The sequence below is a fragment of the Pimephales promelas genome, chromosome 1, assembly GCF_988280905.1.
Source record: "Pimephales promelas chromosome 1, fPimPro1.hap1.1, whole genome shotgun sequence".
NCBI lineage: Eukaryota > Metazoa > Chordata > Actinopteri > Cypriniformes > Leuciscidae > Pimephales > Pimephales promelas.
This window is the reverse complement of record NC_142769.1, coordinates 51,633,126-51,705,214: the sequence shown is the minus strand read 5'-3', so window position 1 is coordinate 51,705,214 and position 72,089 is coordinate 51,633,126. Positions and strand designations below refer to the sequence as shown.

Genomic DNA, 72,089 nt, shown 5'->3' with positions numbered 1-72,089 from the left:
CTCCAATCTTCTCAAAACTCTGGATTATGATAGAGGGCTGTGAGACTTTGACCTGAGTGCAAAAATGGAGGCTCTAGACCCTTCCAGAGCTGAGATAGCAAAATTCAAAATTTCGACCCGAAAAAAAAACTACAGTGTTACCCCTTTCGTTTTTTTTTTTCATTTTCGGGCGAAAAATTAAGTTTCTCCAATCTTCTCAAAACTCTGGATTATGATAGAGGGCTGTGAGACTTTGACCTGAGTGCAAAAATGGAGGCTCTAGACCCTTCCAGAGCTGAGATATAAAAATACAAAATTTCGACCCGAAAAAAAACGACAGTGTTACCCCTTACGTTTTTTTTTTCATTTTGGGGCAAAAAATTAAGTTTCTCCAATCTTCTCAAAACTCTGGATTATGATAGAGGGCTGTGAGACTTTGACCTGAATGCAAAAATGGAGGCTCTAGACCCTTCCAGAGCTGAGATATCAAAATTCAAAATTTCGACCCGAAAAAAAAAACGACAGTGTTACCCCTTACGTTTTTTTTTTTCATTTTCGGGCAAAAAAATTAAGTTTCTCCAATCTTCTCAAAACTCTGGATTATGATAGAGGGCTGTGAGACTTTGACCTGAGTGCAAAAATGGAGGCTCTAGACCCTTCCAGAGCTGAGATATCGAAACTCAAAATTTCGACCCGGAAAAAAAACGACAGTGTTACCCCTTACGTTTTTTTTCATTTTCGGGCAAAAAATTAAGTTTCTCCAATCTTCTCAAAACTCTGGATTATGATAGAGGGCTGTGAGACTTTGACCTGAGTGCAAAAATGGAGGCTCTAGACCCTTCCAGAGCTGAGATAGCAAAATTCAATATTTCGACCCGAAAAAAAAACTACAGTGTTACCCCTTTCGTTTTTTTTTTCGTTTTCGGCCGAAAAATTAAGTTTCTCCAATCTTCTCAAAACTCTGGATTATGATAGAGGGCTGTGAGACTTTGACCTGAGTGCAAAAATGGAGGCTCTAGACCCTTCCAGAGCTGAGATATCAAAATTCAAAATTTCGACCTGAAAAAAAAAATGACAGTGTTACCCCTTTCGTTTTTTTTTTCATTTTCGGGCGAAAAATTAAGTTTCTCCAATCTTCTCAAAACTCTGGATTATGATAGAGGGCTGTGAGACTTTGACCTGAGTGCAAAAATGGAGGCTCTAGACCCTTCCAGAGCTGAGATATAAAAATACAAAATTTCGACCCGAAAAAAAACGACAGTGTCACCCCTTTCGTTTTTTTTCATTTTCGGGCGAAAAATTAAGTTTCTCCAATCTTCTCAAAACTCTGGATTATGATAGAGGGCTGTGAGACTTTGACCTGAGTGCAAAAATGGAGGCTCTAGACCCTTCCAGAGCTGAGATATCAAAATTCAAAATTTCGACCCGAAAAAAAAAAAACGACAGTATTACCCCTTTCGTTTTTTTTTCATTTTCGGGCGAAAAATTAAGTTTCTCCAATCTTCTCAAAACTCTGGATTATGATAGAGGGCTGTGAGACTTTGACCTGAGTGCAAAAATGGAGGCTCTAGACCCTCCCAGAGCTGAGATATCAAAATTAAAAATTTCGACCCGAAAAAAAAACCGACAGTGTTACCCCTTACGTTTTTTTTTCATTTTCGGGCAAAAAATTAAGTTTCTCCAATCTTTTCAAAACTCTGGATTATGATAGAGGGCTGTGAGACTTTGACCTGAGTGCAAAAATGGAGGCTCTAGACCCTTCCAGAGCTGAGATATCGAAACTCAAAATTTCGACCCGAAAAAAAAACGAGAGTGTTACCCCTTACGTTTTTTTTTTCATTTTCGGGCAAAAAATTAAGTTTCTCCAATCTTCTCAAAACTCTGGATTATGATAGAGGGCTGTGAGACTTTGACCTGAGTGCAAAAATGGAGGCTCTAGACCCTTCCAGAGCTGAGATATCGAAACTCAAAATTTCGACCCGGAAAAAAAACGACAGTGTTACTCCTTACGTTTTTTTTCATTTTCGGGCAAAAAATTAAGTTTCTCCAATCTTCTCAAAACTCTGGATTATGATAGAGGGCTGTGAGACTTTGACCTGAGTGCAAAAATGGAGGCTCTAGACCCTTCCAGAGCTGAGATATCAAAATTCAAAATTTCGACCTGAAAAAAAAAATGACAGTGTTACCCCTTTCGTTTTTTTTTTCATTTTCGGGCGAAAAATTAAGTTTCTCCAATCTTCTCAAAACTCTGGATTATGATAGAGGGCTGTGAGACTTTGACCTGAGTGCAAAAATGGAGGCTCTAGACCCTTCCAGAGCTGAGATATAAAAATACAAAATTTCGACCCGAAAAAAAACGACAGTGTCACCCCTTTCGTTTTTTTTCATTTTCGGGCGAAAAATTAAGTTTCTCCAATCTTCTCAAAACTCTGGATTATGATAGAGGGCTGTGAGACTTTGACCTGAGTGCAAAAATGGAGGCTCTAGACCCTTCCAGAGCTGAGATATCAAAATTCAAAATTTCGACCCGAAAAAAAAAAAACGACAGTATTACCCCTATCGTTTTTTTTTCATTTTCGGGCGAAAAATTAAGTTTCTCCAATCTTCTCAAAACTCTGGATTATGATAGAGGGCTGTGAGACTTTGACCTGAGTGCAAAAATGGAGGCTCTAGACCCTCCCAGAGCTGAGATATCAAAATTCAAAATTTCGACCCGAAAAAAAAACCGACAGTGTTACCCCTTACGTTTTTTTTTCATTTTCGGGCAAAAAATTAAGTTTCTCCAATCTTTTCAAAACTCTGGATTATGATAGAGGGCTGTGAGACTTTGACCTGAGTGCAAAAATGGAGGCTCTAGACCCTTCCAGAGCTGAGATATCGAAACTCAAAATTTCGACCCGAAAAAAAAAACGAGAGTGTTACTCCTTACGTTTTTTTTCATTTTCGGGCAAAAAATTAAGTTTCTCCAATCTTCTCAAAACTCTGGATTATGATAGAGGGCTGTGAGACTTTGACCTGAGTGCAAAAATGGAGGCTCTAGACCCTTCCAGAGCTGAGATATCAAAATTCAAAATTTCGACCTGAAAAAAAAAAAAACGACAGTGTTACCCCTTTCGTTTTTTTTTCATTTTCGGCCGAAAAATTAAGTTTCTCCAATCTTCTCAAAACTCTGGATTATGATAGAGGGCTGTGAGACTTTGACCTGAGTGCAAAAATGGAGGCTCTAGACCCTCCCAGAGCTGAGATATCAAAATTCAAAATTTCGACCCGAAAAAAAAAAACGACAGTGTTACCCCTTACGTTTTTTTTCATTTTCGGGCAAAAAATTAAGTTTCTCCAATCTTCTCAAAACTCTGGATTATGATAGTGAGACTTTGACCTGAGTGCAAAAATGGAGGCTCTAGACCCTTCCAGAGCTGAGATATAAAAATTCAAAATTTCGACCCGAAAAAAAAAACGACAGTGTTACCCCTTTCGTTTTTTTTCATTTTCGGGCGAAAAATTAAGTTTCTCAAATCTTCTCAAAACTCTGGATTATGATAGAGGGCTGTGAGACTTTGACCTGAGTGCAAAAATGGAGGCTCTAGACCCTTCCAGAGCTGAGATATCAAAATTCAAAATTTCGACCCGAAAAAAAACCGACAGTGTTACCCCTTTCGTTTTTTTTTTTCATTTTCGGGCGAAAAATTAAGTTTCTCCAATCTTCTCAAAACTCTGGATTATGATAGAGGGCTGTGAGACTTTGACCTGAGTGCAAAAATGGAGGCTCTAGACCCTTTCAGAGCTGAGATATCAAAATTCAAAATTTCGACCCGAAAAAAAAACGACAGTGTTACCCCTTACGTTTTTTTTCATTTTCGGGCGAAAAATTAAGTTTCTCCAATCTTCTCAAAAATCTGGATTATGATAGAGGGCTGTGAGACTTTGACCTGAGTGCAAAAATGGAGGCTCTAGACCCTTCCAGAGCTGAGATATCAAAATTCAAAATTTCGACCCGAAAAAAAAAACGACAGTGTTACCCCTTTTGTTTTTTTTTCATTTCCGGGCGAAAAATTAAGTTTCTCCAATCTTCTCAAAACTCTGGATTATGATAGAGGGCTGTGAGACTTTGACCTGAGTGCAGAAATGGAGGCTCTAGACCCTTCCAGAGCTGAGATATCGAAATTCAAAAATTCGACCCGAAAAAAAAAAACGACAGTGTTACCCCTTTCGTTTTTTTTTTCATTTTCGGGCGAAAAATTAAGTTTCTCCAATCTTCTCAAAACTCTGGATTATGATAGAGGGCTGTGAGACTTTGACCTGAGTGCAAAAATGGAGGCTCTAGACCCTTCCAGAGCTGAGATATCAAAATTCAAAATTTCGACCCGAAAAAAAAACGACAGTGTTACCCCTTTCGTTTTTTTTTCGTTTTCGGCCGAAAAATTAAGTTTCTCCAATCTTCTCAAAACACTGGATTATGATAGAGGGCTGTGAGACTTTGACCTGAGTGCAGAAATGGAGGCTCTAGACCCTTCCAGAGCTGAAATATCGAAATTCAAAATTTCGACCCGAAAAAAAAAAACGACAGTGTTACCCCTTTCGTTTTTTTTCATTTTCGGGCGAAAAATTACGTTTCTCCAATCTTCTCAAAACTCTGGATTATGATAGAGGGCTGTGAGACTTTGACCTGAGTGCAAAAATGGAGGCTCTAGACCCTTCCAGAGCTGAGATATCAAAATTAAAAATTTCGACCCGAAAAAAAAACGACAGTGTTACCCCTTTCGTTTTCTTTCATTTTTCGGGCGAAAAATTAAGTTTCTCCAATCTTCTCAAAACTCTGGATTATGATAGAGGGCTGTGAGACTTTGACCTGAGTGCAAAAATGGAGGCTCTAGACCCTTCCAGAGCTGAGATATCGAAACTCAAAATTTCGACCCGGAAAAAAAACGACAGTGTTACCCCTTACGTTTTTTTTTTTCATTTTCGGGCAAAAATATCTCAGCTCAGGAAAGGTCTAGAGCCTCCATTTTGGCACTCAAGTCTAAGTCCCATGGCCCTCTATCAGAATCCAGAGTTTTGAGAAGATTGGAGAAACTTTTTTTTTTCGCACCGAAAAAAACATTCTAACATTCTAAACATTCTAAACATTATATAATATAATTATATAATATAAAAATATATATTATATAACATTATAATCATGTTATAATATGATTACCCTGTCCTTCCCGCCAAATGTGCTTGTCCGTGGACGCGCACTGTGTGGCTGCGCAGTAGTGACCATAGCAACAGGCAGAGAGGCTAGCTTTGAGTAGTAGAATATAGCTAACTATGGATCAATGGCTAAAAAAACGCGCCGTTCCAAGCAGCAGCAATGCTAGCGGCAGCTCAAGTGAACCCATGGAAAAAAGAAAAAAAAAAGCTGATAAGTACCGTCAATTTCATGAACAATATGTTGTTTTCGGTTTCACGTCGACACCAACTGAACCGCCTCAGCCGCTGTGTTTCCTCTGCGGGGATGTGCTTTCTAATAATAGCATGAAACCAGCCCATTTACAACGACACCTAAGTACCAAGCATCTTTCCTGTGTCGGTAAGACAGCAGAGTTTTTTCAAAGAAAACTATCAGAGTTTAAGGGAAGTCAAGAAAAATTAAAGAAAGCGACTGCAGTGTCAACCAAAGCATTGGAGGCCTCATATGCTGTGTCGCTACTTGTGGCTAAATCCAAAAAGCCATTTACTGTTGCCGAGGAGCTAATTTTGCCTGCTCCTGTAATTCTTGCAGAAACGATGATTGATAAAAAAGCAGCTGACGCACTGAAAACGGTACCATTGTCCAATAACACAGTGTGCCGTAGGATTGATGACATGGCCGTTGATATTGTTGATCAAGTAGTGGAAAAGTTCAAACTTTCCGGTCCATTGGCGCTGCAATTGGACGAGTCAACAGATGTTAGTGGGGAAGCGCAGCTGATTGCGTTGGTGCGATACAGAGACATTTCTGAAATTAACGAGCACATTCTATTCTGCAAGAAGCTAACGGGGAGCACCACCGGTAAAGATGTGTTTCACGTTATCGACACCTTTTTCTCAGAGAACAAACTGGATTGGAAGTCCTGTATTCACGTGTGCACGGATGGTGCAGCATCAATGACTGGGAGGGTGAAAGGGTTAATCGCACAGATTAAGAAAGTAAACTCCGACGTTCAGTGGAATCACTGCATCATCCACAGAGAGGCACTGGCCAGTAAGAGAATGAGTCCAGAGTTACATGAAGTTTTGAATGACGCAGTGAAAGTGATAAACTTTGTTGAATCGCGGCCTCTGAATCACAGGCTGTTTGAAAGGCTCTGTCAGGACAAGCACACATTTATCCAAACTCAATAGTGAGTTCAACTCCTACTTCCCTGATATTGAAAGCAAGTCTGCCAAACTTGACTGGGTCCGTAATCCTTTCATGACTGAAAGTACTGAGAACAACATTCCCACCAGACTACAGGAAAATCTGCTGGATGTGTCCTCAGACCGTGGACTGAAGATGAGGTACTCAGAAACAAACCTGTCACAGTTCTGGTGTGATGTGGAGAAGGAATATCCTGATTTGGGGAAACATGCACTGAAGGAACTTCTGCCATTTGGATCTACATATTTATGTGAAGTGACATTTTCATCCATGGCCGTAATTAAGTCCAAGCACAGGAACAGACTCAACTTGGAGAAAAGCCTGATAGCCGCTGTTGCCACACTGCCCCCAAGACTGAACAAGCTTATGAGTGAGAGACAGGGTCAAGTTTCTCATTGATTAGTAAGTCCTTTTGTGCCATACACAGGTCAAAACTTATTTAGAGTAGGCTGCTACTATGTACAAGTTTTCTTGCTATCGTAATCTGCGTTAGCTTCGTTCTGTAATAGAGCATTTTGTTCCTATGCTACAGTATGGAATTCAAATACATTCGTGACTTTTAAATCTTTTCTCAAAACATTTTATTTTAGGATTGCATTAGAAGGATTATTTTAGAACTTGATTATTAATTTTATTGGTTTATTTTTGTATTTAAAGCTTGTAAATAAATACAAATATTATTATTATTATTAATCTTTGTTTTTGTATAATTGGTCTTAACGTGTGAAGAAGTGAAAAGGTCATACAAATATTGAACAAAGACAAGTATTATATTATAAGAGTTATAGGAAGTAAAAATATCATTATTTACAGAAAAATTCAGGTATCACCTACAATTTACACCAAATCTGAAAATCACACCGATCACATGCGCTTGTGGGGGTACTTCAGGCAGGATAAAATGTTTTGGGGGTACAGTACCCAAAAAAGGTTGGGAACCACTGGTCTAGAGCCTCCATTTTTGCACTCAGGTCTAAGTCTCATAGCCCTCTATCAGAATCCAGAGTTTCAAGAAGATTGGAGAAACTTTTTTTTCACATCAAAAGAAAAACACAAAAGGGGTAACACTGTCGTTTTTTTTTTTTTTTTTTTTTTTGGTCAAAATTTTGAGTATCTCCGATCTTCTTGAAACTCTGGATTCTGATAGAGGGCCATGAGACTTAGACCTGAGTGCCAAAATCGAGGCTCTAGACCCTTCCAGAGCTGAGATATTGAGATCCCACGTATAATTTATGCATTATAAATATATCAATATCTCAGCTCAGGAAGGGTCTAGAGCCTCGATTTTGGCACTCGGGTCTAAGTCCCATGGCCCTCTATCAGAATCCAGGGTTTCAAGAAGATTGGAGGTAAAAAAAAATTCACACTGAAAAAAAAAACTATAGGGGGTAACACTGTCGTTTTTTTTTTTTTTTTTTTTTTTTTTGGTCAAAATTTTGAGTATCTCCGATCTTCTTGAAACTCTGGATTCTGATAGAGGGCCATGAGACTTAGACCTGAGTGCCAAAATCGAGGCTCTAGACCCTTCCAGAGCTGAGATATTGAGATCCCACGTATAATTTATGCATTATAAATATATCAATATCTCAGCTCAGGAAGGGTCTAGAGCCTCGATTTTGGCACTCGGGTCTAAGTCCCATGGCCCTCTATCAGAATCCAGGGTTTCAAGAAGATTGGAGGTAAAAAAAAATTCACACTGAAAAAAAAAACTATAGGGGGTAACACTGTCGTTTTTTTTTTTTTTTTTTTTTTTGGGTCAAAATTTTGAGTATCTCCGATCTTCTTGAAACTCTGGATTCTGATAGAGGGCCATGAGACTTAGACCTGAGTGCCAAAATCGAGGCTCTAGACCCTTCCAGAGCTGAGGTATTGAGATCCCACGTAGCATTTATGCATTATAAATATCTCAATATCTCAGCTCAGGAAGGGTCTAGAGCCTCGATTTTGGCACTCAGGTCTAAGTCTCATGGCCCTCTATCAAAATCCAGAGTTTCAAGAAGATTGGAGAAACTTTTTTTCTGCACTAAAAAAAAAACGAAAGGGGTAACACTGTTCCTAAGTCCTCCTCACGGGTAGGCGTACTGCGGCATATTTCCTTTGGGATATGCTCCCCAGTGTACCTTGGTATTCCTGTGTCAAGTAGAACTCCTCGTCAGTAAGTTAGTGCGTCAGGGGTCAGACTTGCGCAGGGCACTGGAAGACAGCTGTGAAGGTGGCGTGATTACACGGGGGACCCCATTCTCCGTCATTCCGACGTAACTCGGAGTGACTACGAAAGGGAACGTCTCGGTTACGTATGTAACCCTCGTTCCCTGAGTAGGGCACAGAGATGTTACGTCTCCCTGCCACTTCCGCTGTACCGCTGGGTAGACGCCTGAGTTCAGTCTCGGCTCCTCAGCGAAGACATACTGCGGTTGCGTCCGCTTCCTCCTTTTATACCCACCAGGTGGGACGGAGATACGCTATGCAAATTCTGCAGCCCCAAGGCATTTTCATGCCATTGGCTCGTTTTTTAATACTCGAAGAGGATTGACTTTCTATGCGAAATCCCCATTCTCCGTCATCCGGCGTAACGTCTCCGTTCCCTACTCAGGGAAAGAGGGTTACATACGTAACCGAGACGTTTTCCCTCCTCGTATGCCTTGCATTGCGAGTCAAAGAAAATGGCATCTGTGAAAAAAAGTTCAACTCGTTTCGTCGCGCCCAGCTAGTAAATGTCTCGGATGTGACTTTTCTTGGTGTTATAAAGATTTCACTCTAAATATTTGTGCGGTTTACACTATCAGTGTAAATCCCTTGAAATTCAACACCAGAAAATGTTCTCTTTACTCTAAGAGTCTTTAACACCAGGATATCAACACTGCAGATTTTGCCACGTCTATCCTGTCAGCATGAGAGAGTCGACTCACCAACATTCCTCGACAGTTTTCAGCATTTTGTCCCTCCCTATTGTTTCGATGTCCGAGATTGAATTGTTCGCGTCTGATGACCAATCTCTCATTGCCCAGGATCCTACGCCTCATCTCACCAAAGCAGCAGCGAGTGCTCGCACTCGTGGACCGGTCTAAAATAGCTTTGTGAAAGCGGCCCCAAATCACGTTAAACATTTGTTAGTGTAACCGGCCCAGTTCTGACCACTGTTACGAACTGCGTTGTGATTAATTGAGAGACGACACGGGACACTGGAACTGCTGCTGCTGACGGAGGGTTTATTATCCAACCCGGTCTCATCCCAAGACGTAATATAACTGACGTTTTGGGACGTCTTTTGACCATACGTCAATATTCGCCTTTTTAGGGCCCGCTTAAACGTCGGTAGATGAGGTTATGGGATCCTAACTCTACCCCAGACCTAAACCTAACTGACGTTAAAGGTAAAGCGTCAGTTGTATGACGGCCCGGGATCGCCATCTACCGACGTTTAAGGGGGCCCTAAAAAGGCGGATATTGGCGTATGGTCAAAAGACGTCCCAAGACGTCAGTTATATGACTTTTTGGGATGAGACTGTGTTATATTATCATGAGCATGTAGATGGCACTGGATGGATTGAAGAGAATACAGCAATGAGAGAAGTTTTCTGTGATTTGATCACCTCTCCACAGCGCACTCAAAGCAGTCTCAACAACATCACAACGGTAATAACATATCAAAAATACAATGCATGACAACACGCGTCACAACCATTTATCATAGCATACAATATAATCTCTTGCAGCTAATTTTAAATCAATCATGAATTTGGGAAACAAATGAATGCAAAATGAATACATTGGAAGATTGAAAGATATAAACCATACCTGGATGGATTAAAGAGGAGACAGCACTTCAACAGACAAAAACATGCAAATATTTGCCAAAAGGCAAAAACATGCAAATATTTGCCAACATGTCTGCTTTGCAGAGTCCTCTTAAGCAAAGTCTTAAATGAGTTAAATCAAGTATTAAATAAGTTAAATCAAGTATTAAATGAGTTAAAGTCTTAAATCAGTTAAATCAAGTATTAAATGAGTTAAATACAATTTTATGTGTGTGAGATGCAGGTTTATTAGGTCAGTGCTTCAGACCTAATAAACCTGCTCTCTGTCATTCATTTTAATCAAAGAACAAAAGACAAAGAAAATCATTCTGCTCTCGACTTAACTTAGCTTTAATAAGCATATTAATCTATATTTAATTTATAATTTATGCAGTGAAGACTGTGAAGTGTTTGATAACTTTATTCAATGTCTGTATATTTCCTATATATATATATATATATATATATATATATATATACTGTATATTTTTGTAATCACAACATTTTTTCTTTTGCCAAATCAACTTCATTAATTATAAATCAACTATAATTTATGTGGTTCAGATAACATATGATTAAATGATGATTCTGATGATTAAATCAGTGAAATTAAATCAGTGAAATTATTACAATACAAAAGTATATTGACCCACTTTGGTCCCACTTTATATTAAGTGGCTTTAAGTACTATGTACTTGCATTGAAAAAGAAGTACAATGTACTTAGTGTGCTCATGTTGAATTGTAAAACACTTTTGCTGCTATTGAGGTGTGATGTGGGTAAGGTTAGGGACAGGTGTGGTGGTCAGTGTTGGGAGTAATGCATTACAAAAGTAATACATTACAGTAACATATTACTTTTTGCTGTAACGCAGTAGTGTAAGGCATTACTAATAAATTTTCAGTAATATTTTACTCGTTACATGTTCAGTGAGGCTTGTATTACAGTGTATTGTTTGCTTTTACTTCTTAAAGGCAACAGACTATGTGAAAGTTTTAAAGCAGTCTTTTAGTGCCGGTTCAGAGCGGTCACGTCTGTAACATTGTTTTTTCCTCATAAATGCAAACACGAAAACTAAAATAAAATGAATATTTTAAGTTCTATGGAGACTGGAGAGCCAACCCTTCCTCATCCGATTTGCGCAGTGTAATTAACAGAATTACAAAAAATCGATTTTGCCTCCTATTTTTTTGTCACGCATGAATGTGTGTCTTTTTCCTAATATTAAAAATAAAACATAGACTGATATTTGTCTAATGTCTGGAGTCCTTTAAGGAAGTAGCCTATATACATTTCAATACATGTATTTTCTGAGAATTTTTATTTCAAGTTGACTGCAAATGTCATGTCCATAATGCTGGACTTCCCCAATTTTAAATAGTTTATCCTCAACTAGTTTTGTGGTGTAGGTCTACGTATTTTATAATGTTAACTTCAAATAATACTAATAGCCTAATTTAAAGATAAGGCAGCATTGGATCTGGACGGTAATGAGAATAACGCTGGAGTTGGAAGAGGTGTGTCGTGATTCTGTAGGTTCGTGGATGTGGCGAATCGCGATTTCGGTTTCATATTGCATATCGTTACAGCCCAAAAGTTAAGTTCTACTTAGTTATTTTGGTGAAAGTAACTCAAAAGTAATACATGAGTAATGTAACGCATTACAATTCTGAGACAGTAATGTTGTAAGGTAATGAATTACTTTTAAATAACAGTAACAAGTAATACCTAACGTATTACAGTTTGGAAGTAACTTGCACAACACTTGTGGTGGTATGGGTAGGTTTAAGGGTAGGTTTAAGTATAGGGATGGGTCAGCTGTGTAATTATAGATGTAATTACATAAATTAGTTACAGCTGTAATTACATGCTGGTTATTTTTTAAATATAAGTACAATGTAAAAACATGTATGTACACAATAAGTCTATTGTATCAAATTATTCGTTTCAATGTAAGTACATAGTACTTAAAGCCACTTAATATATAGTGGGACCATATATTTATATATATATTGATTGTCAGCATTGATTAAAACATAACCAAAATGTATGGTTAATTCCTTGTTAGAAACAAGTTAAATCTAAAGGGGACCTTTGGTTCGATGAAGCTCTCAAACTGTGTCTTCCTCTTTCATCAGTTGACAGTTGTGTTTGTTTAGCTGTGTGGACCATACGTTGGTCTTTTGTTTCTTGGGAAACTTGGCATACAGTGATGTCACATGAAAATAACCTTTTCCAGATATCGCCCAGACAAGTGAAAGATAATAGATTTGCATAACGGGTGAACTAGAAAAGGGGCGGTAACCATCGCCTCCCAACAGAGCACCTCTTTCAGACACCTCCACCTCAGCCAATGGGATGTTTGCAGTGCCCTGGCAAAATTTTACATATCTGATCAGTGTTTCAGTCGGAGCGAATCCCTCTTCAGACGCTCTTCACTCTCTCCAGGTGGGCAACAATATTCATACTTCTTTATTTATAGCAAATTATGATTCCTATTACACACACATTATTATACAGTTTAGCTGTTTATTTGGTAACGCTTTACAATAAGGTTCATTAGTTAACATTAGTTAATGTATTAACTAACATGCACTAACCAGTGTTGTGCAAGTTACTTCCAAACTGTAATACATTAGGTATTACTTGTTACTGTTATTTAAAAGTAATTCATTACCTTAAAATATTACTGTCTCAGAATTGTAATGCGTTACATTACTCATGTATTACTTTTGAGTTACTTTCACCAAAATAACTAAGTAGAACTTAACTTTTGGGCTGTAACGATATGCAATATGAAACCGAAATCGCGATTCGCCACATCCACGAACCTACAGAATCGCGACACACCTCTTCCAACTCCAGCGTTATTCTCATTACCGTCCAGATCCAATGCTGCCTTATCTTTAAATTAGGCTATTAGTATTATTTGAAGTTAACATTATAAAATACGTAGACCTACACCACAAAACTAGTTGAGGATAAATTATTTAAAATTGGGGAAGTCCAGCATTATGGACATGACATTTGCAGTCAAACCTTGAAATAAAAATTCTCAGAAAATACATGTATTGAAACGTATATCGGCTACTTCCTTAAAGGACTCCAGACATTAGACAAATATCAGTCTATGTTTTATTTTTAATATTAGGAAAAAGACACACATTCATGCGTGACAAAAAAATAGGAGGTAAAATCTATTTTTTGTAATTCTGTTAATTACACTGCGCAAATCGGATGAGGAAGGGTTGGCTCTCCAGTCTCCATAAAACTTAAAATATTCATTTTATTTTAGTTTTCGTGTTCGCATTTATGAGGAAAAAACAATGTTACAGACGTGACCGCTCTGAACCGGCACTAAAAGACTGCTTTAAAACTTTCACATAGTCTGTTGCCTTTAAGAAGTAAAAGCAGACAATACACTGTAATACAACTGTAATACAAGCCTCACTGAACATGTAACGAGTAAAATATTACTGAAAATTGATTAGTAATGCCTTACACTACTGCGTTACAGCAAAAAGTAATATGTTACTGTAATGTATTACTTTTGTAATGCGTTACTCCCAACACTGGTTACAGGCCAAAAGTTAAGTTATACTTAGTTATTTTGGTGAAAGTAACTCAAAAGTAATACATGAGTAATGTAACGCATTACAATTCTGAGACAGTAATGTTGTAAGGTAATGAATTACTTTTAAATAACAGTAACAAGTAATACCTAATGTATTACAGTTTGGAAGTAACTTGCACAACACTTGTGGTGGTATGGGTAGGTTTAAGGGTAGGTTTAAGTATAAGGGATGGGTCAGCTGTGTAATTATAGATGTAATTACATAAATTAGTTACAGCTGTAATTACATGCTGGTTATTTTTTAAATATAAGTACAATGTAAAAACATGTATGTACACAATAAGTCTATTGTATCAAATTATTCGTTTCAATGTAAGTACATAGTACTTAAAGCCACTTAATATATAGTGGGACCATATATATATATATATATATATATATATATATATATATATATATATTGATTGTCAGCATTGATTAAAACATAACCAAAATGTATGGTTAATTCCTTGTTAGAAACAAGTTAAATCTAAAGGGGACCTTTGGTTCGATGAAGCTCTCAAACTGTGTCTTCCTCTTTCATCAGTTGACAGTTGTGTTTGTTTAGCTGTGTGGACCATACGTTGGTCTTTTGTTTCTTGGGAAACTTGGCATACAGTGATGTCACATGAAAATAACCTTTTCCAGATATCGCCCAGACAAGTGAAAGATAATAGATTTGCATAACGGGTTAGCTAGGGGCGCTAACCATCGCCTCCCAACAGAGCACCTCTTTCAGACACCTCCACCTCAGCCAATGGGATGTTTGCAGTGCCCTGGCAAAATTTTACATATCTGATCAGTGTTTCAGTCGGAGCGAATCCCTCGTCAGACGCTCTTCACTCTCTCCAGGTGGGCAACAATATTCATACTTCTTTATTTATAGCAAATTATGATTTCTATTACGTAAGGGTTAATGCCCGACGAGGTGTCCATTGTCAGGTTTTAATGGACGACGGCGAGGCGTAAACCGGCCGACGCGCAGCGGAGGACGGTTGCCTCCGCCGAAGTCCATTAAAACCTGACAATGGACACCTCGGAGGGCATTAACCCGCTTATACCATGGTCACTTGCCAAATAAAACATTTTTAAAACATTAGTTTATATTTTAATTAGGCTAAATCTAGTTTTTACAAATAATAACTTGCCTTGCCTGACTGATTATTTAGCAACCGGAGATATTTATAGTCCGCTTAGCTCGTATCCCTTCAGGTTCACAAATGCATTTTTTTTTTTCATGAAACACAAAGGTAGGCATAGTTTTTTTATTACACATAAAACAATTAATCAAACAACAATAAAAAAACAATTAACGTTAGCTCTGCGCTCCAGCGATTTGCGCTTAACGTTATAGAGGGCAATAAATTAATCAGATCAAAGAGAGGGTCATTTGCCTCAGGCTCCTTAGGCTTGAAACGCTGTAACGTTCAGCCTTCTCCTGCCTTGGTTGTCTGGACAGCTGCGTAAAACTCCCGCAGGGTCTCATTCAGGGGTGCGTTTCCCGAAAGCATCGTTATCCAATGGTCGCAAGTTACGTCGTTACCAATAGAGTTCAATGGAGCAGAGCAGCAGCGGTGTAATTTTCTCCGTTTTATTTACATTTTTTCTTTCTTCAGCAGTATACAAGTCGTCAAAGTTGCCATAGTCTCCATAAATGTTAAAAGAAATAGCACGAAGTCGCTCATTGTTGTATTAGGCTATAATATCTAACGTTAGATGATAGAGCATGTGACTGCCTGTTGCTATGGTTACTCACAGCCGTTGTAGGTGTAGCGGTTGTTCTTCTGCGTTGTGTAATTTTAGTTGTTTTTGAATAAAAGAATGTTCCACGCAAAGCTGGTGATATGAATGACGAATTTATTCACAATGCCTGTATGATAAACACATAAACAGACAGGCACTGTTAACTTCAGCTCTTTTGCCTGCTCTCCTCAAGTGACATTGCAGGAAAGAGGACACACGCAATATGTCACACACATACAATATATATATAATAATAACAATATTATAATTAATTATTCTAATCAATTCACAAAAATATATAATTATAGGCAAATAGTTCAAAACAGCATTACAGTGTTTCTTAGATACCAATTAACATACCTGTATGATAAACACATAAACAGACAGGCACTGTTAACTTCAGCTCTTTTGCCTGCTAATCACAAAATACATGTTTAAGTACACCAGTTGGTTAATTACAAAACACATAGTAAATGCAATGCACAATATCTATTAATAAAGTAGACTAAATCTTTAGTATGCGTACCAAATATACGCATTTATATGCATGTGTCTCAAATTTCACTAAATCGAGATGTTAGTCACTTAATCATTAACATATCTCACTCGTGATGTACACACCGCGCCACCATTTACCGCAGTGCACTACACACTCATTACCATTTCACAAATGAACTTAATTTTTAACAATCTAATGACACCAATTAATAGTCAAATATAATACTTAAATGAATACTCTTTCACAAATGATTGTTTAAACCTAACATGAACTCTTATAACTCAAATTCTTTATCAAGTGCACAGAGCTCATGAAAACATACCTCTCCTCAAGTGACATTGCAGGAAAGAGGATGAATCTCCGATTGCACTGCTAATTGAACCTCCCTCGTGTGCATGACGTCAGCCGACGTGCATACAGCGATCGTTACCCTCAGTAAGAGCACACGAACGTCTTTCAAAATAAAATGCCCCGAAATAAATAATAAAAATAAATAAAAATAAAACAAAATTATTCATAATCTGGTGTAACAACATATACCTGCTACATCCACCCCCACTGTTTTACACCAGATTCTGCATTACATAGACCTACAAAGTCTTACTAGATTAGCGATGTCACTTTTCCTTAAATCACATTAGATTCGTTCAGTTCTTAACTATCTCTTTCGAGATTAAGATAACCCAGGGGTAGCTAATCCCCAAATTACCCACAGAAAACCATGCCCTATACATAGTTCTACTCATGACACCAACAATGTACCTGTAAATGTACATTACTCAAAAAAAAAAAAAATTGTAATTACAAAAACAAGGCAAAAAAAAAAATCAAAACAAACTCTTTCCAAAAGACTTTTCTTTCCTTAATATAACCAATCAAATGTCATGAATTGCATGAACTCTTTGTGTAGACATTGTCTGTATAAGCCTGTTAACTGGCTTAACGAGTCTCCCAAATCTTGACATATAACCCTCTTGTAAACCAGGGACTCTTACATTCTGATGACCTTGTACACTTGACGTTAAAACACGAGTTAACATTTCTGCAACAGTTGGAGTACACTCGTTAACTTCAGAAGCACATTTATCACTTAGAATTGCTGATACCGAAAAATCATCAGACACCAAAGAACATACAGATGAAGTAGAAACGGGAATGTTGTCCGTATTAGTCTTGCACTCAGGTACACTGTCCAACTCAGTGTCACATTCCACAGCAGTGTCACTAAAAACATCACTCTGATCAGCATTAGAGCACTCCACAGACTTTATGATGGTCACATCTGCGTCAGCATTAAGATCGGACACCCAGCGAGAGGTCCGATCATCACTCAGAGTTTGATCATCTCCATCAGCTGAGACACAGACAGAGGAATCCACAACATCATCACCATCATCACTACCATCATTCCAAGCTGGCACCGGCAAGAAATTGACAGGCATCAGTAGATTCCGATGCACCGTCTTGGTACGACCCGTCCCAGGATTCCTAATCTGGTAAGTGTTCAGATCACCCCTTTTTCCCACAACAACATACACCACCTTTTCCCATCTGTCAGCTAACTTCTTTTTTCCACGTTCACCCTTATTCGCCAGAAGTACTCTGTCACCCAACTCAAGAGAATGACCTTTACCCTTCCGATCATAATACTCCGCTTGTTTAGCTTGCTGCCTTTTTGCATGCTCTTGTGCAATTACCATTGCTTCCCTTAAGTCTTTCTCAAGAGACTGAACATATTTGTGAACATTCACAGTCTCAGTTTGTAACATGACATTTTCAAACAGAATATCCACTGGTAATCTTGGTGTTCGGCCAAACATCAAGAGAAATGGTGGAAACCCAGTGGTCTCGTGTCTCGTACAATTGTAAGCAAAAGTAAGAGTGTTTAACATCTGTGGCCACTTGACTTTAGATCTTGGAGGCAGCGAACGAATCATATCCCCTAGAGTACGATTGAATCGCTCTGTTTGTCCGTTACCCATGGGATGATATGGGGTCGTGTGCGATTTTCCCACACCCGACAATCTCAACAATTCGACCATGAGTGAACTCTCAAAGTTCGCGCCCCTGTCAGAATGTATCCGACCCGGGAAGCCATAAATACAGAAAAACTTGTTCCACAAGACACGTGCAACAGCTTCCGCAGTCTGGTTCGGACACATATAAGCACAAGCGAGCTTTGTGAAATGGTCAGTGACCACTAACACATCAATAGTCTTGTTGTTAGAATCCTCCGCTGACCAGAAGTCAATACACACCAATTCAAGAGGGGCACTCGTGTGAATCGACACTAATGGAGCTCTTGCCTCCGGCTCAGGCCTCTTACTCAAAATACACCTCTTACACTCAGTAACGTATGTTTTTATATCCTCTTCCATAGACTCCCAGAAGAACCGTTGCCTAGCCAACCATAGTGTGCGATGCTGGCCCTGATGACCCGCGTTATCATGTACTCCCTTCAGAACAGTACCTCGAAGAGCTGTGGGCACCACAAACTGGTAAGTCTTCTTCTTAGACACTGGATTTTTGGAAACTCTGTACAAAACACCCAATCTTAAGGTAAGTTTACCCCATTGACGTAGTATCTTCACAGTTCTTTTAGACTCAAACACTTTTTCTCTGCGAGACGGGCGTCTACCTCTCTCCACAAAGTACTTCACTCTATCAATCACAGGGTCCTGACTTTGTTTTTCCAGCAATTCACCATGTGTAAGGCTACGGAGCTCACTCTGCTCTACGTCCACCAAACTCTCTAAATGCTGCACAAATGACATACTTCTAATGGCTGCCCCATTCTCCCAATCAGATTGAGAACGAAGAACAGCAGACAAATCTTGGTGAGAGACTTTACCAGTAGAGTGAGCGGTCCCTACATACACATTACCACCAGCATTTATAGGTTCTGCCAGCTGATCTCCCCCTTCACAATCCTCACGTTCACATGAAAGATGGAACACGTCCTGCACCTGCCTGACCGCAACAGCCTCTGCCTCATGCAGCAAAATATCATATGGTGTCCTCGTCAATCTGTGCAGAATTCTCGAAGTCGCAAACGGTTCCCTGCTTAACGCATCTGCTACTACATTTTTCGGTCCTGGAATATACTGAATGTCAAAATCATAAGGCGCTAGTTTAGCTACCCATCGTTGTTCACATGCATCCAGCTTGGGTTTTGTGAGGATGTACTTAAGTGGGTTATTATCGGTCCACACAGTAAATCTGTGGCCCCGTAGCCAATGGCTGAATTTATCACAAATAGCCCACTTCATCGACAAAAACTCAAGTCTGTGTGCTGGATACTTCGACTGCGCATGATTTAAAGACTTTGACGCGAAGGCAATAGGCCTTGCCACAGCACATCCCCCCTGAACCTGCGACAATACGGCCCCAAGCCCACTGGTAGAGGCGTCCACGGACAACAAAAACGGCTTTGAAAAATCTGGGTGCGCAAGCAAAACCTGACTCACCAAAGCAGACTTCAAACTCTCCAGGGCTGCTCTACAGTCATCAGTCCAATCCATCGGAGAAAGTGTACGACTTTTTTTCAATCGTTTCATACCTTTCCCCATTCTCTGCCTTTTTTGTCCTGTCAAAAGCTGAAACAAGGGTTTAGCCAGCATAGAACAATTTTCAATGAAATGCTGATAGTATACCACCATACCTAAAAAGGATCTGATTTTCTTTGCTGATGGCGTAACATAATCACCCTCCATCAAATCCTTTTCAGATATACTCACAATGGCATCAATTTTTGCTGGATCACTGGCCACCCCTTTTTCAGACACAATATGACCCAAAAATTTTACAGACTTCCTCAAAAACCTACATTTTGAAGGGGACAATTTCAAGTTGTGGTCTTTTAGACGTCGAAACACCATCTCAAGCCTTTCCAAACTCTCTTCCTCAGACTTCCCGAAAACCAGTAAATCGTCTAAGTAACAAAGAAGGCTTAAAAAGTTCTGGTCCCCAAACACAGTCAGCATCATCCTCATAAATGTTGCTGGGCTGTTGCACAATCCCTGAGGTAATCGATTATATTCATGGAGCCCCAGTGGTGAACAGAACGCCGTAAACCTCTTGTCATCCTCGTGCAAAGGGATATTATAATACCCCGAAGTCAGATCCATGGTACTAAAGTACGCATTCCCACCCAAAGCTGCAAGTACATCCGCTTGGTGAGGAAGAGGATGAGCATCCTTCAGCGTGCGTGCGTTCAACCAACGGAAATCAGTGCATATCCTTAAGTCACCATTTTTCTTCCACACTAAGACCAATGGTGACGCAAACTCACTGCTCGATTTCCTTATAATTTCCTTCTCTTCCATTTCATCTAAGGTTTCTTTCAACTTCAAGTAATGGGCGGGAGAAAGACGGCGGTATGGGAGGCGAAAAGGCTTGTCATCTGTAACTCTGATACGATGACAAAACCCCTTCGCCTCACCACAGTCCAAACTGTGCCTGGAAAACACACTCTCATATTCTTCCAATAGGTCAACAAGCTTATTTCGCCAAAAGGAAGACACTTCACAATCCTTGACGTTTAGATTGCCCAGGCCCAAGTCATCCAACCTGCTGTCACCTACCGAACCCTCTCTAGATGTAAAGTCTCTCACCGTTAGACTACCACACGACCTGTCAGAACGCACTGCACCCGCATTTTGACTAACCACCCTGTCAGTGGTTTGTTCAAGGTCCTCCAAAGCAACGCAAGGATACACATCAGCCACCTTCGCATTTTTCCTCAACACAATTTCTGCGTTGGTTGGGTTGATCATCTTTACAGGCAGCCAGCCATCACCCCACAAAGGTGAAACAACCCTCCCAACCAGCACATTCCGATGCACGCAACGTGAAGTACTTGGTTCGATGACTACTGTGCTCCCTACAGACAGCACCGACCCTGGGGGCAAACGACCCCAAACAAGGTGTTCACTCATTGGCCGGAGTGTCACAGCTGACCTTAGCCTCAGAGTACCCACCTTGTCGGGAATCGAATCACCCCTCCATCTCTCTGTGCACGACAGCATGCGCAAAAATTGGCTATTTTCTGATTGTATAGGCGTGTCTGGTCTATTTACCACCCTCCAAAACTGCTCTGTATGCTTCATCTGACTTATCAGAGGCTTCAAAACATTTGTGCCGATTATAATTGGGTCTTTTTGCCCCCTCACAATCAGAACTGGTACATTGAAACCGATTCCATAAATGTCAAGCTTCAGATTCCATACACCATCTGGAGCAGTTTGTTTTCCACCACAACCCACCAGGACAATATCAGAAGAACTCAGGACATCCCGGTCCAGCACCCCAGCGTCTCTGAGTTGAGGAACCACATCTGCACTCAGAGTGGTCGCCATGGAGCCACTGTCCAACATGCCCTGAAGCTCAACTTTGTCCTGGACTAACACACTTGTGTAAAACAAACTGCTACTTTGATCAACTTGCATGTTGTTCTGAAATACCACTGTTTTTGTTTCGCCAATGCTTTCACGGTAAAATGAATAAACAGACTCAAGATCAGTCTCAGAGGGATTACTACACTGCCCCACCTCGTCCTCTGCCCGAAGGGAGCGGTCTAGTTTCCCTGAGACGTGACCTTGTCTTGCTGACCGGAGCCCACTTTGGACGTAGTTCTCTGACTGTCGCAGTTGTAGCTTGCATGTCCAGCTGCAAAACACTTGAAACACAAGTTATACATTTTGCAATGAGCAGTCGTGCTATGTTCACTGCTGTGACATACTCTACATTCTCGAACCTTATTGCCTGTACGTTTAGGCCAGGGACCCCCCACGGACTGCGAGTTGCACACTAATGCTTTTTCCAGCAAAGACAAAACTTTGTCCAATGCGTTCTCATCAGTTACACCCGCACCCTGCTCAACCTTAGGTAAGAAAGGCACATCGACATCTGGCTCTGAGACAACCATGGTGAATTGTTTGACTGCTTGATTTGTCAACTTCCGCTCTCTTAACAACTCGTCAAGTTGCTCTTGCACCTCAGATGCATTCCATGACTGCACCGGTTTACTCTTGAAAACAAAAGCTAACTCCTTGTCAGGGCAGTTACGGATGAACATAATTGCTACCTCTTTGCTCCTGTTGTCCAGAGTCCTGCCTTCCCATCCTAAACTTTGCTCGGCTACATCCGCTGCCTTGTTTAATCGGATCCAAAAATCCCAAGCGCTCTCTCTGGGATATGGTCTCACAGAATAGAAGTCAGCCAACGGAATACCTGAACTGCTCTGGTCCCCGAAGTGCTGCTTCAAGACTGAAAATACAGAATCAATATTAGGAGCCGTTGAACCATTGCGCAGCCATACTCTCATTACATCTCTGGCCCGCCCCATAACTCTGTTCATCACCTCATCAACCATTTCTGAATCTTTTACCTCAATTTTTTTCAAATAAACCCTCATCATATCTTCCCATTCTGTGATTGAGTACTTATCTGAACTATCTCCTCTGAAATGTGGAGGTGCTGCCACCTCAGCTTTGAGGATCAAGTTCATTTTTGAAGCATCAATGACAGTACTATTAAACTGGTCAGTCACATGGCCGCTAGAACCTTCTTGGAACCTCTTAGCAGATGGATAATTGGGAAATTCAGGCCTCATCATACTTTCTCTAATTGATTGCCCAATTTCACTGCCAATTCGTTTTATGAGGTTACTCATCTGACCAGACATTTCTGACTCCTGCGAAGCGAACTCATAGTTACTGGCTGCAGCGATTGGACTACCCCGCATATCATTTTTTTCATAGGCAGAACCACCAACTGTTCTACCTCGGCCTGTGCTACAGTACTCAGGATCCCCAAACAGCCTAGTTTTTTCAGGCGACTGTAAAAGGCTGCCCCGCCCTCGACCAGCCATAAATGTATTGTCCCACCCCACATCGCTTTGTCTAGCAGCCATTCCCCTCAGGTGTCAGAATACCCTCTCAAAAGGCAACAAATCAATGTTAATGAACAAGTTTTAACTCAGAAAATGAATTCAATTGTCTATAGAAAAATTAAAAAAAAGAGAGAGAAAAAAAAAATGTCTCTTGATTCCCTGTCCTCCAATCAAAGACCCAGTCAATTGATGATTCGTAGAACCTTCATCCACACAGTTCAGTCAAAACAGGTATGTTGATGACACTCTTCGATGATCCAGCATGTTGCTTGCTCGATCCAACTTAGTCACAACTCACCAGTCCAACAGTCTCACCATGCGATCTTAGCGTTGAATTCACGTGACAGTTTATCCGCAGGCTCCTCCTAGACACAGCACAAACCGTCTGACATCCAGACTCCACCGAAGAAACAGCAACAGGTAATTGGAGTCCCGTCTCTCCTCCAGCACCCAACAGCTCCAGTCAAACTCGACGTCAGCAATCCCGGTGGTCGACAACGATCAACCAATCGACAGGTCACGGCACCAGTTTTGTAGCGGTTGTTCTTCTGCGTTGTGTAATTTTAGTTGTTTTTGAATAAAAGAATGTTCCACGCAAAGCTGGTGATATGAATGACGAATTTATTCACAATGCCTGTATGATAAACACATAAACAGACAGGCACTGTTAACTTCAGCTCTTTTGCCTGCTCTCCTCAAGTGACATTGCAGGAAAGAGGACACACGCAATATGTCACACACATACAATATATATATAATAATAACAATATTATAATTAATTATTCTAATCAATTCACAAAAATATATAATTATAGGCAAATAGTTCAAAACAGCATTACAGTGTTTCTTAGATACCAATTAACATACCTGTATGATAAACACATAAACAGACAGGCACTGTTAACTTCAGCTCTTTTGCCTGCTAATCACAAAATACATGTTTAAGTACACCAGTTGGTTAATTACAAAACACATAGTAAATGCAATGCACAATATCTATTAATAAAGTAGACTAAATCTTTAGTATGCGTACCAAATATACGCATTTATATGCATGTGTCTCAAATTTCACTAAATCGAGATGTTAGTCACTTAATCATTAACATATCTCACTCGTGATGTACACACCGCGCCACCATTTACCGCAGTGCACTACACACTCATTACCATTTCACAAATGAACTTAATTTTTAACAATCTAATGACACCAATTAATAGTCAAATATAATACTTAAATGAATACTCTTTCACAAATGATTGTTTAAACCTAACATGAACTCTTATAACTCAAATTCTTTATCAAGTGCACAGAGCTCATGAAAACATACCTCTCCTCAAGTGACATTGCAGGAAAGGGGATGAATCTCCGATTGCACTGCTAATTGAACCTCCCTCGTGTGCATGACGTCAGCCGACGTGCATACAGCGATCGTTACCCTCAGTAAGAGCACACGAACGTCTTTCAAAATAAAATGCCCCGAAATAAATAATAAAAATAAATAAAAATAAAACAAAATTATTCATAATCTGGTGTAACAACATATACCTGCTACATCCACCCCCACTGTTTTACACCAGATTCTGCATTACATAGACCTACAAAGTCTTACTAGATTAGCGATGTCACTTTTCCTTAAATCACATTAGATTCGTTCAGTTCTTAACTATCTCTTTCGAGATTAAGATAACCCAGGGGTAGCTAATCCCCGCATTTATTTATTAATTTCGAATGGTAAACAGGCAGTTTCACCAGAACTACTTTACTAGGTGTCCTCTATCACTTTTTAACGGACACCCTGCAGCCAATCAGAATCGAGTATTCACCCAGACCATGGTATAAACACACATTATTATATAGTTTAGCTGTTTATTTGGTAACACTTTACAATAAGGTGTATTAGTTAACATTAGTTAATGTATTAACTAACATGCACTAACCATGAGCAATACATTTGCTACAGTATTTGTTAATCTTCGTTGATGTTAGTTAATGACAATAAAGCTGTTCATTGTTTGTTCATGTTAGTTCACATGCAGCGCATTAACTAATGTTAACAAGATTTGTTAACGTTTACAAAGATTAATAAATGCTGTATAAGTGCTGTTCATTATTAGTTCATGCTAACTAATGTAGGTAACTAATGTTAACTAATGAACCTTATTGTAAAGTGTTACCGTTTATTTCAGTGTAGTTTTTAGAAATTATGTGACTTGATGTGTGATGTGTGCATGCATTTAGATAATTGATTAGTTCAAATAAACTGTTTTAATTCCAAAAGATAAACTAATAGGATCTTTTCAAAAAGAGTAAATGACTTGGACAGAAAACTGATGAATGATTTGATTGTTGAATGTTTTAATTCAGCGAGTGAAATAAAGATAACTTATGAATTGTAGATGTTTTTCTCATGGTGATTTTTCTCAGTGTGTTTGACAGATCTGAACACACACACACACACGGGTGACCGTATCCAGCAGTGTCTCTGATCACAGTGTTTGACTTCATCCTTCAGTCCAGCGTGAGTCTTTCATTTAGCAATATATGAGCTATATTTTTTATCTTTGCATCATGGATTAATTAAATTGAAATGAAGTAATTTTCTAACATTGATGAGATTTACTTTAGTGTCATGTCATTGACCTAACTGCAATTTGTATGAATTTTACAAAGTGGATAATTTCTAGGGATTCATACAAACTCACTCACTCACTGGTAAGATGTTTGCTAAATCAGTCGCCCAATCGTATGAATTATCCACCCGTACTTCGTGAGATAGTGTTTGTCATCCACACAAGTGTATATCATCCTATACTACATACTGATTTACTGTAGTAATCCCTTTACTTCTGTTTGCAGCAGTTACAGCAACAGACATGGGATCATTGTTGTCTTCAGGTCAGAACACACACACACACACACACTTGTAATACACACAAGACACCTGGTGGATACTCCAGGATACTACACTTTGTACTGTATTTTGTAAGTTATGAATTATTAGAGTAATCTCTTAAAATGTTTAATGTCTGATACAGGACCAGAGATGCCTCAACCGTAAGTATTTCTTGTTTAAAGCTTTGACTTTATCTTTACTAACTTCATAATCAACTGATTATAATCCAAATGAGTACATCATATACAGTTGCTTAAAGTTACTCATGATTATATTGACAGTGTAACTTTTACTGTATTCAACAACAGCTTCTTAAACCACAACGGATCATGATCACAATCACATTTACTTTACACACACAACTATATATATGAATTAACTTATAAATAATAATATAATACTTGCAGATACTTTAAGTCAACTTTTTTACATAGATTGTTCTATTATTATCATAATTTTTGCTTGTGACACTGTTGTGACGTTAGCAATGATGGACATCTGAGTTATCAAGAGAAGGACAGAAAATATATATCTAGTGTTGTCTACTTATGAAAAATGTTTTGATATTTCAGGGAATTCAAAGATCTTTGTGACAAACTCCAACGGCGCATTGATGAACTGAACACAAATTATCAAACTCTCACTCGTCAAATAGAGAAACCTGAACTTGATTTAGTTCAGACTGGTGACGCTGTTAGAAATGTACAATTAAGCATGGACAAGATGATTGAGGATCTGACAAATAATCATCAAAATAATGAAATACAGAGTAGAGTGAAATCTGTGATGAAGAAAATGGAAAAAACTCTCGAACTGCATAAGAAACTAAACGGCTCAATCGATACTCTATTGCTAAGTCTTACAAATCACAAAGTCAACGGACAACACGAGTCAAAAGCAGAAGACATCAGATCAGAAACTTCGAAATTGAGTCCTCAGATGAAAGAAATAGCAGCTCAATTTCAGAAGATTCTGGAAGAAATTAAACATGGCTAAAAATAAATTAACAAATTCATTTAAAATCTGTTTAGAAATGATTGGACTGATCTGTGTGGTTTTATCATCAATAATACAGTCAAAGCGAATCCCTCTAATCTGACATCTTTACAAATGTGTGCATTTAATGATGTATAAATCATGCAGAAAGTGTTCAGTCTTTCAAAGCAGTGAATTCTGAATTATAGAAGTTTATATTCTGGCATTTTCTACTGTAAATCTGATGATTTCAAAGAAACTCACATTACAGCCGAGGTCAGAAAATAGTGACGAAAATGAGCTCAAATGTACTTTCTTTGTAATGCGATTAAACTACTCTGGTTGTCATAAAGGTTTTTGGAAGATGTTTGACGAGAAACTGTTTGCATGTTGTTTTTTCTGGTTCTCTTGACATTGGATAAACTCTTATTTGTCTTGTAAATGAGCCACTTACTCTGGAGTTTAGATTTAGTTAAATTACAAGCATTTTTAATATGTTACTGTTTTGTAATGTAATGTAAAATAAAAACAACAATCATGCTTTCCCAGTTGATGTAGATGTCAATACCAGAAGATCAATTACAAAATAAATGTACATCTGATCTCAACAACATATTCTCTACATTGTGTGATCTTTTATAAGCATGGGCAAGTATTGAAAATTCATCTTTAAGAGGCGACATGATGCTAAAATAAACCAATTTTTGTGTACAATATTCAATCTTGTAACTGTTCTTGTTCAGAATCAGAATCAGAAAGAGCTTTATTGCCAAGTGTGCTTATACACACACAAGGAATTTGTTTTGGTGCTGAGGGAACGCACCTTTGATGGTATTGAAGGCGAACTTAAGTCCACAAAAAGGATCCTCAGGTCTGTCGAGATGTTGCAGGATATAATGTAGTCCCATGTTGACCGCATCATCCACAGACCTGCTGCTCTGTAAGCAAACTGAAATGGATCTAGCAGGGGTCAAGTGATGTCCTTCAAGAGGGCCAACACCAGTCTTTTATCGACTTCATGACCACAGACAGGTATGTGAGAGCGACAGGTCTGTAGTATTAAAAAGATAGTTAAGACATTGAAATTCATTGTTGATATGTTTTAGCTCACCTCAAGGGCATCCTCAAGATGTAGGTGTCTTTGTTTCCACAGTAGTTTCCAGTAGTTGACCAATTTGTGCAAAACCTTGTGTTGTTTTAAAGATGCAAAATGTTTCCATCTGGACACACAGACAATGATTTCCATTCGAATTTGTTTCTTTATTTAAATGCCATCGCTGAGCATTATATGACCAGAACCAGCTCGTCCAGATGGCGATATTAACTCTACTACATATGTTTATTGTAACATTTGCTCTGTTGCAGCTTTTTTTGATGGGTTATTAGCTGTTAAAGTACAGAAACAAAAACCAATTCAATGTTTATACGTTTATTGGAAGAACGTGACCAAAAAAAAAAAAAAAGTTTTGTGGCACATTTCAGCTTCCTTGATCACAGCTTGTAACAGTTTAAAGTTTGTAGTTTCTTAAAAAGTTGAGTTATATATAAAAATACACAACATTAATGACATCTCCAATTTCTCTTTACACTGCAAAAAATGCTTTGTGTGTTTTCCAGTAAAAACATCTAAATAAACTTAAATCATCAGGACACATTTAATGGAGAAGTAAAATGACTTTAGATATTAAATCTTGTTTTCTGAACAACGTATCAAAATGAAGTGCGTTTTTGCATGGCAATGACAATAATCTGTTTTCCTTTTAAATTCATGTTATTGTTAGATATGTTTTGAGCTGAAACTAAGATTCCCTTTCGCGTCCTGAGACAGTTTGAGGAACGCCTCAGCGTGACACTTCTGGGTGGTCAGCGGGGTTCAACAGAACATTTGGCCACTATAGTTGGTAATCAAACAAAAAGTGGGTTCATGGGACGGGGGCGTGGCTTGGGAGTGGTCAGCTGGGGTCGACGGGACATTTGGCCACTATAGTGGGCAATTGGACAAATAGTGGGTTCGTGGGACGGGGGCGTGGCTTGGGAGTGGTCAGCCGGGGTCGACGGGACATTTGGCCACTATAGTGGGCAATTGGACAAATAGTGGGTTCGTGGGACGGGGGCGTGGCTTGGGAGTGGTCAGCCGGGGTCGACGGGACATTTGGTCTCTCCAATGGGTAATCAGACAAATAGTGGGTTCGTGGGACGGGGGCGTGGCTTGGGAGTGCTCAGCCGGGGTCAACGGGACATTTGGCCACTATAGTGGGTAATCGGACAAATAGTGGGTTCGAGGGACAGGGGCGTGTCTTGGGAGTGCTCAGCCGGGGTCGACGGGACATTTGGCCACTATAGTGGGCAATTGGACAAATAGTGGGTTCGTGGGACGGGGGCGTGGCTTGGGAGTGGTCAGCCGGGGTCGACGGGACATTTGGCCACTATAGTGGGCAATTGGACAAATAGTGGGTTCGTGGGACGGGGGCGTGGCTTGGGAGTGGTCAGCCGGGGTCGACGGGACATTTGGCCACTATAGTGGGCAATTGGACAAATAGTGGGTTCGTGGGACGGGGGCGTGGCTTGGGAGTGGTCAGCCGGGGTCGACGGGACATTTGGCCTCTACAATGGGTAATCAGACAAATAGTGGGTTCGTGGGACGGGGGCGTGGCTTGGGAGTGCTCAGCTGGGGTCAACGGGACATTTGGCCACTATAGTGGGTAATTGGACAAATAGTGGGTTCGTGGGACGGGGGTGTGGTTTGGGAGTGGTCAGCCGGGGTCGACGGGACATTTGGCCTCTACAGTGGGTAATCGGACAAATAGTGGGTTCGTGGGACGGGGGTGTGGCTTGGGACCGTTCAGTGGGGTCAACGGGACATTTGGCCTCTACAGTGGGTAATCGGACAAATGGGTTCATGGGACGGGGGCGTTGCTTGGGAGTGGTCAGCCGGTGTCAACGGGACATTTGGCCACTATAGTGGGTAATCGGACAAATAGTGGGTTCGAGGGACAGGGGCGTGTCTTGGGAGTGGTCAGCTGGGGTCGACGGGACATTTGGCCACTATAGTGGGCAATCGGACAAATAGTGGGTTCCAAGAGCTGGGTTGTAGGTGGGTGGCTCTCAAGTCTAGCCCTACTCCCACTTTCGGGGTGAGTACGTTCCCCTGAATACTGGCACTGGCTGGGGATCCTTCAGGTTCACTAGCCACATTCCCTAGAAGGGACCTCTTCTAATTGGAAACTGTGGTTCCAGTTCATGAGCAGGTCCAGATAGGCCTTTCATTTAACCATGTGAATGGAGGTTTTCCTGCGAGGCTTGGGCTATGACCGTAGGGAATGCTGTCACTGACAGCCCAGTGTGACCTGAGGGTGATTCTAGCGTTTCATTTAAATTTGCTGGTTCTGACAGTTGTCACTGCCACCTGGCATGCACTCCCCTTAGCATGGTGGCATTGGGATATCGTCCCCCAAAGCGTCATCGACACAGTGCGAGTTCCCTTTCGAAAGGGAACGTCTAGGTTACGACTGTAACCTCTGTTCCCTGAGAACAGGGAATGAGACACTGTGTCTCCTCGCCATGCTTCGGGGCTTGTTACCGAACAGTGCCTTCAGACGATAAGGTTTGCAAGTCGCCCTTTTATACTACCAGGTCGCACGTTAATCATTAACGCTACGCAATGCTAATGTCGCAGGTCAATGTGATTGCCGTGATTTTATTGTGATTTCAGACACCTGTCACGCCTGAGGCGTTCCCTAAAGCGCCATCAAGACAGTGTCTCGTTCCCTGTTCTCAGGGAACAGAGGTTGCATAACTTAGATGTTTTACTGTAATTAACAAAAAAAAAACTCCATTGTGTCCTGCATTAAATTTCTGAATTACAGATGAGGAAATAGTCAAAGGAGAAGATGTAGGGACTTTGGAAACAAGTCACCTCATGCATTATCATATATTCACTTGCTGATCTACACTGAAGATCTTCTCTGACAAAACATGGAGTCTTTCCACATGATCTCCATGAAATCCTGAGCAGTTGGAGAAAAACGTAAAAAAGTTAATTCATCAGTCAGGTAACGCCAATTTTTACAGGTTAACCTAAAGCTGCTGAACACAATGTCCAAGCTTGACAAAACTCGGCACACAGAGACAACAAGACATTCTGAGGATGAGGGAGAGTGAATGAGAGAGGAGGAGAGACAAGGTTGATCATGTGATACACATTTAAACGGCTCATCCTCCGTAAAACGTATATAACTCACACACACTCTCCATCGCTAACGAAAGACGGACACCTGTGATCAACCATGAAGAAGCTCTTCAGTTCCCTGTGGATCTTACTAGGTAAAGTACAACATACATTATCTGCTATTTTACTAGATTCACACTAATGTTAACACTGTATTAAACTATGTTTCTAGTATAGTTTGCACTCATCTCACCCTCTTCTGTGGATTTACTGCATTTTTTTCTTTCCAAACATGTTCCTTTTATCATGGTTAGCATAAAATACCTCTCTCAATTTATAGATTGTAAATGAACTTCATCGCTGGATCTTTGGAGTGTTTTTTTTTTACTTTGTTATTCTAGTTCTGCTTTACAAAACAAATCTTGAAATCAGTGCTCATTTGTGTATGCAAATGGTTTCTCAAGAAAGTCATGATTCACAGGAGCGTCTTCTTAACTCACTTCAGATGACAGTATTTTGCAAGATGCAGATTATTGTTAATGTGTCAGAAGTTTTCACCAGCTGGGCCATTAATACACAGATCAATGTTTTACAATGCCTTTATCATTCAGATGATGTGCGATTAATTAGTGACTATTAAAGTGAATTGTTTGGAGAAAAAGTTTACTTTAATTCACAGAGTGGCAGAACCTGGTGATGTGAACTCATTTAAATCATTTTTTTTAACCCAGGGCTTTTATTGATTCAAGAAATGGTGAATGGAGAGGAAGGTAAGCATCTATTTGCTTTCAAATATATTTTTATCTCTATTATATTCATTTCGTTTGAACTGACCTTTTCTTCCCAAACCACATAAAACACCAGAATTTTTATATTTTCTGTTTTCACTCTAATTTGAAAGTTTTATTAAAGACCAAATGTTCAACAAGAATTTAATACAACTGTATTTTTACTGGTCTTCTTTCAGAAAATTTAGCATTAAGGCAAACATCCACCCAATCATCCATGTACATGAACGAATACGCCGAATATGCAGTTGATGGTGTACGTGAAACCTATGCCCACACTAACACGCAGACGGACCCGTGGTGGAGAGTGGATCTGATGAAAGTATACAGAGTCAACAGAATAGCCGTCACTAACAGAGTGACCCCCTCTTATTATACCAGGATAAACGGGGCAGTGATTCGCGTCGGGAACTTTCTGGACGTTTACAACAACACCATGTGAGGCCTCCTTTGACTGTTTTGATTAATAAAGCTCCAGATGAACAGAAACTGATAACAGATGATCTCTCTCTCGCTCTGTAGATGTGCTGTAATTTCCAATATTTCATCTGGAGCCACAGCCAACTACTCGTGTGGCGGTATGGTGGGACGTTATGTGATTGTCCACATTCCTGGAGATCTAAAGACTCTTACTATTAGTGAGGTTGAAGTCTATGGGTATATAGCAGGTAATTCTGTTTTGTAGAACACTTTTCAATATGTCATGCCATACAAAACTGAAAATTGTTGCACTTTATTCATGTCCTCCCAAACCAGTGACATTCTCAAATCTCATTCACACAAGTGCATGTTCAAACTTTGAGTGTCAAGACATGTCAGAACTTTATTCTTTATATCCCAGGAAACCGGGCGATAGATGGAGCCGCTACACAGTCGTCAACATCTGGGGACTGGTTTGCTGGAAACGCCATTGATGGTAATCGAGGTTTCCAGCAGTTGTACACGGGATGCTCCTCAACCCTTAATCAGACTAACCCGTGGTGGAGGCTGGATCTGCATGATATGTACCGAGTTAGTAATGTGGTCGTCACTAAAAGACGAGATTGCTGTCCAGAACAAATAAATGGAACGGAGATTCGCATCGGGAACTCTTTAGTGAACAACAGCAACAACAATCCCATGTGAGACTCTTGAGGTTGAAAGTACATGAGAGCTTGAGCACAAATGAGAAGGATTAATGTGAATGTGAAGATTATATTATCTTTATCTCCATCTGTTTCTCTCTCTGTCTGTAGATGTGCTGTTATTCGAGACTTTCGAGGAGGCGAGTCCTACAGCTACTTGTGTCATGGGATGATTGGACGTTATGTGACTGTTCATCTTCCTGGAGATCAGAAGATTCTTACTCTTTGTGAGGTTGAAGTCTACGGGTATTTGGCAGGTAATGGCCGAGGCTACGTTTGTATGTTTTTCCCCTGATTGCTTTGCTCCCGGGAGTACTGGAAAGAGTTCGCAGGGACCATCTTCACCTGCTTCTTGTAGCCCTGTGGTGGCCGGTTCAAGTTTGGTTCGCAGATCTAGTGTTTCTCTTAAACAGGCTTCCTATGGAGTTTCCCATCTGGTGAGACCTTCTGTCCCAAGCAGAGGGCTTGATATTTCACCCTCGTCCCAAACTGTGGAAGCTGTGGGCTTGGCCTCTGAGGGGGCCCAGCTCATTGGGTCAGGTCAACCCAACACAAAGTCTTGTTCGCTCTTCAGGAAACATTTTCAGGAATTTTATTTTAAAAAGTCACGGACAGCTCCTTAACGTTTCTGAATTTATTTTATTTACAAAGATAAATAGATAAATATAAACTGTGAGTGAGCGCATACAGGCACGGCTGCCTCATAATATCGTGTTAAAAAGCTTTCTTTGTGAATAAACATGTCCTCTCCTTGTGGTAGCTTGAACCCAAAGGGGAATCGGAAATGCATGTTTAGACGGAGGTCGGATGTCCAGATATCGAATATCTGATTTAAAACCACATTTGGAAGTAGCTCAAATCTGATGCGAAATTATCGGATCTCAGGCAGATTTTTGTGTTTATACATGTGCCAACAGTCAGATGTGAGTGAAAGATCAGATTATTTTTTGTAAACTCAGCCTTTAAGAGCTGCAATAATATTAGTGCTTGTTCTCTGTTTCACAACCTTGCTAGAAGACACCCTTACTAATTTCTCGATTCGTAAAGTCTTTGTCTTGCGTTAAATAAAGCAAAATCTGCCCTCTGAGTAAACAACTGATCCAATGCCTCTCAGAAATGACTCTCTTCACCCCAAGTCATTTTTCGCTAACAATATTCACTTCTGCTACAAACTTTGTGCATCAATGTAAAAGCCTTGTTTTCATACATTTTTTTTTAGAAAATCTGGCAGTATCTGGAGTCGCTACACAGTCGTCAACATCTGGGGACGGGTTTGCTGAAAAGGCCGTTGATCGAGGTCTCCAGCAGTTGTACACGGGATGCTCCTCAACCCTTAATCAGACTAACCCGTGGTGGAGGCTGGATCTGCATGACATTTACAGAGTTAGTAAAGTGGTCGTCACTAACAGACGAGATTGCTGTGCAGAACAAATAAACGGAGCGGAGATTCGCATCGGGAACTCTTTGGAGAACAACGGCAGCAACAATCCCATGTGAGACTCTTGAGGTTGAAAGAACATGAGAGCTTGAGTACAAATGTAAATTTGAATACGTATATGACAGTATCTTGATCTGCTTGATCGGTTTCTCTCTCTGTCTGTAGATGTGCTGTTATTCCTGCTATTCCAGCAGGCGAGTCCTACAACTATCTATGTGGTGGGATGGAGGGACGTTATGTGAATCTGATCATTCCTGGAGACATGAAGAGACTCACTCTCTGTGAGGTGAAGGTCTATGGACAAGGTACATCACTCATATTGGTTTATAATATCAGATAATAATAATCTCTTCACGTGGTCATATTTTTTTTGTCAACAAGACACATTGAGGAACACGGAAATGGAAATTTAATAAATGCCTATGTGTAGGTACTAGGTTCTAATATTTAATAAGTTAAATTCTAAGTTTTACGTATTTACATGTATGACTGTGTTTGTTTAGGTCCCTGTTTAAAAAGGTCATTAGTAAAAATGCAGTTAAAATCCATCAATGATTTGACTGACCCTTCAGTGAGAGAAAATGTTCTGAAACAGGTGAGAGAAAGAAACCCATTCAACCTTTATTGAATACTGTGAGAAGCATAGATGTTGAATATTAGGCCAAATTGTTCTCAAGTCATTCAGTTTTTGCTGCATTTTATAGTAAATGGCATTAATTGTTCCATTAAGAACCTTTAACATTCATGTAATCTTTCCATTAATCAAAATATTCTTTATAGTGGTGAAATGCTATAAAAGCTACTCTCAGTGCTGCGCTGACAGTGCTATGGGAAAACATTTTTGTTTGACCTGTTCTGAAGTCAAGAACACGCCAAAAACAAGAACATGTCTTTAAATAACCTGATGATGATGATGTCATTAGAATGCACACTCAAGAAAAGCTATAAATAATTCTGAAGAGTTAAATGGCGAAATAGCTATCTGGAGATGGACTTTGAGAACGCCGCCTCTGAGCACTCGTCCCTCAATGATGAAGTGCATGAGGAGTTATTCTGTGGTCTCTTGTGAAGAGGCCAGATTACAGCTTGACTGGCCATAGGAGAAAGAGCAAGTGATAGAAGTCCACATTTCTGTCCGGTGGCAAAGGGGAGGAGCCTCGGCGATGGGCTCTCCAATCTGCAAGGACCTTTTCATGACGAGTTAAAGCATTCTTGGGGGAAACCTTATTTTTCACATGGCTCTGTACCCTCAACGTCAACTTATTTGACTATGGTGGGTGCAAGGGCACGTGGTTATACGCTGATGCCCCAGTTTGAAGAAACGCTCGTGAGCGTTGATCAGTTGGCACATGCCCAGCTTCTCTCAGGGTATTTGTGGCTGTCATATCGGCTTGCTATGCCCTGATTGAGTCGGGAGGCACCCTCTGATTTTCCGCTTCGTCAATAAAGTTAGGCGGCTAAGCCCTCCCGTTAGAGCAAAAGATCCCTTTGTTGGTCTTGGCCATAGTCCTTGAAGAGCAAGTTGAGAACCATTAGATTCAGCGCCTGACAAGCTTCTGACTTCAGGGCTTTGGCAAGAGGCGCTACCTTGCAAAAAAAGTATGTGATGCGCTAGGCTGGTTCTCTCCATGTTACTCCAGGCTCACATGCCCTTGACTTCCAAGCTCATACCTGAGACCATTTTTGTGTTTGTTCCACACACTACACAAGCTTGCGGGGTCCAGACACTTCCAGTGCAGCAGTGTCGGTATTCCCACAGCGCTGTCAGCGCAGCATTAAGTGTAGCTTTTGATAGGGAACATCTCGGGTTACTTGACTGTAAGCCTGGAACGAGATGTTAACGGTGGAACGAGATTCACACTCTTCAGACATCTTTTATAGCCTCTCATAAGCACGAGTTCCAATGACGTCATCGTCAAGGGTTATTTAAAGACAAGTTCTTGTTTTCCACACGTACCTGAGAACCGGTCAAAAAAATTAAAAAATGTTTTCCCAATGAACTCAGTTCATCATGTCATTCCCGCTTTTCAGGGAACGGGATTGCAATCAAGTAACCCGAGATCTTCTTCATATTACTTTTTTGTTTTTTTAGGATTTCTGCTATGGTATCGCTGTGAAATAAAACACCTTTTGGAACCTTTTTCAGTGTAGATTTATTGTACATCAAATTATTATTATAATTATTAAAGCATTTGCACTTACAAAAAGAGAACTGGTTTAAATGAAAACGCCACCCTTCTTCCTCAAGATCGAACATTGGGCAGACGTTAAATGTTGGTTGAAAATGAAAAACCTGAAATGCATGGCAGTACACTTATTATCAGCTTGTGTATCGCTTGTGTTTCAAAATAATATATTCTGGATGACACAAGTGGAAAAGACCACTAAATGATGATTTTGTCTCTATCAAGTAAACAATTTCGTCTGATGTTGGAGCTTACCGTCAGGTTCACCCGAATCCAGTGTCTTCCTGACATCACAATGACATACTGTGCTTTTTAGTGAGGAATGTTTAAGTCTATCATCCCATGATCTAATCTGTTCACTATGAATGTATTTTTTTAGTTGGGATCTGCTCTTGCTAAAAGAGGATTCACAGGTTTGACACTGCGATGGACTCAAACTCCTAAACGGGTGATCCAGAAGGTGAACAATGCTCAACGTAAGTCTGTTATCACAACTGAAAATAACATGCACAAATGGAAATGAGTATAAAATTATAGTAATATGTAATGAGCTAAATATTTTCATTTACAGGTCCTTGTGAGAACAGAAAATCCCCTTGAAATCAACACTGTCTTCTACTCTCTAAATTCACATTCTCAATCAGAAAATAGCTAGCAATGCTGTTGATTTATGAATATACACATGGTTGGTCTTAAATCATATTAAAAACGCCACATAGACATAACATTAAAAGCTTCATTTTCACCAAAGGGGGACTTTAAATATATTTTGCTTCACTGTTTCTGTGTATTCAAACCTTTAAGATCCAAAAAAGGTTGTATAATGGTTATAGCATATATTAACTAATGGCATAAAAAATATATAGAAGTAAATATAATATAAATCAATTGTTGTTTACATTGAAACTCATAGTTGTTATAAAAAAAATAACATGACCGTCACCTTCCTTTTAATATTTCATTTAATTACTGATTTTAACAGAAAAAGACTGTTAATTGGTTAACAGAAAGTTTCTTTGCTATATATGGTGTGATAAATCGAATGGTTTACTGTAATTTGTATAATAATGTTAGAGAATCAGTCACACAGAAACATGAGTATCAGAAACATGTGGAGACGGTCTGAGGTTTGTATTTCGTGTTTTCGGAAACACACACCAGGGCTCGCTTATTTGTTTGTTTGTGTTTTTGCAGCTGATTTGGGAAGTCAGTGTACACTTTTATACACAGCAGAAAACACCCAGAACATCACCAGTCATGACATTTCTTGCTTTCTAGATCAGTTAATAGTGAAAACAGAAATATTACAATTTAAAATATCTATTTTCTGTGTAATATTCCTGATATGAAAGCTGTAGTTTCAGCATTATAACTCTTTTACTGATTGCAAACTTTTGAGCTTTTGTCACTTGATCTCTAGGATAGTATTTTTCAGTTTGCTTTTTAGATCTACTTTACTAATCAAATCATATGTTGAACAGATGCTCCTTTGTGTATGTAAATGGATTGACAGCCGACATGATGTTTGTCAGGCAAGGCAAGTTCATTTATGTGGCACATTTCAGACACTATTTCAAAATGCTTTACACAGAAATGAATACAAATTAGAATACAATAAAAGCAAGGGAAATTAAAACACCTCGCCCATTTCTCTACATTTTGCAATGACCTTGCATGACACAATACCATGAAAAATGCCAGTTGTGAAGATATCAGTTTTCGGATACTAAGCTATTCATTGTGGAGTTTGTGGATATCATCGGATCGAAGATGCGTCCATCACAAAGGACACTAATACACATGTGCACAGCAAAAATCACAACATGTGGATAGCACTTCTCTGAGGTTACTCAACTCGTGTTTACTGAAAGAGTATTGCCTCACAAGCGGAACAATTAATTAAATAAAAAATGCATTTGCATGTTTTAGTTCAAAACTTTGGCAAACTATTCTTGAACGACGAGTTATTATTAATTCGTATAGTTATAGAATTAACTGTAGAAGATATCAAAAGCATGTTACAACTTCTATGTTTCAGTCAGCGGATTGTTATCTGTGAAGTTTACTAGTGAATAGTAAACACTCAACTTCAATTAACTTCAGCAATGTATAAATTAAAAAGATGGTTTGATAAAAATAAATTATCATTAAACATTAATGAAGCTAACTTCATGTTACATTACATTGGACATTACTTGTGGCGTCCCACAGGGGTCAGTTCTGGGTCCAAAATTGTTTTTGTTATATATAAATTATCTATGTAAATTTACAAAGACAGTGAAACTAGTGCTATTTGCGGATGACACAAATATTTTTTTAGTGGAGAGTACTACTTCAGCAATGTATAAATTAAAAAGAAGGTTTGATAAAAAATAAATTATCATTAAACATTAATAAAACTAACTTCATGTTATTAAATTCGGATACAGGTAGATGGGGTGGACATAGAAAGGGTTAATGAAAACAAGTTTCTTGGGGTGATAATAGACGATAAAATAAGTTGGAAATCTCACATAAAACATGTAAACTTTCAAGAAGTATTTCAATATTGAACAAAGCGAAACATGTTCTGAACTACAAATCACTCCACATTCTTTACTGTGCGCTGATATTACCATATTTAAAGTATTGTGTAGAGGTTTGGGGTAATACTTACAGATGCAGACTATTATCTTTATTTATGTTACAAAAAAGAGCCATAAGGATGATTCATGGTGCTGCTTATAGAGATCACACAAATGTATTATTTTTAAAATCCAAGACGTTGAAATTTACTGATCTGGTTTATGTTCAAACAGCACAAATAATGTATAAAGCAAACAATAACCTACTCCCTGGTAATATTCAACAACTGTTTTTTTTAATAGAGAAGGGAGATATAATATTATAAAAACAATTATGTGTCCGTACAACGTTAAAAAGTTTTTGTGTATAACTCATAATCTCAATGATCTGTTCTTTTGTTTTCAGTAAGCGGTCTTCTCTGCAATTCAAACTGGGAGATTTGAACATATACAAATAGAGGCGAACTGCTCAAATGTGATTAATCGCTACAGCATAACGTTATTTTTGACTAATTTATTTTGTTACAGCCTATGTAAGCAAATGCCAAATTTACATCCTATTCATGGACTGCAGCTGCCAACTTTTGACTTTAGCTTACAGATGAACTCAATCTCCACCAACACCGAAGTTCCCCTTCCCCACGGAAGACCTCACTGGTATGAGCAGCCGAATCAACGATACACTCACGACTGTTATCACCACAAATGCCCAAGTCAATATCAAACTGAAAATGTACTGTCTTTAACAGTTTAATCGACTATTTCTCCCCCTGTGTGACTCCCCAGTCCGTCTCAAACTGCAAACAGTCCGTCTCTCAACCCGGTCTCCTCCCAAGACGTCATATAACTGACGTTAAGGGACGTATTTTGACCATACGTCAATATTCGCCTTTTTAGGGCCCCCTTAAACGTCGGTAGATGAGGTTATGGGATCCTAACTCTACCCCAGACCTAAACCTACCCCGTCACCTAACTGACGTTAAAGGTAAAGCGTCAGTTGTATGACGGCCCGGGATCGCCATCTACCGACGTTTAAGGGGGCCCTAAAAAGGCGGATATTGACGTATGGTCAAAAGACGTCCCAAGACGTCAGTTATATGACTTTTTGGGATGAGAATGTGTTACTCTCCTCCAGTCTGACACGCTCTTTCTCATCTGGGCATGAGTTGCTGAGTCATAGGGCAGATTCACCAGAGAATTTAATCAAATATCAGGCTTTTCCTGCCCCGGTTACATGTAGTAATCGTTTGAGCACTGTGCTGATTTGCTAAAGTTAAAATTAGGTGATAAAAGGAGATCAAATATAAAAATATATAAAATTGATAGAGCGATAAAAAATTTAAAAGAAATAGAGCAAAACGCACAGCAGTAAGCAAGAGCGTTCGAACATTACATGTTGTACAACCCATTTACAAGTTTTCATTAATGTTTAGCATATTGTAATAACTATCTGTCTGTGTCTGTCCAGTGATCTTCCAGCTGGTTCTCATAATGAGGTAGCGACTTTGATGGAAATTATACACGGAAATGATTCTGAAGAGAAAATGCAAAAGTGGACAATGCTTTTTATTCTGCGTTTTTACGAGCGTTTTGGTTGGGAAATCCGCGTGCATTTGGTGCCGCAAAAGTGCGTGAAATTCAATGTAGTATGCACTCCAGGCGGCTAGGTGGCGATGTGGAGCACTGCCACACAACAACACCAAGTCCGCGCGCCTGTGTATAACCTTCACTGTCAAGCAGACTTTAGTGTTTTTACCATTAATACGGGAACGCGACGGTGGAGCGTTTTTAAGATTTCCACTCTGGAGAGTGGTTTCACTTTTTTGCGTTTTTAAGCCTCAAAAATGCCGTCGCCGTGGAAACGAAAGGCACATCCGATAAAATATTTTTACGTTTTCACCCGCGAGCGTTCTCGTGTAAACAGGGCCTAAGTCGGCAACCTCTGGACTTAGAATATTTAGTTCATATGCACACATGAGATGATGTTGTTTAGTGCATTTTCTGATCAGATTTCTCTTTTTGAGGGTATTGTGGATGGTCTCACAGACCTGTACAGATTAGTAACTGAATTATTTTGGAGAGAAAAAAAAAACCTCTCCTTTCAATTAAATGAAATTTTCTCGTTATTTTTTGGAGAATTAAATAAATATACTCGTTCAGTAGACATAATCACTAATTTAGCACGCATTTTGCATGCATCCAATGTAGAGAAAATGCAAAAAAGCAACATATGATGGCATCGCTTTCAGCTCATAGATTCCCCTATCCTAGACAGAGTGAATCGGTCTTATCTTTCTGCATATCTGCTTGGTTTGGAAGCCTCTCCCTGACAAATAAAAACAGACTTGGTAGTCTGGTCAAAGTGGCGAGCAAGATTTCCAGGAAAAGTTAGGCTCAACCACACTCAAATATATATATATATATATATATATATATATATATATTTGCTGCTTGTTGAAATTGTTTAATTACAACGAGCTTAAGCAACACAAATCTATACATTTTGTCCAAACTTAATTTGATTGTGTTCAATCTACTTAAATATGTAAAAATTTCAGTTTACTTAATCTGTTTGTGTTGGATTGCATGAATGATTTGTGTTGCATTAACTGAAACTGGGCTGTGCTTGTTAGTTCCCAGCATGCTTTCCATATGGCTGAATTAAGAGAGAATAATTTTTGAGAAAATGAGAAAAGGAGAAGACTTTATAGTGCGTAATTGTGTTTAATATTCAATTATATTGCAATTATTAAATTACAGTGGGTTACCATTGTGGAGAAGAATGGAGCATTTTGGTTAGGCTGAAAACTTAGCAATCCTATCAGCAAATGCTTTAGTTGATGAAGCATGTAAATCTTATAATTTAAGAAGCTAACAAGTGCTATTGGTAGATAGTACTTATACTAGAAATGTATTAATGTGACATTAAAATAAACTTTGATGTATTGGATGAATGAATACTATGAATACCTGAAACGTATCAGGAAGCCTTTTTAAATTCACTGACAATTATGTTAAATTATTAAATTATTATATTAAAATATTAAATTAAGCTATGCCCAACCATAGTTGAATTAACTTTGGTATATTAAGTTGACTCAATGTAAATACATTCAATTGTAATAACAGAATTGCATAATGCTGAAATAAAGTTAATTACGTCGAAAACCTTTCCATGATTTTTTTATGTTCATTCAAAGAGTTATTTTTTTGACTGCGGGGGAGTTAAACATAAAACAGGTCCAGAGGAAAGTTAGCTCTGAGCGGCGTTATCGAGTTCATAGATGCAGAACAAAGAGGTTAAACATATCTTTATGTTTTCATATGATGGTGGACTTCAGGGGGAACAGCCCAGCACTCCCACACTCACCATCATGGACAGCACTGTGGAAGCAGAGGAGTCATTCAGGTTTCTGGGCACTGCCATCTCTCAGGACCTGAAGTGGATAATCACATTGACTCCATGTGAAAAAGGCTCATCAGAGACTGTCCTTCCTTCACCAGCTGAAGAAGTTCAACCTGCCACAGGAGCTGCTGATTCAGTTCTACTCAGCCATAATTGAGTGCACTTTTTAGGGCAATATCTTAAACTTAGGGGATATTTATAATTTAAAATATTTAAAAAACTGTAAATACGCCTATAATCTGTAAATCTGAAAACGTTTATTCTGACTAAACCCAACTGATACTTTTGTTCTCATATTTTTTTGTATTTTATTTTATTTTTTTTTATTATAAGTTGTATTACTAGCCTCAGCACCAAAAACGATTCCTTGTGTGTGCAAGAACACTTGGCAATAAAGCTCTTTCTGATTCTGATTCTTCTAATACATAAAGATTTGTCACAGTTGGGTTGTAATAATGAGGATTAAAGAATATAAATGCAGCAGTCTTCTTTTATTAACGAAGGAACTCAGAAACAGAACAAGCAACTTAAAACATTGAGTAAAGCTGACAAAGAACTGAAAGAAACACAGGGCTTCAGAAAACAGAGAAAAACAATCAAAGAAATATGAAACGCCAGAGGGCACTTAATCAAACCATTTTCAACCTAGGAGACTAACAGAAACACAGAGAAACTAGAGGAAACTTAGGCACAGAACGTCTAGGTTACGACTGTAACTTTTATAAAATGTTATATTTATTACTGTGTATTTTTTAATGCTATATGTACAGCATTGCTGAGTATTTCCTCCTTAAAGCTGCAGTGAACCAAAGACTCAAAAACACTGTTTGAAATCGCTGGTGTTTCTGACGTCACAAACGACCTTGTAACCAATCAGATCAGCGTGTGATCGTCAACCAGTGGATCTCTGAGCTGAGTGAGTGAGTGGAGGCGGGGCTCATTTGCATATTCATAGATATAGAAATGAGCATATCTATGTATACTAAATACTAAATGAGGCAGGGGTGTCGAGTTACATTCAAGATATTTTAAGGCATGAACATTTTTCAAGGAAAAAATTAAATTTGTCCTTTTGGTGAGTTTTTAGGTTATTGACAACAGGGGGGTTTTAACAGTCTTTACACTCAATACATGTCATTATTAAAAAATATATTTTGTGTATTTAGAATCAGATCAATATGAATGTAGAAAGTCGAAGACTGTTGATTTCAAGGGTATTTTCCGCTCTCACAAGGACCTGTAAATGAATTATTTTTTTGCTCATTATAACGCATTAATAATTGTATAATCATTTCCATTTATGCAGCTTATTTTATAGGTTATTGTGCCTATAAAGAGAACAGACTCACGTTTAACATCGTTCGCCTTATGGATCACCCGTTTAGGACTTAGAGTTTGAGTCCATCGCAGTGTCACATCTGTGAATCCTCTTTCAGCAAGAGCAGATCCCAACTGAAAATAACAAAAATGATTAGATCCGAATGTGATGTATACCTCCCAGATGAACAAAGAAAAAAAATTATATAATGGTAGTAGTTATATTTACGTTTGTGATTTATATTGTTTGTTACAGCATAACTGAGATTCTGCATAAATATCTAGAATGTAAGACATAATATAATGGGTTTCTTAAGAGTTGTTTAAAAAAATCTTTCTTTAAGGCACACACAGACCTCAAGATTCAGTCAATGCTTCTCAACAATGGTGACGAGCAGAATATTCAATGAGGAAAAGTAAATTACATAGACAATTCAGATCACAATTTATTCATACCGCAATGCTTGATGGGAGCCATTATTGAGTTGTGATTTGTGGCAACAAGGATTATTATTGTCACCATGGTTGGGATACACAGGCTGATTATTGATTTCTGTGTTTCTAAATAAAGTTAAAAGTGATTTGATCAGAACAATTTTTATTATGTATTTTAGGTTATAAGAAAAATACAGATATGCAGCAGAACCACAAAACTGTTGCTCACAAGTTAAACCAAATCACCTGAATAAGTTTCATTTTTCAGATCACAGCATGATTATGTCAAAACACATCCAACTCTATCAGACCACAGTTTTCTTTGTTCATTTGACTGTTAGTAATCAAATAACAGCAGACAAAAAAAATTTAAAGTGAAAGTATGAGTGTCAAGAGCCCAACTAAAGCAAACACTGATCTCCATAATGGTGGTTTACAATTTGTGATTTTCTCCTTCAGAGATTCTGCTTGTTATCATCAGGTGTCTTCAATAATGCTCAATCGTCACTCAATTAATCACTTAATTGTTTCATTAACTTTAACACTCATATCTGCATCTTATTGTCCATCTGAAAGCAGGTGAAGGTGATTTACTAGCATCAGGAAGACACTGGACTCCAACTAATCCAACGTCCTTCAGGCGTCATGTTTCAGTTGACAATGAAAGTCGTGTTGATGTCTAGACTCAATGATTGCTTTTTGACTGCATAGTGTCCCCATCATTATACTGGGACATTAGGACCACACTTACCAAAGGGTGAATACTGCCCCCTGCTGGCCTCACTAACACCTCTTCCAGCAGCAACCTAATTTTTCCTAATTTTGTCTCATGGCTTTTTATGCGAGTTTATGGTCTTTGTAACAGTATTTACCAAAACACATAAGTTGTTGACTGAGAGTAGCCCACAAGCATTTCTTCAAACTGGGCATCATAGTATAACCATATCCCCTTGCACCCACGATAGTCAAATAAGTCGACGTTGAAATAACCTTTTTATGTTTACTATAAAATGCAGCAAAAATTATATGACTTGAGAACAATTTGGCCTAATCTATGCTTCTCACAGTAATCATAAAGTTTGAATTGGTTTCTTTCTCTCACCTGTTTCAGAACATTTTCTCTCATTGAAGGGTCAGTCAAATCATTGATGGAGTTAAACTGCATTTTTACAAATGACCTTTTTAAACAGAGAACTAAACAAACACAGTCACACATGTAAATACATAAAACTTTGAATTCAATTAACAATGAAATATTTTAAATATTGGAACCAACATATTGGCATTTATTAAATCATTTCCCTGTTCCTCACTGTGTCTTGTTGACTAATATGATGATGTGAAGACATTATTATTATATGATATTATAAAGCAATATAAGTGTGTACCTTCTCCATAGACCGTCACCTCACAGAGAGTGAGTGTCTTCATGTCTCCAGGAATGATCAGATTCACATAACGTCCCTCCATCCCACCACATGAGTAGTTGTAAGACTCACCTGCTGGAATAGCAGGAATAACAGCACATCTACAGACAGAGAGAGAGACATATGAGATCAAGATACTGACTGCCATATATTCAAATCTACATTTGTACTCAAACTCTAATGTTCTTTCAACCTCAAGAGTCTCACATGGGATTGTTGTTGGCGTTGTTCTCCAAAGAGTTCCCGATGCGAATCTCCGCTCCGTTTATTTGTTCTGCACAGCAATCTCGTCTGTTAGTGACGACCACATTACTAACTCGGTACACATCATGCAGATCCAGCCTCCACCACGGGTTAGTCTGATTAAGGGTTGAGGAGCATCCCGTGTACAACTGCTGGAGACCTCGATCAACGGCCTTTTCAGCAAACCCGTCCCCAGATGTTGAAGACTGTGCAGCGGCTCCAGCTACCGCCAGATTTTCTAAAAAAAATGTATGAAAACAAGGCATTTACATAGATGCACAAAGTTTGTAGCAGAAGTGAAGGTTATTAGCGAACAATGACTTGAGGTGAAGTGAGTCATTTCTGAGAGGCATTGGATCAGTTGTTTACTCAGAGGGCAGATTTTGCTTTATATAACACAAGACAAAAACTTATACACAGATAGGAATTTGTTGCACACGTGTAAACACAAAAATCCGCATGAGATCCGTTTTTTTTTCGCATCTGATCTGAGCCATTTCCAAATGTGGTTTTAAATCATATAGATATACGATATCTGGACATCCGACCTCCGTCTAAACATGTATATCCGATTCCCCTTTGAATTCCAAGCTACCACAAAGTGTACACTTGCAGGTGTTGATTATAATTAGGTTAATTTACTGATAGCCCCATTAAATAATAATAAATAAAATAATAAAGAAATATCTAACATCAGACTAATTAAAAATTAAACAAAATGTCAGGATGTCGTCTCTCAGTTGATGAACGTCGGGCAACAACATTGCTAACAGCCTGTCGCGTCTTACAATTCTTCGTTGTTTCAATATTGCGAGCACGTAGGCCTCGCATTGCCATTGCAGAAATGGATGTGCCACCGACGTTACAACAAAATAGATGTGTTTGCTGGGTTGTGGCCTAGATCTGGCAAACAGGAGTGGTCCACTCAAGTTTCATCATCCCACGCGGTATGTGGGCCAGATCATCATTCCACATGTGCCAGATGTGGGCCGACACAATGTTTCTATCTGTGTACGCTTCCACTTATAAACGTTTAGCAAAACAATAAAATCTCAAGGGAGAATAGGCTAGGATTCTGCTAAAAAGCTTTACACTTCAAACCAAATCTACGACCTTGATATGGTATAATTTATTAGGGGCCAAGCACCGAAGGTGCGAGGCACCTATTGTATCTGTTCCAGTTCTTCTTATTATTATTCTTCTTCTTCCAACTGGGCGTAGACCGGTTTGCGGGAAAGTTGTTTTGGTTTGACATTCTGATAGAGGACAGTCCCAACATTAAATACACCAATTTCGGTGTCTCTAACTCATCCCCTCTAGCGCCACCACCTGTCCAAAGTTTCACTTTTATTATGCACATAACTTTTGAACCGTAAGGCCTATCAACAAAATTCTTTTTTCCTCTTGTTCAATAGAATGCCGTGCAACAATTACCTGCCAAATACCCGTAGATTTCAACCTCACAAAATGTAAGAATCTTCTGATCTCCAGGAATATGAACAATCACATGACGTCCGACCATCCCATCACATGAGTAGTTGTAGGACTCGCCTGCTGGAATATCAGGAATAACAGCACATCTACAGACAGAGGGAGAAACAGATAATATAATCTTCACATTCACATTAATCCTTTTCATTTGTGCTCAAGCTCTCATGTTCTTTCAACCTCAAGAGTCTCACATGGGATTGTTGTTGCCGTTGTTCTCCAAAGAGTTCCCGATGCGAATCTCCGCTCCGTTTATTTGTTCTTCACAGCAATCTCGTCTGTTAGTGACGACCACATTACTAACTCGGTACACATCATGCAGATCCAGCCTCCACCACGGGTTAGTCTGATTAAGGGTTGAGGAGCATCCCGTGTACAACTGCTGGAGACCTCGATTACTGTCAATGGCCTTTCCAGCAAACCAGTCCCCAAATGTTGACGACTGTGTAGCGGCTCCTTTTACTGCCCGATTTCCTAGAAAATGTACTCATCTTTATTTTTGACTTCAACTTTTGCCCACTCTCTGTCTTTGAGTGAGCTACAATGGTGAAAAGAAAAAACTTATCAAAACTTCTATCTCTGCTGCAAATATGCGTGATATGTATCTTTATATCACTCATTAAACGCAAAGCTTCCACAAAGAAAAACAGTTCCTGGGAAGAAGCTTTGAGCAGAGGCGGGTGGTGGGTAAGAGGCAGACCAAATTTTAGCGGTCGTGTTTTTTAACTGGTTTAAAGTGGCTTTTATATTACTAATAGATGGAATATGTATAGAAAACGACACATACATCAAGAAAATAAAATAAGTTGACTCACCTAGTCCTAGCCTATCACTTCCATCCTTCCTTTTAAATGTCCGTGTTAAAAGAGCCGTTCAGTGAAGCTGATTGTTCTATAGCCTAAATCCAACTTAGGCATGGGAAATTCATTTTTAATTTGTAGCTAGTGTTTGAATAGTAGTTTAGTAAATTTGTTTGCGATCTGATATTCAGTATCTCGACTCTCCATAGCTACATCAGCAGAAGCGGTTCAAACTAATGACACAATATTTACATCTCAGCAGTGTTACTTTTCTGAACACTCACTCGATGGTGATTAGCTAATTCTTTTACCAACGAAAGCACTTCGAAAGTCTTTGAATCCGGCTATGGATTTTGCTACCCCTCCCTTTCTCTATCGCCTCAGATTTTGCATTTCTCAGCTTCGTGAAATTACAATCAAGAATTACACATTCTGAGACATAAAATGAATAACTGGGAATTTTATTAACATTAAAGTGCCTACTCCCATTTTCACCTCAAAATTTTGGCAAGGCTGGGCCGAGTCCAAAGAAGACGGACAATTTAAAGAAAATATTCAATGGTACCACTTATTTCAGAGTTTTTCACTAAAAATAAAAATGGCGGAGAAGGGAAACAGATGTAGCGGGACCTTAAGAGGAGAAAACGACCTCTAGATATACACGACCAGGCCACCCTGTTAACCAGGGAGGGAAATAGTAATACTAGTGAATTCAAACACCTACAAGGGACACACAGGAGTGTGGTTTTCGAAAGGAGAGCCATAGACGTCAACACAAACGAACCAAGGAACTCTTGAAGGAACCAAAAACGAGGCAGAGGCTTAAAGGAGAACTTGGCGCAAAATGAACCTTTGGTCTAATAAAACATCGGTACCTAGTCAACCGTTCTCTGAGATTTGTTTTCATGGTAATCGAATGCAAAGAGTTTTATCTCGAAAAACTTTTTAGCTTATAATGCTCGTGTATACGGCATATAGTAAGCCAAAAGAAATCGCTAGGCTCAAAATGGCCCCACACTAACATATTAACATAATGAGGGTCCCTTCATGCAAAACGAAGCATTGAGAACTTTGTAAGTGTACAGACCGTTTAATAAGAAGATACTTTATAAAGACAGTTCACTTTGTGTAGACAGGCGGCGCCATTTTTGAAAAACAGTCTCGACAAGTCAAACCACGAACGCCGTTCAAACTTAGCACGTCGTTCGTGGTTCGACTCTCTCGTATTGCATAATATTTTACGCTAGGGGAACACAGTGTAAAATTACCCCGTTACTGAAAAATGATGTCATTATCTAATGTAACGGAGGCCAGCTAGTAGTTGCTGTGCGAGTAAACCTCACTCCCCTGATCTCAATAGGCGCTCTAGCGACAGACGCTAGAGGCTGCAGTCTTTAGCCTCCTTGTTAGAGCGCCTGACTCTCATGCCGGAGACCCGGGTTCGAGGCTCGCTCGGAGCAGGTCGAGTTGGACCCGGGTGTAGGGGTTAAATTGGTGCCGTGACCCGGATGAGAGTGAGGTTTAGGGGGGTGAGTGTAACGGAGGCCAGCTAGTAGTTGCTGTGCGAGTAAATCTCACTCCGAGCACGTCGAGTGGGACCTGGGTGTAGGGGTTACACTAACCCCATTCTTTTAAACGCCGTTATCTCAAACAGCGCCTTCACTGACCAATCAGGTTCAATAATTTCAGAGAGCTGTGGAATAAAAATGATTTACTACTTTCAGTATTGAGTGCTATACAACAATGAATTACCTGCCAAATTCCCATAGACTCCAACTTCAGCAAGACTAAGAATCTTGTCATTTCCAGGAATATGAACAACCATGTAACGTCCCACCATCCCGCCGCATGAGAAAGTGGCCGTAGCGCTAACCGCAAGACTGGAAATTACAGCACATCTACAGAGAGATAATCTGTTATCAGTTTCTGTTCATCTACAGCCACATTCATCAACACAGTCAAAGGAAGACTCACATGGTGTTGCTGTAAATGTCAGGGAAGTTCCCGACGCGAATCACAGCTCCATTTATCCTCGAAGCATGGCTGTTTCTGTTAGTGATGGTCACTCTGTTCACGCAGTATACCTTCAGTAGATCCACTCTCCACCACGGGTCGGTCTCTGAGTTAGTGTGAGACCAGGTGCCGACCAAACCATCAAGCGCAAGTTCAGGGTAACCGCTTACATAACTTGAGGACTGAGTAGTTTTGCCCCAAAGTGCTGCATTCTCTGGAAAAGTTTTCAAACATTTTTGTCAAACAGAAAAAAACAACAACCAAAGGTTAAAAAAAGAAAGGTTCTTACCTTCTTGTCCATTTGCTATTTCCACAACCAATACAAACCCTGTGGAATCAATATTCAAGTGAGTGTCAGAGAACCAGGATTTGTTGAATCACATTCTGAAATTTTATTTCTACTTTATTTATATCTATTTTTAATTTAAATTTAAATTTTTGCAATTTCTGAATTTTTACTGTCTTAAGTTTGAATGATGTGTGATGTGTGTTGTGTTTGTTTTTCCATATGTGTGTATGAGGACTCGTATCAGACTCGTATCGACTTGGATTTGGTTAGTATCTAAAAATAAACTGAGAAATACCATTCTAGAGAACAAGTGACAAGCAACGCTTCAAAAGTTTGGAATCTGATTTGAATTTGAAATGAAGAACTTCATATTTTAGCAAGAATTCGTTAAATTGATCGAAAGTGACAGTGAATAGATCTGTAATGTTACACCAGATTCTATTTCAAATAAATGCAGTTCTTTTGAACTTTCTATTCAATTAATTCTGAAAAAAATGTGTATGACTATATCCACAAAAATCTGAAGAATCACAACTGTTTTCAGCATTGCATATAATAATCATATATGTTTCTTGAGCAGTCATCATATTAGAGTGATTCTGAAAGATCATGTGACACTGACGACTGGAGTAATGATGCTGAAAATTCAGCTTTGAACATGGGAATATTTTACAGTTTACTATACAGTATATTCACATGTGTAATACTATTACTCTTTACACTACTTTTGATCAAATAAATGCAGCCTTGGTGAGCAGAAGATACTTAATTTCAAAAACATGAAAAATCTCACAGACGCCATGACTTCTAACCAGTAAAATATAAACGCTGAGAAACGATGAATTGGGTAATGTAAACCATGATAAAAAAAAAAAAATGTGGGTTTAAAAAAATTACTTTATTATACAAAAGATTCATTGGATGAATCAACAACTGATCTAGAATATTTGTTTGGAAAAATGTCAATACTTTACAATATGCTATAAATCCACAGTAAAGACAAATGAGTGTAAAGTAAACTACAAATCCACATCCTAGCAAAATAGCAGATCATGAATGTTGTACTTTACCCAGTAAGATCCACAGGCACTTGAAGAGCTTCTTCATGGTTGATTAAAGGCGTTGGTCTTTCTTTTAGGGATGGAGAGTGTTAGTTTTATGTTTTATGGAGGACAACCCATTTAAATTTGCATCATGATCATCCTGTCTCTCCTCTCTTCCATCTCCATATTTTTAAACACAGATAATATAGTTGCAAATTTTAGTTAATCACAAAAAGCTTTTCAAAAAGAGACTTGGAAAAGCAAAAAGTCACGACTGGTGATCATCATGATCATTGTGTTCAGCACAGATGTTCAGGGTGTTTTCTGCTGTGTACAAATGCCATTAAGTTTACACAAACAAATAAGCTTCAAATAAGCCATCTGGACTTTAATCCTGGCACTCCCGCCACTGAAAGTTGATCATGTAACTTCTATTGCTGCACTAAAAAAAAGATGGGCTGAAAGTGCACAAATAACACCAGCAGTGTTATTTATGTTACAGGTGAGTTTTATTTGTTTTTATTTTTTTCACAGAGATACCATATGCATTTTGGTTTACCAAATAACCTTTCAGTGATCCGTTCTTAAAAGAGCCATTTTTTCTTAGTATGAAGAACATTTTAATAATCTAAATAAGCTTTTTTCCACTATAAACGGACAATCATACATGGGTTAATATTTTTCTATAAACTTAAATCCGATTAAAACTGGCAAAATACAGTTTAACCAGTGTTTACACACACACACAAAAAAAAAAACGCCAAAAAATTGCCAACAGGCATTTGGGTAGAAAACGTCTCGGGTTACGACTGTAACCCAGGCAACGAGAATCGACACATTGCGTGACGCGTCTGAAGCCTGTGTGGAACTTGTCCTATCTTGATTGGTGTTGCATCTTGACGTCACTCGTGACATCGCAGCTTCTGATTGGTCGAAGCAAGTTGTTCTCAGTATGGTCGAGGGACGCACCGTCTCTCACCGAGGGTTAAAGTCATAACCCGAGACGTTCCCTTTAACATTCGAGTCCCATTCAAAAAATGTGGCATGATTATTACTGTATGTTAATATTTCTTTAAATTGTTGTTTGATTGAAACTTCCAATGATTGCTGACTTGAGACTATAACAAACGCAGCACGCAAATGCAGGACTGTTGGTCACACTTCCCAAAAGTATAATTTGTGATTGTGAATGCACTGACACCCACGCATTCTCCTCAACACATTGGATTCATCCGCGCCAAGCACTCACGTAAGTTAATTAATCGAATAACTGCAATTGCAGATTTCGAACAGAGATGGCGACAAAGAGGAAAAACTGCAGACTGCAGCTTTAATTATTGCCCCGTTTTAATTCATTTTCCTGGGATTTTTTATTTTCATTTTTAATTTGTTATTTTGTTTTAAGCAGATAAAAAGGGTGCTTATCAATCTTGAATGACATGGGAATAAAATTATATGACATTATTTTGGTAGTAAAAATTTGGGCGTTTTTTCCTTGGAGTGGGCGGGTTTTGCTGAGCTTCTGGGATGGAAATCACCATCTCAATCTGGCAACACTGTGCACCATTACAATTACTTTTAGGCAACTAGTATTTGCATTGCACTAAAATGCGTTCATTTTCTATACATGGCTGAAACAGTCAGCCTAATGCATCCCAAATGTTTCAATATTTATATTTTAACATAACATTATAGTCATTATGGCCTTATAAAAATGCTTTTTTTGAGGAGGTAGGGTCGTGCACTGGCGTGGTCTAAGCTTTTGTCCATAATGGCATTTTTTTCCCCTTACATGACTTTTACTTTAATACTTAAAGTAGTTTTGAAACCAGTACTTTTACACTTTTACTTGAATAAAAAGTTTGAGTTGATACTTCAACTTCTACCTGAGTAATGAATGTGAATACTTTTGACCTCTGTTCTCAACAAAAGCACATTTAGTGCATCTGTGATTTATAAGTGGCCATATTATTTCTAAAAGCCAAACCCATGCAGTTGAGGTTACGGATCAACTAATGCAAATTAATCATTTGCTTAAAACTTATTGGAAAAAGAGATGGATTTACATATTAAAACAACGTTGGCACAATCAACATTGAAATCACAAAACAGAGAATCAATTGTGTGTTACGTGGAGTTGTTAGTGTGACATACATTTTTAGTCACTCATACAACAGCATAATTAGTTGCTCATTTTTGATATGCACTGTAAAAAACAATAATTAAAATTTACTTAATTTTTTCAAGGCAAGTTTTTGCACTTATATTCTTTGAGTAACTTTCACACATATAATTAAGTAAACTATACTTAACTAAGTTAAGTGAAAATAACATAAGAAATTGAGTAGTTTTTATTTAGCTAAATAAAGATTAAGTAATATCTATTCTAATTAATTGAATTTTTCTTAGTACAACATTTCACTCATACAAAATAACATTGCATTAGACCACACTGTTTAAGTAATCATCATGTCTTCACTTTTGAAATAGCATGTGTGAATGCAGACCTCAATACTTGGTAGACAATACACAATGACGGTAACATTTGATAGATCGTTTTTGTGTTTGAATGTGTCATTTTAAGTAGAAAATGAACTCAAAATGTCACAAAAATGGCAAATTACTAATCCTAACAACAAAAGTAATGATACAATAGTGTAAATACAGCTGGAAAACAGTAAAAAAAATCAACCTCATTAATTATTCATGGCCCAGTGCATGATGGGAACACCAGTATCAGAAAAGTTGAGTAATTTTACTTAATTTTATTGATATTCACGCTTTCATTTCTACACGATTTAATTGAGTTCTACTATAGAATTTACTTCTTTTTTTAATTCTTACCTGAACTAACCTTTTTCATGTAAATTAAATTGTTTTTTTCTGTAGTATTTACTTCACCACAAAATCATTTTTATCAGTGTGGTTAGTTACAAGTGACAAGGATCAAACTTCTTGCTAGTTGTCCATTTGAGAGAAGATTTATATTAAGTGGATTTAAACTTACATTGAAATGAATGATTTGATACAATGGACTTAATGTGTACATACATGTTTTTACATTGTACTTATATTTTAAAAATACCTGCACGTAATTTGAGGGGCCGGAGGCAGACCCTCAACTGACTGAGGCTGATCCAGAGGGATGCAAGGAACAGGATGGGGTAAGAGCATTAATACCTTCAACACGTTTTTTTTCCATAATTAATTGCACAAAAAGTGCTCGAATATGTCTAATAAAAGTCAACGCATTTTGAATGGATGATATCATTCCTGTCAACTCTCTTGAAGAAGAGTGAAATTGGACAAAATGTCCCATCATACAGGATACTTATGCAAATGTGGATGAGTATTAGTCTCTAGGCCCATTTCAGATGCAAAAGGTGTTCATTTGTAAAGCAAACACTGTCGTGACTCTGATATCATTGAAATTCTTCAACGCACGATGAGATTTAGTCCTTTTTTGTTTGTTTTGGCGCAGATGTCATGCCTGAGGTGATTTATAGGAAAAGTCCCGGACATTGCAATCGCATTTGGTGCTGCTGCTTAAAGCTATAGTATACGATGTTAAAAATCGGTTGAGAAAGCCGGTAGGGAACTTTTAAAAAACTCATCCCGCCCCTCCACACACACACACACACACACACACCACCCCTCTGTGCTACCTGATCCCTGAGCTATGTCACTTTTGGGTTCACGTCAACACAAGATTAGCAACAACACAAGAAAACTCCCCATCACCATTAGTATAATACTACTAGTATTACTAATGTTTTCAGTGATTGTTATAGCAGCACACGGCACATCTTGTTCAAATTCCGACCGGCTCGAACAGAAACCCGCTAGGCATACTGAAATATATTCAAGTATTCAAGAAATATAATTACTTTGTTTGACCCGTGATAGGCGATGCTAAACGGCTAACATTCCATCATCATGAGCAAGTTGTCAAACTGATAAAAAGCTATTTATGTGACACGTCACACCATAAAAGTATAAATAAATGTTTACCTGCTCCACGAAAAGTCAGCCGTGTCAGCGTCGGTTTTCAGTCCCAGATCTCCCTTAAGCTTCCTCCAACGCTCAATGGTGGACCCTATATTTATCCGAATTAGAGTCGGCGTTACATTTTTTTTAAAATCTCTGCTCTTTCCTCTACAGACTTTCTCTTTCGTCCAAACTTTACCGCTTGCTGCTGACGTTTATATTTTTATCCATTGCTTTATCCAGTGCTAATCTGACGCTACTTGGCTAGCTACCATAGTCTATCCTACACTATCTCACGACTAGGGTTGGGTATCGTTTGAATTTGAACGATTCTGATTCCGATTCCTTGTTTCGATTCCGGTTCCCAACGATTCTTGATTTCGATTCTTTTAAGAGGCAGGGTCAAAAAAGTTTAGCTAACCTTGCTAACCAACGGCCTTTCTGAAGGAAATACTCCTTCTGTCACAAATACTTGTCACAAATTTTGCATTTTGCCGAGATTTCGTTAATTTTTAGAAAAGTGAAGCCACACTTTGGACCGCCGACGTAAGCTACTCATGTTCGACTCACTTCCGGTTTGACGCTTCTTCGTTGGTGTCGTCCAGCGGTTTCTTCTTCCGCTCGGCGGACTGTGAATATCGAAACTAGGAATTGAAATTTTAACATTTGAACGATTCCGGGAAAAACGAAAAGTTAGTCCCGGTTCCAATCGATACTCGATTCTCGATTCCCAACCCTACTCACGACCAATTCATACGAATTCGATGAATGATTAAAAAGTGGCTAATTCGTACTAATTTGTATGACCTCACTCGCAGTGTTGGGGAAGCTACTCTGAAACTGTAGTTTGACAAGCTACAAGCTACTCGTAAGTTAAAGTAGTTAAACTACAGTCAAGCTACTCTTTTGGAAAATTAGCTAGCTACACTACAAGTTCAAAAAGTAGCTAGCTACATTGAAACTACTTTTGCTTTTTTGAACAACGTATATTATTAATAACTGAATAAGTGTCTGAGGACAGAAGGGGACAACAAACTTTCTGAAATCATAATTTTATTGCATTGTTTTAAACACTAAATGTTTTACTTAAAACATGTAAAGCATTTAGTGTTTAAAACAACGCAATAAAATTATGATTTCAAAGAGTATTGTTTTATTACACACAACACCCAAATATCTCAGAATGTTTGTCAAAAGTGCAAAATTGCAACAAATAGCCGAAAACATTGCTAGAAAAAAATATACATCCAACGTAAATTGCATGTAGAACATTTTCTCAAAAATACAGACTGAACTTGGACAAATAAGGCCATGGATAATTAACTTTAGTTGTTTCTCCATCCTCCAAATCTGCTGTCACATCTTGCTCCATCATCATGTGTGTGTCAACACACTTCTGTATGTCAGTGAACCGTTAGCCGTAAGACGCGTGATTAAACAACAGGTGGCGGTAATGGCAAAAAAATGAGTTTGTAATCTAACAAGAAGAAGAATATCCTAGCATCGCGTCGATTCGCGCAGGCTTGACAAACACAATGTAGCTTTTGCTCGCGCTACACCGCTACTTGCTGCAAAAAGTAGTTAGCTACTGGAAAAGCTACACTGTTTAAAAAGCAACTGAGCTACAGCCAAGCTACTGAAAAACGTAGTTAAGTTAGTAGATTCGCTACTTGTAGTTAACTACTCCCCAACACTGATTACTCGTACGAATTCGCATGATTTGTCTAAACCCACGTGATGGGTAGGTTTAGGGGCAGGGTCAGGGGTAGGTCATGCGTACGAATTCATACGAATTGGCTAATTCGTAAAATATGTACGAATTAGCAAAATCGTACTAATTCGTACGAGTGAGGTCGTATGAATTGTTACGAATTAGCCACTTTTTAATCATTCGTCGAATTCGTACGACTTGGTCGTGAGATCGGGTTGGTCTGTTAGCTGCTTGCTCGCGCAAGGAGGGGGGAAGAGGTGGAGCTGGTGATTGGATGAGAGCAGTTGACCAATGTAAGCTGTCCGGCCAGTCAGCTTACATTGGTCAACTTCTCTTCGGCTGTACAGCCAATAGAGTGAATGGATTTTTTTCATTCTTTTTTCTATTCATGTTAGGATTGTACTATATAACCATAACCAGCATCTAATCGAGGATATTAATGATGAACGATCTTTGAAATCGTATACCCTAGCTTTAAACACTGTTGATATCTGTTCTAATTGGATCAGATGCACATTGTTTTTGTCTCTCATTCTCACTGAACTTTGTCTAGACCAACAAGGACTTGACAGCTGTCTTTATGAACCAAGTATAGCCCTTGTGTTTCACTTGTTATCTGGTCAGTTGTTGAACATATATTGGTTGCTTTTGTTCCTCGTGCGGTTTTGGTTCCTTTTTTCTGTTTTATCTGTTATTAAAAATCCTTCGCCTGCGTTCCTCAGCACGCTACAACTGTCAGGGGTGGCTGTGTCAAGAAGTGCACAACATAAGAGCAAACTCAAAACTGTCTTTAATATATCCACAATGTAGTAACGGTGAATCACAGGAGAAATACAAAAACACTTTAACGTATATATTTATATTTAGTCTGTGATATATTGTGGTGAAGAGATTGTACACAATATGGAGGTTAAAGTCAAATTATGTTCGTTTTGACTTATTTAAATCAAAGAAGGGCTGAAATTAACTTGGTAAAAAGTAAGTAACTCAAAAACTGTTGAATAAACAACTCCAGAAACAGCTTTGCCATCTTTTGTATCAGTATCAATTATAACCGTATTTAAGCCGGACAATGACTTTATTCTAGATCTGCAAAAACAATCATTGTTGCATTGATTTCCTGTTAGTTGCTTTGTAAAAAGCTCTATATAAATAAAGCTGACATGACTTGACTTGCAACAACAACAAAACCAGGTCAGATCTGTTTATAAGTGTAATAAGAGAAACTACCAGGATTTGTCAGGACACACTGAAGGAGTTTGCTGGAAAAGCAGTTTTTACTGGAACACCGGGCATGAAGTGAAAGAGAAAATAAACAGTTTCCCAAAAATCCCCCAAAGCCAAAAGAGGAACAGCATAGTGTCGCAATAGTGATGTGTAAGTCTGTTGTTCCTTATTAAACTTCTACTGAAACGAAACTTTTGGGGAAATAAACAGAGATCAGTGTTTCAGTCGGAGCGAATCCCTCGTCAGACGCTCTTCACTCTCTCCAGGTGGGCAACAATATTCATACTTCTTTATTTATAGCAAATTATGATTCCTATTACACACACATTATTATATAGTTTAGTTGTTTATTTCAGTGTAGTTTTTAGAAATTATGGTTGATTGTTGAATGTTTTAATTCAGTGAAATAAAGATTAGATGTTTTTCTCGTGGTGATTTTTCTCAGTGTGTTTGTCAGATCTGAACACACACACACACACACACACACACACACACACACACGGACGACCGTATCCAGCAGTGTCTCTGATCACAGTGTTTGACTTCATCCTTCAGTCCAGCGTGAGTTACTTTCATTTACCAATATATGAGTTGTTGTTTTTTGTCTTTTTTATCTTTGCATCATGGATTAATTAAATTTAAAATGATTTAACTTTTTAACACTGATGAGATTTACTTTATTGTCATGTCATTGACTTTACAGCAATTTGTATGAATTTTACGAGGTGGATAATTCATAGGAATTCATAAAACATCACTCGTATTCGTAAGATGTTTGCTAAATCAGTCGCCCAATCGTATGAATTATCCACCCGTACTTCGTGAGATAGTGTCGTCATCAACACAAGTGTACAAGGAGTGAACTTATTTCATTCATAGATCCTTGCAGGAATACAGAAACAACGAATGTGACATTTAACTTCAATAAATACACACACAGAATCGTTACTTATGAATCATACAGTGAGTTATAGTTATCACTTCTGTTGGTAGGAGTTACAGCAACAGACATGGGATCAGTGTGCTCATCGATATTATAGTTATGAATGATTGTTGGAGTAATCTTTGAAAATGTTTAATGTCTGATACAGGAGAAGTGAATCGAGCAGACGAGATGTCTCAGTAAGTATTTCATACTTAAAGTTTTGACATTATCTTAACTTTATTAACTAATAAACACTTTATAATCAACTGATTCCAAATGAGTACGTAGATTGAGAAGGACATAAAACTACAACACAGCCTCTATTAGCCAATCAGTGAACTCATGTTAACAAAGAGCCTTTATTGTTAAGTTTTATAGTGTTAGTTTGTTATAGTGAAAAAGTACACCATGACCATTACAATACACATAAAGGTTAATATAATATGTGTGCTTTGGCTGGTAAAACCATAAAACAGACCAAACATAATCTTGTCTACTGTACTTATACATTTTTTACATTTTTATTTCTTTATATGTATTTCAGGGAATTCGAAGCTCTTGGTGCCAAACTGCGACGGAGCATTGATGAACTGAACTTGGAAGATTTTGACAGAAATTATCAAACTCTCACTTGTCAAATACAGAAACCTGAACTTGATTTCGATCTGACTGGTGCCGCTGTTAGAAATGCATCATTAAGCATGAACAAGATGATTGAGCATCTGAAAACAATTAATGACACCGTAAATCAGATTCAGCAGATGAAAGAGAAGGTTTCTGATCAAAATAATGAAATACTGAGAACAGTGAAATCCGTGAATATGAAGAGTGTTGGCAAAACTCTCGAAGCACACGAGAAACTAAAAGGCTCAATCGATACTCTATTGATAAATATTGATGATTACAAAATCACAGGACAAAACAAGACAAAAGCAGGAGAAATCAAATCAGAAACTTTGAAATTGATTCCTCAGATGAAAGAAATATCTTCTCAGATTCAGAAGACTTTGAAAGAAATTAAAGATGCCAAATAATACATTAACAAATTAGCTTAAAATCAGTTTAAAAATGATTGGACTGATCTGTGTGGTTTTATCATCAATAATACAGTCAAAGCGAATCCCTCTAATCTGACATCTTTAAAGATGTGTGCATTTAATGATGTATAAATCATGCAGAAAGTGTTCAGTCTTTCAAAGCAGTGAATTCTGAATTATAGAAGTTTATATTCTGGGATTTTCTACTGTAAATCTGATGATTTCAGAGAAACTCACATTAGCAGAGGTCAGAAAATAGTGACAAAATGAGCTCAAATGTACTTTCTTTCTTTTTTTACATTGATGTTGTAATATGTGATTAAATTAGTCTGGTTGTCATATGGGTTTTTGGAAGATTGTATTTTTGATGAGAAAATATTCGCATTTTTAATGGCAAATGATGTCAAGACCAAAATATCTACCACAAAATAAATGTACATCTGATCTCACCAACATATTCATATTGTGTAATCCTTTATAAGTAAACATGGGAAAGTGTTTGAAATCATCTTTTAACCCTTGTGCTGCATTAGATTTTTAACACCGTTGAGTGCATTAAGGACCAAAAATGGCCACATATTAAACATTGCCTAAAATATTATATATTATTATTATTTTCCACTTTTACCAAGTTAAATCTTTTAACCAGCATCAGTCCTCATCATAACTAAATGTATTCAATTTCAGGATTTTAACCCTTTAATTACCAGTTTTGTTTGCGAAACCATCGATTTGTATAAGAGGAAAAAACACAAAAATTCAATTATTTTCAATAAACTAAATGCAAAGAGAAAACTTTAGATTTGGATTATCACAGTCCCACTTTGCAAAAAATCCCACTTAGCGCGTTAGAGACCAAAAATGGCCACCTATTAAACATTGCCTATTGTCTAAAATAAGGTGCATTTCCACCCATAGGGAATAAATATGTAGTGACGTCATCTGGTGGAATACACTATATAATGCTTTTGCTTCAAAATGAAAGGATGTTTGTGCAAAAATCATGTTTCATGTATTACTGACAGCCTCAGATTTAAACAACGTTTTAATGGGTTTCAATGGGCCATTTTTGGTCTTTATGGTGCTGAGTGTTACTATTTGATCTACACAGTGTGTGTTATACATATTTTGCAAAATGGGATCACATTTTTTTACATGTAGTCACAACTTTGCCAAATTTCATACCATTTGCATTAAAACAGCCAAAATGGTCAAAGAAATTAAACTGCAAAAGACCAAAAATGTCCCTAATGCAGCATAAGGGTTAAGAGGCGACGTGAAGCTAAAATAAACTTTTTTTCTTTCTTTTTTGCAATTATTCTTGTTGCAAGCATTGGTTTACTGAAAATACAGTCTGTTTTTGTTCATTATTTAATGACTTTTATTATACGTTTTCACTATATCAAACAGATTAAAACCAAACCCTTTTCTAGTATCTTTGGCAGAAAATTTAGATTTGAGATTGGCCTGTAATTGACTAATTCTGTAGGATCAATAATAAAAATGACAGGCTTTATAAACTAAGACTAACAACTTAAACTGGAAGCGATCGACCAGAGGAAGCCAGTGAAGTCGGTAAAGGATATATGTGCAGATTTTTTTGTTAAATGTAAGGGCTCGAGCAGCGAGTTTTCTACCATATGAAGGCGATGTACGGCTTTAAGGAGTTACGCTAGTCTGATCTGGAGGTTATAAAAGCGTGGATAACAGTTTCCGCATCTCCAAAGTTAGAGGTGCATGTGCAAACAATATCCCGCAAGTGAAAGCGGCACGATTTAACAACCTGACTGATGTGTGAGTGAAAACATAACAAAGAATCGAAACAAACTCCCAGGCTCTGCACAGCTTTCCAAGACCTAATCTAGACACCAACTATATCAATAATAAGTCATGCCCGGGCAAGCTCTGAGATTTAGGGCCAAAAAAAAAAAAAAAAAAAGCACAGGATTGCAGTTTTACCAACGCAAGCTGTAAGAAGTTATCAGACATCCCAACCCGATCTCACGAGAATTCGTACGAATTTTACGAAGTGGCTAATTCGTAACAATTCGTACGACCTCACTCGTACGAATTAGTATGTTTTGCTGAATCGTACATATTTTACGAATTGGCCAATTCATATGAATTCTTACGAATTACCTACCCCTGACCCCGCCCCTAAACCTACCAATCACGTGGGTTTGGACAAATCGTACGAATTCATAGGAGTAAGGTCGTATGAATTAGTACGAATTAGCCACTTTTTAATCAGTTGTACGAATTCGTACTAATTGGTCGTGAGATAGTGTAGGACATCCCAACCCGATCTCACGGGAATTCGTACGAATTTTACGAGGTGGCTAATTCGTAACAATTTGTACGACCTCACTCGTACGAATTAGTACGATTTAGCTAAATCGTACATATTTTACGAATTAGCCAATTCGTATGACTTCGTACGAATGACCTACCCCTGACCCCGCCCCTAAACAGAACCGTCACGTGGGTTTAGACAAATCGTACAAATTTGTACGAGTGAGGTCGTATGAATTAGTACGAATTAGCCACTTTTGAATCAGTCGTACGAATTCGTACGAATTGGTCGTGAGATAGTGTAGGACATCCATATTTTAGGTTCCTGAATGCAAGAGAAAACAGAAGTGGGTGGACATACGGGGTTGGGTTTAACTGTGAAATAAATTTGAATATCCTCAAATTTGCATTTTTTTTTTAAGTGCTCGGTAGGTATCCTAATGACAAAGATGAATTAATGATATTGAGAAGAGGATCTACTGTATGACCTCTGGAAGCATTTCAATAGTTTAGTCGGTATAGGGTCTAACATACAAGATGTCGATTTAGATGATTTAACGAGTTTAGACAATTCTTCCTCTCCTATAGCAATGAATCGAATTTTTCGTCAGTGAGACTCTCTAATGCGATACTGAAGTAGACTGTTTTCTTTTTCTTCTAGAAACAAACGTTGTTGTATTATCTTCATGTTATCACTGTGAAGCTGCTTTGATACAATATATAGTTATCATTTTGTCCCTGATATTATCAATCGTATAAGTGAAGAAGTTCATAAAGTCATTACTTCTGGGCTTGAATTTTTTTTTTTTGTTAGTTTAGCCACTGTTTCAAATAGATACCTATAGGATTATGTTTATTTTCTTCTAAAAGGGTTTGAAAAAATAAGCAGATCTAGCCGTTTTTAAGGCCTGTATGCGATAGAGCTCTCCTTCCATGAGATGCGAAATACCTCTAGTTTAGTTTTTCCATTTTTCTGGCTCCTCTCGTAAGGGCCCGAGTGTGCTCGTTGTACCACGGCGTTTAACTATTTTCTTTAATCTTCTTTAAGCGCAATGGAGCAACAACGGAGCAATTTTAAGTGGCAGAAGTTATAGGTCTAACATATTTATAACACGGAGTCGGCTTTGCTGCTTTGGCTAAATGTAATTTACATGAGACTAGATAGTGATCTGAGATGTCAACGCTCTGCTGCAGAATTTCAACGGCATCAATATCTATCCCATGTGATAGTATTAGATTATGACAATGAGTAGGTCCTGACACCTAATAGATGTCAATGCCAATCCCAATGCATCTTTTTCATTATCTACATGTATATTAAAGTCACCAACTATTAGCACTTTATCTGCAGCCAGGACTAATTCTGATGATAAAGATTTGATAAAATGTTTATGGTGCCCTGGTGGCCTGAATAGCCAGCAGAATTGTCAAACGTAATTTATCATTTACACTATATATTTTTACACTAAGCACCAACACTTCAAAAGAAGGATATTTAACACTAGATTTCTTAGTGTTTTGTATTTGCTGATACAGTTATTGGTGAACAAGGTAAACCGGAGAGGTGAGCTGACACACCCTTGGGGGGTTTCCAGTGCTACACACTGCTGAATCAGACCTGCTGTGGCTTGTTTGACAAGAAGGAGTGGTACCACCTTATTAAAAATGGATTGACTTTTAACTGAACTAATTTCCTAAGGATGATATCTGACTGGATTGAGTTAAAGGCAGAACTAAAATCAACAAAAACAGTCTATGCAAAATGACTTTCAAAGTGCTTCAAAGGTGCATTTTTGTTAACATGGCATCACATGTACTACGATTTTTTTGTATAAGCTAATTTATATTTCAATGAATGCTCGGTCGACATAAAAAAATGGGCGCAAATGGATTTCGATTCTGACGCGTGTAAATTTCGCTTCAAACTTTTGTTTTTACTCACGTCAGTTTCACTCTTGACACGCGAATTAACACAAAGTGGTCAAGCGTCAAACTAGACACGTCAGGCGCAAATTTGACATGCTATTCTGAAAAATCTTGTGACTATTCACTCTAATTGCTAGTTCAGGTTTGGCTGAAGGCTACATTTGTCCGGTCAGAACAATGATGTCTCACTCAGGACAGTGCCGGCGCTATGGGGGGGCATTAGGGGGCAATGCCCCCCCAAATGTATTTTGTGCCCCCCCAAATTGAATTATGATATAATTTACAAAATAATATCCAGTTTAATTTAATTCACATTTCAGTGAGAAATAGTACAAATATATGTCTACAAACGGCTCATTAGCTGAAAATACAATAAAGCCAACATAAAAACCAGTGTGACGCTGTGAGGAAAACCCCCTGCCGCCCCGCCCCCCCCCCCCCCCCCCCAATCACGCACATTAATACTTGAATTAAATGATTTTCAGTTGGCGCGACCGCGCGAGCTTCCTGCATTCAAAACAAAGCAAACAGATGAAAACTCTCCAAAAATGGAAATTAGAAAATGGTTCAATACCACAGTTTCTCCTTACACATCGATTACCCCATACAGCAAGACAACGACAGCCCGGCTTTGGTATTTGGTGCTTCTACCGTGCAGTGTTGTAGTCGAGACCGAGACCAAAGACAGTCGAGTCCGAGTCGTAAGTGTAGCTATTTATCTAACTGGCATGTACTGTAATGTTCACTATGTGTTGTCACGTGATGAAACTAATAGTTTAGTTGGCCTAGTTTTTGCGCTGCTGAAATGTCACTCACTCCCGCCGTGGAGAAACAGGTGTTTAAGCCTATATTTTCTTGTAAATGGAAATTGTAGAATAATATCTGTGTATGTTGTGGGTGTTTTTTATTTGTTAAAGGTGTTGAAGGTTTTATTTGATAAAGGTAACTACATGATGCTTTTTTAAGGCTATGAATGTAAATGCTTGTGTTAGAACATAGCAGAATAAAGATGAGAAACTTAGCTTTTTTTTTTCTTACTTCCGCCATTGAGATAGCATATAAACGGCTATTCTGTCAGTGAGAGACTGTACATGTTCGTTAGCTTTGCTATTATAAAGCTGTGGTCAGAGTCGGTCTTGCAAATTTTTTTGTTGTATAGGCCTATTTAACCCTTGATCAAATTTCTTAAGAGTCGCTCGTCTTGCAACAATGTGTAATGTTTTATGTGTTTATTGTGTGGGTTGCATTACTTCATGTTAATAGCAGAAAAGGCAGTAGCAATAATAAATATAGGATATCTAATATCGGAAAAAAAAGTCCCCATACCTACCTAGTGCCCACCCATTGAAAATAAATGCCCCCCTGCTAAAAGCGGTCTGAAGCCGGCTCTGACTCAGGATATATTCCAAATCGTTGTTTTATTAACCCTTATGCTGCATTAGGGACATTTTTGGTCTTTTGCAGTTTAATTTCTTTGACCATTTTGGCTGTTTTAATGCAAATGGTATGAAATTTGGCAAAATTGTGACTACATGTAAAAAAATGTGATCCCATTTTGCAAAATATGTATAACACACACTGTGTAGATCAAATAGTAACACTTAGCACCATAAAGACCAAAAATGGCCCATTGAAACCCATTAAAACGTTGTTTAAATCTGAGGCTGTCAGTAATACATGAAACATGATTTTTGCACAAACATCCTTTCATTTTGAAGCAAAAGCATTATATTTGCATTATATAGTGTATTCCACCAGATGACGTCACTACATATTTATTCCCTATGGGTGGAAATGCACCTTATTTTTGCAAAGTGGGACTGTGATAATCCAAATCTAAAGTTTTCTCTTTGCATTTAGTTTATTGAAAATAATTGAATTTTTGTGTTTTTTCCTCTTCTACAAATCGATGGTTTCGCAAACAAAACTGGTAATTAAAGAGTTAAAATCCTGAAATTGAATACATTTTTGGTAGTTATGATGAGGACTGATGCTGGTTAAAAGATTTAACTTGGTAAAAGTGGAAAATAATAATAATATATAATATTTTAGGCAATGTTTAATATGTGGCCATTTTTGGTCCTTAATGCACTCAACGGTGTTAAAAATCTAATGCAGCACAAGGGTTAAATGTGCATAGATGTGTGGTTAGTGTGATGCACGCACACGGACAATCAGTAAAACTCCTCCGATTTGGCTAATACACTGTATCTCACACATGACTGGGAGAGTCCATGTGCCAAAGGGGAGCACTTTCTACATATTCGAACACACAGTTAGGCTGCCATTCAGAATCAATTGTTGACATCAAGAATTGATTTCTTGCTAGTAAAAATATAATTTTTGATATCAATAATGACATTGTGACTAGTAGCAATTCAATTGTTGATATCAATAATATACATTTCAACTAGTGACAATTGAATTCTTGATTTCAAAAATAAAGGTTTTTACTAAATGATAAATTATTGTAAATATTAGTCCCTAAATATTTATAACTTTCCCCAACAATTCCAAAAAGAATCGATTCCGAGGCATTGGGAATTGAGAGTCGATTCCAAAGTTTCAAAATGCAAAGGTTGGAATCGATTCAATTAAAGGGATACTCCACTTTTTTTGGAAATAGGCTCATTTTACAACTCCCCCAGAGTTAAACAGTTGGGTTTTACCGTTTTCGAATCCATTCAGCCGATTTTCTGATATTTAGAAGTATATCAGTAACCAGACAGTTTCTGGTCTCATTGACTTCCATAGTATATATATTTTCCTTTTCCTACTATGGAAGTGAATGAGACCAGAAATGGTCTGGTTACTGATATTCTTCTAAATATCAGAAAATCGGCTAAATTGATTGAAAAACGGTAAACTGTTTAACTCTGAGGGAGTTGTAAAATGAGCCTATTTCCAAAAAAAAAAACTGGAGTATCCCATTAAGGGGAATTATCTTACTCGTTGTAGTTTAGGACAAGTAATAATTTTGATTGATGAAATCAATCGTTAAAAACAATCAAAATAATTTTTAAGCCATTAAATTCAAGTTCACGTAAACTTTTCCCTCTGCTGCGGCTGTCTGTCATTCATTGTCCATTCATCATCAAACAGCGCATCGCGTTGTCAAATGTCATTTCTCGTGGCATTTTTTACGCCAAAAATGATTTTTTTTTTTTTTTTTGCTTGTGTATGCTACACTGAAAACCCCTTTGGTAGGTTTAGGGGGAGGGGAGTGGGAAGTTTGTGCATATTATACGCCATATTGCTATAAAAGATCTCTCTGCATGCTGGTAACCACACACACCTGGTTCTACTGTATGTGGCATGTGCAGTTTCAGTGGCCAATCAGCTTCCTTATTTCTTCCAGGTTGCACAATGAGCTCACAACCAATAGACTACACTCATTTTGATCTCAAATCTCATTTTCTGTCTTTATTTAACAATGGTGAATATGATGAAGGCTGATGAGTATCCGCTGGTGCTAACAACAAACAGGTAGAACACACCCACAAACCCACGACTGGGTCAATGACGTAGAAGGCCTTTGAGAGGCCCATTTTTAAAATACTTGAAATAATAATATATTTGGCTATTTTCTAAACATTTGGAGTATAGTCTACACATGCATGTGTGTTAAAACTTCAAACAAAGATATTTAAGTGCTTTTAAACTCAAATGAATGGGGCAACGACCTTAAACAAAAAGTCATTTGGGGCGACCGTAATTTATCTCAAAATTAGTAGATTTCCTTTACATAAAATATATTTTAAGAAGTATCAGTAATTGATTGAATTGATTGAAGTGTCCTTTCATTTATTGCAAATGATGTTAAATACATTTGTATCTATAATGGCAGTGTCACCCTCAGAAAGCAATTACATATTTTTTTAATTCATATAATCCATAAAACTGATTTAAATTGTGTAGATATAGTATCCACTTATTGATGTTATACCAATTAATTATATTTCAGCCATTATTTTTTGAATTTACAACAGAATTGAATATGGTTGGTTACCCCACATGACAAGTGGTCGCCCCACATGATGAAAAACAGCAGGCAATTACGACTATTCAATGATTTTAAACGAACACCCGGATTGATGCACCGTGACAGCCGGAGCTGGTCGATAATTGTCGAGAAAGGGCAGAAGCCATCTCAAGATCATCGGCCAGATCCTTCTGCGATCCCCAAGTGTTCAGGCACTAATCCACAGGGACTGTCCTGACTCATTAAACAGGCTCAGGCGTTCAAAGAGGTATTTGTTCACAGTTGGCACAGACAGAGCCCTCGAGCGATGCCTGTGTGTGCTCCCGCTCCCAGACAAACAACACAGACAATAAATAGTTTACAGAAAATCCCCCAAAGACAAAAAAGGAACCGCATATAGTGTTGCAATAGTGGTGAGTAAAAGTCTGTTGTTCGTTGTGAACTTCTATTGAAACGAAACTCTTGGGGAAATAAATGCAGCATATGAATCTGATCAGTGTTTCAGTCGGAGCGAATCCCTCTTCAGACGCTCTTCACTCTCTCCAGGTGGGCAACAATATTCATACTTCTTTATCTATAGCAAATTATGATTCCTATTACACAGTTTGGTTGTTTATGTCAGTGTAGTTTTTTTTTTTTGAAATTATCTTACTTCAATTAATCTGACTTGAAATGATTGAATGGGGTTTACTTTATTGTCATGTCATTGAGCTTACAGCATTTTGTATAAATTTTACAAGGTGGATAATTTGTAGGAATTCTTACAAACTCAATCATACTCACTGGTAAGATGAATTATCCACTTTGTGATATAGTGTGATATAGAGTGAACATATTTTACAGGAAATACCAACCCGATCTCACGACCAAGTCGTACGAATTCGACAAATGATTAAAAAGTGGCTAATTCGTAACAACCTCACTCGTACGAATTAATACGATTTTGCTAAATCGTACATATTTTACGAATTGGCCAATTCGTATGAATTCGTACGAATGACCTACCCCTTACCCCGCCCCTAAACCTAACCGTCACGTGGGTTTAGACAAATCGTACGAATTAGTACGAGTGAGGTCGTACGAATTAGCCACTTTTTAATCATGCGTCGAATTCGTATACGAATTGGTCGTGAGATAGTGTTGGAATTACAGAAACAATGAATGTGACATTTAACATCAATAATTACACACACAAAATCGTATACGTGTATCTTCACTATGAATCATATACTACATACAGTGAGTTATAGTTATCACTTTACTTCTTTTTGCAGCAGTTACAGCAACAGAAATCATGGGATCATTGTGTTCATCGATATTTTCCTCAGCAGGTCAGAACACACACACACACACACTTGTAATCCAAACACAACGCCTGGTGGATACTCCAGGATACTACAATATGTACTGTATATTGTTTGTTATGAATTATTAGAGTAATCTTTGAAAATGTTTAATGTCTGATACAGTTGAAGTGAACCAAGCAGACGAGATGTCTCAACAGTGAGTATTTCTTGTTTAAAGCTTTGACTTTATCTTTATAAACTTTAAAATCAACTGATTATCATCCACATTGAGTACACCATTTACAACAAGGTTTCATTTGTTAACATTAATTAGTTAACATTACAGCATTTTATTAATAGAAGTGGTTAATTTCAACATTTTTAAATGAAAAGTTACTCATGGAGTGAGACGAGGAAAGTTGATATGGACAGTGTAACTTTTACTGTATTCAACAACAGCTCCTTAAACCACAACAGATCATGATCACAATCACATTTACTTTACACACACAACTATATATATGAATTAACTTCTAGATAATAATATAATACTTTAAGCCGACTGTTTTTTTTATGTAGATTGTTATATTATTATCATTTTTATCATTAGTGCATTTTTAAAAAAATGTATTAAACATCCCAAGCATTAACGCTGCATAAAACAGAATTCATACAAAACATATCTAGTGCTCTCTTATGATTTTAATTTTATTTCATATATTTCAGGAAACTTAACCTATTGCAACAAAACGTTACAGGACTGAACGCAGAATTTGTCAGAAATCATCAAACTGTCACTGGTAAAATAAAGGAACTGAAGGACATCACTGATGCATTTCAGTTCATGCCCTCGAAAACTACAGCGAAAGAACGGACCGTTGCCGCTGTCGAAGGTGGAGCATTACACATGACCAAGATGATGGAGCATCTGACTACAATTTATAACATCGTAAAAGAGCTTCAGCAGATGAAGAACGTGGTTCCTGTTCAAAATAAGGGAATGATGAGAGGAGTGAGAGCCGCGAATACAGAGAAAATTGGCAAACCACTGAAACAGCATATCCAACTAAAAGCCACAATCGATACTCTGTTCCAAAATCTTGATCATTACAACATCACACAAAACAAGACAACATTGATTCCTCAGATGAAAGAAACAGCTGCTCAATTTCAGAAGACTCTGAACGAAATTAAACATGCCAAAGAATATATTAACATCAGCTTAAAATCGGTTTAAAAATGATTGGACCGATCTGTGTGGTTTTATCATCAATAATACAGTCAAAACGAATCCCTCTAATCTGACATCTTTACAAATGTGTAAATTTAATGATGTACAAATCAGTGTTGTAGTACTCGAGACTCGGACTCGTCTCGGACTCGGTCTCGAGACCATATTTTAATGGTCGTGTGCATTTGGACTCGGAATTGACTCGTACTTGAACATTTTTTTTTTTTTTTAGGTCTCGGACTTATTCCCGAGTCCACTCGAGTTCAATTCAAAATATTTTTCATGATTATTAATGTATGTTAATAAAATATTTCTTTAAATTGATTGACACGCCCAGTGATTGGTGATTTTCTAGTGTGCAACTGCGCATGACAAATTGTAATAAAATTACTTTTAACACCACCTACTATGTGGCCTTTTTACCCTAAACTGGTCATATTTTTTAAACTCTAAGTAAATTCAGTTAAAAAAAAAGGATTTCTCTAAGTAAATAAAAGTAAAGTAGGTAATCAACCCTCATTGGTCTCGGTCTCGACTCGGACTCGACCGTCTCTGGTCTCGGACTCGACTCGGACTCGACTCTCTCTGGACTCGGTCTTGACTTGGACTGGACTCTCTCTGGTCTCGGTCTCGACTCGGACTCGAGTGAGGTGGTCTTGACTACAACACTGCTATAAATCATGCAGAAAGTGTTCAGTCTTTCAAAGCAGTTAATTCTGAATGATAGGAGTTTACTGTGGTGAACTGGGCGAGGCCGAGGGACGCGGGAGAACAGCGCGAGGTCGGCGGTGCGAGTGTGAGACACACACCGGTCTCTTGATCATCTGTGAGAGATGCGAGACCGGTGTGCTTCACTCATTAACACTCGGCCTCTTGCCTACATATTCTGGGATTTTCTACTGTAGATCTGGTGATTTCAGGACTAAACTCTCAGATTGCAGTGGAGTTTTTCACTTGTCAGAAAATACTGAGAAAAATGAGG

At 38.3% G+C, this 72,089-nt stretch overlaps 3 protein-coding genes and 1 long non-coding RNA gene across 7 annotated transcripts in view; 3 read left to right on the top strand and 1 right to left on the bottom strand.

The window, feature by feature from the left end:
- The first annotated feature begins 5,748 nt into the window (after positions 1 to 5,748).
- LOC148998549 (SCAN domain-containing protein 3-like) lies at positions 5,749 to 6,760 on the top strand. Its single transcript, XM_089125203.1, has 2 exons — positions 5,749 to 6,205; positions 6,294 to 6,760. Exons 1-2 carry the CDS (start codon positions 5,749 to 5,751, stop codon positions 6,758 to 6,760), a joined length of 924 nt encoding a protein of 307 aa, XP_088981329.1.
- Positions 6,761 to 12,540: 5,780 nt separating this feature from the next.
- On the top strand, positions 12,541 to 60,843 carry LOC120461256 (uncharacterized). Of its 4 annotated transcripts, none has more exons than XM_089131751.1 (4): positions 12,541 to 12,606; positions 58,874 to 58,989; positions 59,520 to 59,550; positions 59,898 to 60,843. In XM_089131751.1, the coding sequence occupies exons 3-4, from the start codon at positions 59,543 to 59,545 to the stop codon at positions 60,385 to 60,387; spliced, it is 498 nt and encodes a 165-aa protein (XP_088987877.1). In that variant the 5' UTR covers positions 12,541 to 12,606; positions 58,874 to 58,989; positions 59,520 to 59,542; the 3' UTR covers positions 60,388 to 60,843. The 4 variants fall into 4 exon arrangements, with proteins under 4 accessions (XP_088987877.1, XP_088987879.1, XP_088987878.1 ...); XM_089131753.1 differs by lacking the exon at positions 58,874 to 58,989 and adding an exon at positions 25,331 to 25,424 and having other exon boundaries at positions 12,569 to 12,606; XM_089131752.1 differs by lacking the exon at positions 12,541 to 12,606 and adding an exon at positions 58,468 to 58,694 and having other exon boundaries at positions 58,886 to 58,989.
- Positions 43,094 to 51,567, bottom strand: LOC120461206 (uncharacterized). The gene is made up of 11 exons (XM_089124816.1): positions 51,531 to 51,567; positions 50,461 to 50,499; positions 50,133 to 50,385; positions 49,911 to 50,056; positions 47,553 to 47,832; positions 47,305 to 47,450; positions 45,835 to 46,108; positions 45,589 to 45,728; positions 45,303 to 45,394; positions 43,798 to 43,900; positions 43,094 to 43,101 (listed from the first exon to the last, which is right to left on the bottom strand). Exons 1-11 carry the CDS (start codon positions 51,565 to 51,567, stop codon positions 43,094 to 43,096), a joined length of 1,518 nt encoding a protein of 505 aa, XP_088980942.1.
- Positions 60,844 to 68,529: 7,686 nt separating the features above from the next.
- The window catches only part of LOC148998548 (uncharacterized), a 4,262-nt gene continuing 702 nt past the window's right edge, over positions 68,530 to 72,089 (top strand). Inside the window, exons 1-4 of the long non-coding RNA XR_016168764.1 lie at positions 68,530 to 69,136; positions 69,865 to 69,921; positions 70,060 to 70,093; positions 70,603 to 72,089. The exon at positions 70,603 to 72,089 is cut by the window's right edge and continues 702 nt beyond it. This is a non-coding gene — a long non-coding RNA (uncharacterized LOC148998548). The remainder of the gene's footprint in view (positions 69,137 to 69,864; positions 69,922 to 70,059; positions 70,094 to 70,602) is intronic.

Excerpts from the sequence above, each read along its gene's own strand:
- LOC148998549 (XM_089125203.1), top strand. The coding sequence starts at position 5,749 with ATGATTGATAAAAAAGCAGCTGACGCACTGAAAACGGTACCATTGTCC. Across the intron at positions 6,206-6,293 it reads CCACAGAGAGGCACTGGCCA|GCTGTTTGAAAGGCTCTGTC; the intron begins GTAAGAGAATGA and ends TCTGAATCACAG.
- LOC120461206 (XM_089124816.1), bottom strand. The coding sequence starts at position 51,567 with ATGAAGAAGCTCTTCAAGTGCCTGTGGATCTTACTGG. Across the intron at positions 45,729-45,834 it reads AACGCCAACAACAATCCCAT|ATGTGCTGTTATTCCTGCTA; the intron begins GTGAGACTCTTG and ends CTCTGTCTGTAG. Across the intron at positions 43,901-45,302 it reads GAGAAAATGTTCTGAAACAG|TTGGGATCTGCTCTTGCTGA; the intron begins GTGAGAGAAAGA and ends TGTTATTTTCAG.